Below are 72,089 nucleotides of genomic sequence, written 5' to 3'. Positions count from 1 at the left end.
AGTCATGTACTAGTTGGCACCATAGCCAACAGCACCCACCAGCTTTTCAACTTTCAGATATATATACCAAGGATCTGCCGAGATTTTCAGTGACTTTTGGACAAACCCTGTAGCCTGTACGTAATATGTGGAAACTTCAATTCAAAGAAAGAGACAAAGATGCAGACTTTTCAATATGAACTAGGTCAGAATTTTCTCTTGTGAGTTCTGACCACAGGTGTGTGTGCTGTAAAAAACTTTCTTTCCATATTGTATATGTGTCTGATACCCAAAAAAGAAAAGAAAAAAAATCACCAGGATTATGTTACAGTATAATATTTGTGATGATTGATTCCAGCTTCTTATTCCCACCATTTTGTTAATCAAACATAGAGACACTAGTTCAGAATAAGGCTTGTTCCAAGGCTTCTCTCCTTACAAAATTCTTGAGTTATTATGGATCTGTATGTAGCTTGTGACTTTTGTCTGTATACAATTGATGACAGCATTCTTTATAAAATTTTTATTTTTCTTCATTCAAGTTTCAATGAAGGTTTTGTACCCTCACTTCAATAGTTGGCATGGCATTAAGTTTATGGAGCGTGCGTGTGACTCAAATAGTTTCAAATCCTAATATCTTTTGGATGTCCGGGATTTGTTCTCTCTCTCTTTTTACACAGTCAGCTTTTCACTTGATCCTTTTCAAATTGAGAATCCATTGAACTTCCATCTTTTTTCCTCTCTCACTATCAAAGCACCAGGGACCATATTTCTTAAATGGGTGTCTGTCACTGTCTCCTACAGATGGAGATTGTTTTCACTTTTTGAAAAACCTGAGCTCACCCTCAATGACTCATGACAACAAAGTATACAATACTTGTCTTCCTGTGATTTGCTTCTTTCAAAACCACATCCAGTTGTACACACCACACAGACATGGATTTGATCACCAGCTAAACAGTTGTAGGCACTATAGGCACATTTATGCCACACCACCGACTAGTTAAGAAATTCAAAGGCCACAAAAAAGAACATTTTTAACAGCTTTCTTCAGCCAACATATTAGTAAGGGCACAGTGAAAGTCCAAGAAAAAGGAAAGAAAATAAAATGGATTTAGAGAAGAGGATATTTTAATTGTGGTGTATTGGGAAGTGACACGATTTGTACCAATTTAAAACAAAAGGATTGTGTGTGCATGTCCTTAGCATGGGGCCTATGCCTCTAAAAGCTTTGCACCAGATAATGGGCCCCTCAGTGGGCATCAACATGTACTGATCCTGAAAGTGAAAGTAGCAAGATGAAAAAGAGAGGCATGAGGTGTTCACTTCACACAGACATGACGGGAATGACCGAGGGAAAAAATATGAAAACGAAAGAAAGCATCCTTCACGTAGAATTTGTTCATCACCCCACCCCACAAACAAGTTTTTTTCTTTTCTTTTCTTTTCTTTTGTTTCCTTTCAGAGTAGTGAAACAGTTTTGACCAACACAAACCTGCTATCTATGAGGCATCCTGCATTCTCGTTATTGTGTTTTTATTTAGCATATAAATTCATTCAACATTCATTAAAAATTTGAGTGGCTACACCAAACCTTTCAAAACATAAAGTTTTCATTAAATAAAATAAAAAGTTGAGGATAGTAATTGCTTGGAAATCCAAAAGCTAGAGAATTAAGTATATAGAAAGTTAGAAACAAACATAGAGTTTGTATTATATTTATTTACCCTTTGACTAATGCAAGGTGAAAACTAGCTTCAAAGGAAAAAAGTTCTTGTAGGTTACTCTTTTTTATTTGGCAATGGGCATCAACAAAGCTCAAGTCAAATAGTTTCAATTTCAAAGCATGCAGCTGCCATGACAGTGGGATTTAATTTCCCTTTCAGCATACCGTTTTTCCAACTACCTTTCAAAAGGCTAAAATTTTACAAGTTATCTTACCAATTGGAAGAAAAGATTCATATGTCATATTAATCAGCGATGTCTCTATTATAGCAGAAAATGGAATATCTTTCAAATATTAGGACTTGCTTATTCATACATAAGGACAAGATACTCACAGCCCCGTTGATTGTCCATGTGCACACACATTCAATAAGTCTTCTCAACCATTAAATATTTCCTAGTTTATTATTTCTTTAATTTGCAGGCGATAGTGATGGTATGTTTATAATCTCCATGCATGTGAAACAAATTATTGGGTCTACTTGCTGGGGCCCTACAATCATCAGTGCACAGGAACAGAACAAAAATCCCGAGAAGGATAATGGGGAGGTGGCTATGCAATCCCAACTTTGATCCTCGTAAAATATTAATGTGCTAGTTAAACAAGCTTCATATAAAGTTTTGTTTTTAATTCTTTACATTCATATAATTGAGTGAGTGAGGACCAAAATATATTTACATACATCTGTATGTTATTCATATAATATAATTGCAAGGACAAGTAACTAATAAACAAATTGTTGATTATGATGATAATGATTGAACTGATTATGACGGTGTTGATAAAGCTATATAATATAGCCTTATTGATAGACTTGTTCTGGGTGACAGATAATGGGCATAGTTTTAAACAAGTGAAGGAGAATAAGATTAAGGCAAAAATTGAATTAATCACATAATGAACAATCAAATGTGAACTCTAAAGACGGGCAAAGTTAGCATTTTATGCGCAGACAAAGCTAAATGAAACATTCTAGCTATAATGTTTTGTTTTCTTTGATTTTACTCTTTTTCAGTGAAATTAAAATGGATTATTTTTCTACTCAATGTCTTTCTTGTTCTTTTTTTTTTCTTCATGTTCTATTTTATATATATATATATATATATATATATATATATATATATTCACATATTATACATTAAAATAAAGAAATACGATATAATACTTATTTATTTTATTTTTAATAAAATTTTATAAAAAATTATTAAGTTAAAAATTTAACTCTGATGTATACTTTGTTTTAGTTATCAAACGCGACTTTAGAGCCTAAGTCGTTAAACAGACCCAGTGCTGCCTAACGCTGCAAAATCATAACCTTGTCAGAGTTGACTCCAAGAATTAGAGTTTTTTATTTTCTTTTCATTAAGAATGAGAGTTTGAGAGATCTATATTGGCAAGGATTTGCATGCTTTTAAAAGGACCATAAAATATTAATTTTAAATCTTTTATTATGAATCTATTTAGCCTTTAATATGATTTTTGTATTTATTTTATGGGTTTAAGTATACTCATAAATAGGGATGGCAATGGGTAGGGTATGGGTAGAGTACTACAGTACCCATCTCCATACCCGCGTTTTAAAAAAATACTTGTACTTGGCTCCATACCCGCGTGGGTATGAACATTAATCCCCGTACCCGTACCCTCTGGGTACCCGCATACCCGTCTTGTACCCATTACCCGCGCTTATTTGAGAAAAAAATATTTATAAAGAAAAATATGTTTATATAATTTCACATAAGTAGCATAATAATACAAAAATTCAATATGTAGTTGTCGAACAAGGTATAAATATAAATAAAAAAATAAATATTCAAAGATCATAAATGTTAAATGTATCTTAATATAATAATTTTCTAAACTAAAATTCTTAGAAACAATAAGCAAAACTAAACACACAAGTTATTTGTCAGTGATAATCCTATCTTGTATGAGATTTGATTGATTGATAATGTCAGAACGATAACGAAATAGATCTGTACAATGGTTGTCCCTTCGTGTGGGATCACTTAGTAACCTATTATGACGGCATTAACAACTAACTCTAATGAATAACATTTCATCGTTATTAAGTTTTAGTGAGACAAACATTGAGAAAGAGAATAGAGTTACAGTAAAGAAGTTCAATACTAACAATAGAAAGTTGATACATAAAATATTTTTTTTAACTTTTGAATTTGAAATTGTAAGAAAAATAATAGATTTAATTAAAATAATATAATATAATTAATATATATATATATATATATATATATATTAATACTAGTATTTTTTAACTCATATACTATACGAAAGTATTTTATCAAAAATATAAATTTTTGAAAAATTATTTTAGTGAATTAAATATTTCTAATGTATATAAATTTTAAAAAAAAGAATTTGAATAAAAGATAAATAGTTACAATAAAATTTTATAATAAAGAAATATACGTGTATATTAAAAAAATTATACTTTTTTATCTTTAAAAAATTAACAAATAAAAATTAACAATAATTTTTTAATTTATATCTTTTCAAAAACTTTTTTGAATGTGAATAAATAGTAAGAATAATATTATTTAGAGTTAATAAATTATAGTTGTACTTGTAATACATATGTTGCATAGAAAAATATTATTTTAAATTAAAATATAAAAATAAAATTTAAATATTATTAATAAATAATAAGTTTACGGTAATAGTAGGTGATTGTAAAATTTATAAAATATTTATAATATATTTATTATTTATCATTCACCTTATGATTTAAACATCAATATGATTTTATTAACAAAAATATTTGTGTAAAAAATATTTTATGTGTGTCATATATAAATAATATTTTAAAAAAAGTCAATTTCATATTAAATATGTAATAATTAAATTGTGTTAGCCGAATTAAATGATATAAAATAGTAAATAAATTTTTTTATTAAAAATATAAACCAAAATAAATTTTTTGGTTTACTTTATTATTAAATATATTTTTATATTAATCTTATATAACTTCACATAAGTAATATAATAATACAAAAATTCAATTCATAATTATAGAATAAAGTTCAAGTATATATATATATATATATATGCGGGTATGGGGCGAGGTGGGTACTTAGATACCCATACCCGCACCCATCCCCATTAAAATTTGCGGGTTTTTACCCACACCCATACCCGTACCCGTATAGCGGGTAAATACCCTATCCATTGTGGATAAATTTTGCGGGTGTCCATCGGGTACTTTACCCATTATCATCCCTACTCATAAATACATGTTTTATATTTTTATATTCAAATTTTGTGTGATTTAAATTACAATTTTTAATCCTAATTCAAGCTTCTGGCCCAAGATCAAATCGAGTCCGAAATCACAACAAATATTAAAGGCACTTCACCATTTTTATTTGGTTTTGCACCAGCAGGCCCAACGAACTCAATGAGAAAGTCTCACCCATAAGCGTGAAGTGACAGATCGCATCGCAAATTGAAAGGAACGTCTCGCCCAAAATAAATAAATAAATTGAAAGGTACCATCTATGACATTGGATAGGGTATTATAATTTGACATAAAAGAAGAGTATTATAATATTTGTATTTTAAAAACATAAATACTTGCAATTATATTAATTTTTTGTGTTCTTTTAAATAAAAATATTATTTGGTATCCTAATTATAAAAATGAAGTTATTGATGGCCAACTATTGATGTTATTTGACTAGTGAATTTGAGGTATAACTTCACAATATTACTATGACATGGTTACTCAGATGAAGATGTTAGAGCGCGATAATAAGGGGCTAGTGTTTTTTATTTTAACATCCAAAGATTAAAACATTAAAAAAGTGTAAATTGTGACTATAAACTTATAAAGATACAAGCGTAATAGTTTTTATTTGAAAAATAATATATTAATTTAGTGTAAATATGTAGGATGTTAGGTAGTAAATATTCAGTTGTAATCTTAGATTTATTTAACGAATATTTTTTTTTCTTTTCATTGTGATTATTTTTTATAGGTTTTTTCTACTGAACCTATAATCAATCATCATTCCTAATCTATAATTAAGAAGTGCCAAACACATGTGGCATAGAGATCAAGAACCCTTGAAAGATTGTCATTCTCATTCTCATCCTCCCTAGCCATATATCTTAAAAATTTAACCTGCAAACTAAAATAAAAACACCGCAACCTGTCTACCTTTATAATTTGTTTATTATAAAAAATAAATTACTTGATTTTATTCTCTTGTTTTACTCATTTAGATATGTAAAATATTTTTTGCTCTATTTCATCTTATTTATATCCATTTAAATAACATTTTTTTTACTTTTTTTTATCATATTTTTCACTCTCTTTTTTTTATTTTTTATTATTATCTCTTTATTTCATTTTTCATCCAAGTAAAATCTAAAAAGGTATTTGAAAGATTCTTTAGAAGGAATTTTTTTATGTTTAAATTAAAAATTAACATTATTTAGTAATAAATACATAATTAATATATAATTTTTTAATTTCAAAATTTTATCAAATTTAAAATAAAATTGAACCTTCCTCTCCTTATTTCTCCTTTTATTTTTTTCCCTAAACGACCCTAAAGATATTGATATATAGTCTGGACAATCAAAAGAGAAATTTCTCCTTGAGAAAAGCTTACAAACCAAAACTTGAAAGGAAACTGCGTTAGAGACAATCAATCCCATCAATGCCAATCACCCCTTTAAACCGCAAATCAAATATATCCAATTCTTGATGTTCACTGCTACCTCACCCAATTCTGCATATATCTTCTCCAACTTTTTAGCAGATCTTTCTTGAGAGCGCAAGTCACTTGAACGAATCTTTTCTGATTACGAAAGGTAATTAATAGAATTCGTATATGTTATTATCATATTTTATTTTCATTTGATATTAATTTTTATTTGAAAATTTTTTAAATATAAAAAAAAAAATCATCCAAAACTATATTAAGTTCTCCAAATTACTATTTTTGTTTTGTTAACTCTTCTCTTTTCTTTTTCTTACCCCTTAGAACCTTCCTTTTTCATATCCTCAAAGCATTGGAACAAAGCCTCTAAAAATTAAGATTCAGTTAGATTGTGTAGATTTTTCTGTTCGCAATCAAAACTAGCAGTGGGAGAAGCATAGCTAAACCGAAAAGTTAAGAGATTGAAGAGCATTATTGCCTTAATATCAACAGTGAAAAGACAATAAACCAATAATTGAGAAGGCTGCAAATAATGTGACTGTGCTTGAGTGGTGTGTTTAATGGATAACAAAAATAAAATAAAATTTGATAGATAAAACGCTTTAAAACTTAAGAACACGCAAACAAATTTGTTGACGTGGCAAAAGTATATTCATATAAACACAAAGGTTGATTTGTCGACGCTATGTTTTACAACGTCATACAAATAAACAAATTATGTGCTAAACAATAACAATTAACGCTACATCAGATAAATTCTCCGCACCAAAATCAACGGCAGTGACAATCAAAATAAATTTACTCGAAAGAATTTATGAATTTAATCCACAATCAATCTACAAATATTAGAAGTGTGAGCGTAGTTTAATTTGGGTAACATGAAACTGACCAGGTGTAAATAATGACCAACTTTTTATTCCATCTGAAACCGAAATATGAGATTGAGATTATCTCATTCACTCATTGTCAATGCTTACCCTATTACAGTACATAAATTCTAATTGTCTATTAACTCCCAATCTTTCTAAAAACTATAACCACTTGCCTCAACATTCCCAACTAGGTAATCTACACTTCCACCAATTACTAAATCATGGAAAAGGCTTATTAAATTTGCACTTCAAGCAACCATTTTCTGTTATTGTCTTTGATAATTAAAAATGCTCGCTTTTTTTAACTTATTTTTTTAACACTTTTTATCATTAGATGAATTTCATACAAGTCTCACCAAATAAGGAGTGAATCCCACATGACTTTCACCTAATAATAAAATGTGTTAAAAAAAATGTATTACCAGCATTTTTATGAATTGAATAGCATTTTTTTGCTAATTGCATATGGGAATAGGCCCCAAATGAATGAGATGATTGAAATGGTGACGATTAATGAAATTTGGCTCATCTGAATACAAGATGGTGGCATGAATTATCACAAGGGTAAGGACAATCAACGGCCTTAACTGCAGCTCGGTCGAAATACCAATCTCCAACAGCCAGAGCAATTGCCTGCATATTGTTAATGCATAAAGATTAGAGTTACAGAATTAAGTCTGAAATAGCATGTAATATAAGAAAAGGATAGCATAAGAAAATTACAAATGCATTTACAATGTCCTAGAATTTTCCTCAAGGTGAATATTCGGTGGCGAATTTCATATTACCATTTAGTAATTATACGCTCAATATAACATTTAGCCTCCTTTTTTCTCTTTTCTACTTCCGAGTCTTTATGTGACTAGAACCGCATACCAAGATGCAATATTATTTACTAAAACAGCATTATCACCTTCTTCCCAATGACAGGAGAATTATCAGCAAACCATGTATCCTGCCTCTCGGATTGGCAGTGAGCAAAACATGAATTTATGAACAATCCATTCTGATTTGATCTTGAGAAGCCTCTAATAGCATTCAGCATTTGATTCCTGAATCCTGCATTAGATACAGTGAAATGACTTGTTACACTGGCTAATTTATTGAAGACACGTTTGTACTTCTAGTGAAAGCAATTTCTCACATATCAAACAACCTTGTAAAAATTGAATTTGTGAAGTAGTACATTTAGCATGATTTAATCTACAATCATGCCAATAGCCATGTGGATCTGCTGTTGGAGGAGCTAAGCTTGATTGTATCTGATGAGAAATAGAGAAAACATTTGTTTAGGATATATGTATACAATTGATTTAAATTTAATGCAAGACTTATCAGGAGTCAATACAATCAGGTGACAAAATCAGATACTAACCTGCCATGAATCATAGGCAGTGTTAAGAATGAATAGAGGGGTTCTAATACCGGCAATCAAGTTTTGAGGGAAGAAGCACTGAAAGAGGGGTAAAAGATACATCATTGAACGGTCAACTCATAGCAAGCAACAATGAGGGAGCATTGGAGTATTAAATGTCTCCATATTCATTCAAATGAAACTGATATTTCAAAATTTTCAGAATAAGAGTTATCAATGATTACCGAAGTGGGATCAAGGTGATTAGTACAAACGTGAGGCAGATTCCTCTGCACTCCCTGCAATGAATGGGCAAAATATTTACCATAATGATGTATAAGCTATAATCATGTCAAAATGACCAAGTTTCAAACCATTACAACTATTTGGCATGTGATAGATCATTTTTTCATATTAAACAAAGGTTTTCAAAGTTCAACTCAACTGCAAAAATATCAGTTCAGTTTGGTTAAAAACCATGTGAAAGATCCATGATCAGAACAGCATATATCCAACATGAAGTTTAGGTAAAATTGACATTTTATCTCACATTAACTTATGGTTTTGAAATAGTTGAACCAAATGCTGTTAGTCAATTGTCAAGTTGACCATGAAATAGGAAATGCTATAATACATTTTGCTTTCATACTATAATAAACTAGCGACCTCAAGAAAAGAGAAAACAGTGCGGTACCTGCAGGTTTACAACACCACTGAAAAAATTCCTAAGGGTATGCCCTCTAGACACATCAATCCTGTAATTCAAAGGGTACAAAATTAAGAAATGACTTAAGGACCCAAAATCATGTGGTAATGATGGAAATGGGAATGAAAATAGTGCAATCAGCCACATACGCATCAAGAAATAACCCAGCATCACTGAGACATTTCACTTTGGTAGTTTGTGGGAATAGACCTCGAAATTCATCACAATGTATAATAGTAGCCAGACCACCCGCAGAGCATCCAGAAAGAAGAGCCTGAAGCAAAAATAGTAGTATCTAATGTGAGAAGAAAGATTATTTAAGTAGCAAAATGCATGTGTGAGTGTGTGTGTGTATACAACCTGGTTGGCAAAACGCATTCCCTTTGACATCAAATCTTCCATTGCAGCCAACCAAATACGTTGTCCTCTAAATTGCAGTTGTGCAACCTATCTCAATAGATGACGTTCACAAGTAAGTGTTGTCCAATGAACCTCATTTGATAAAAATGAATGTAGAGTTATATGCATTAAGTGTCATCAACAATGCTATTTTCTCTTCCTCATGCCTCGCTGTGGAGAGCTTTTTTTAACAATTAAATTGTGAATACAAACATCTCGCTTGTATCCAAAAAATACACGTATCTACAGCTAACACTGTCAGAAGATGTTGCGATTGTAAAAACTGAATGAAGTAAGTTAGCAATAAGCAAAGTTCATTGAGACAATGTGTACAGTACAACAAAAGGAAAATACGCCCTTGTCTAAACCAGTGCTTCAAAATTTTCTCCAAGAAACATATCAAATTCAAACTTTCAAGAAAAATAAGAAAGAGGTATCTCGTATATTCTCCTCCAGTGTTATCAAATCTATACATATGCTGTAACATATGTTAATGCAGACACTGTATTAATAGCAAAATTAGATATTGTAAGGTAATCACGCTTCTTTTAGTTATTTCTTCTTCTTGTCAGCCACCACAAAATCAAATATCATCTCAATTTTTTAACTCGAACATCAAAATCTACCTTATCTTCACCATCCCCAGTGAAAGAGGCACCATCACAATAACGAATTTTTACTCTGTTCCAGTTGAAAAAATCTGCAATCATAAGAAACAACATGAGGGGTGTAGTGAAGGAGAATGCATAAATAGACTGTATCAGGTAGTTTAATTGAATAAAACCTGGATTATCTTCAGCTTTATTGCTTAGTATTCCGGTAAAAGGTATCTCTTTTTCCATGAATGTTGATGATCCACGCCGTGTTTTCTTCCGAAAAACACATGTTCTAACGTTATTACACCACCCACCTCCCTGCCACAGGATTTTCACTTAAATACCAACAGAAATTTTTACAGCGCAACAGGGAAGTAGCTTCATCAAGACACTAATTGAAAACAGCAATAATGACATGTATCGGTCCCAATTTTTTCTATCAGACTATTTTCAATCATTATCTTTTCACCGAAAAAAGTCGATTCCGACAACATTTTCAATAGTAATGCTTCTAAAATACCAAAAGAATGACTCATCAACCTTTCTTTTGACTACTACAATGCTTATTTTTGGTGTACAAATCTAAATCTACTAAAGAGAAGTAAAAGGAAGCACGTGCTATAGAATCGATCGATTAGAAATATCATATCCAAGCGATACCTCTAAATTAACGATCCAGCTATTTGCTCCTGATCCATATCCCCGATGCAAATGATAACCAGGCAATGTTCCATCTAAGCAAACTGCCACAACAAAAGAAAAGAGGTAAGTACATTTAGCTGCTACAAATTTTAGATATTGCCAAAATCTGAGGTTCTATATGCTTTAGTCTCTGTGTACATGCCTTCGTCAATTAACAATTAATTGGCACAAACAAGCAACCAAACAAGGCTATTATATAGCCTAGGCCGCATGCATTTGTACGCACATTATGCAACACTCCCACACATGCACAATAAGAGGGGAGGTTAAAAATTTTCAGAAGCAAAACTTAAGAAATTAAACCGAAAAACGAAAAATCAAATTTTAATTAGACAAACTACGTCCCGAATAACAATGGATCTTATTAAAAGAAGAATCAAAACAACTAAACAACTGGGCTGATTAGTTTGAAAAAAAAAACATTATTAATTGCAAGAATATTCATATAGAAAAACAAATTAATATTTTCACTATTTCATTTGTAAATCTTTACAAACATAAAGCAAATTGATAGTTAACAAAATCCATAAAAAAAAATAAACATTTTCTCAAAAGACTAAGGTGCCCCTAAATTTGAAAACGTTTCTGGTGTTATTTGACCACACGTGAACTAAGGAGATGGAAAATAAAGAGGGGAAGAAGGGGAGAGGAAAAGGTGGAAGAGAATGAAGGTTGGAAAGAGATAGCACCAGCTCCTTTAGCAGCCGCAGTTTGAATAAGGGTGAATCCAACCATGAGAGGAGGCCTCCCAATGAGGGATGAGGAAGCTTCATAAGGCTCCAACAAAGAAAAGTGCGTCTCATTGATGCGGTGACGTTGATAGGGAGCACCAGCAGAGGCATGAACCCAGCAGCTGAAAACAAGTGTTGTAACAATGGGAATCAAGAAGAGGTTGGACATTGGCATGGCTCTTCTCACTTCTGACTCTGAAAGAAACAACAAATGAAGGAGATGGAGAGGTAACAGTGTTTGCCGGGCTTTTTATTACTTTTCGAATCTAAGATGTTGTTTAAGGTTTATTTAACTAAACACATTCTCTCTACACTTGCCCCTCACACACGTGCCCTCCTCACTGTAATTAAACTTCCTACTACGTCCCTAGATATAGTTAAACGGTATCCTTAATGTACCTCGGCAGCTACAATAATAATATTTAATATTAATACATTAGTATTTTTAAATTCATCTTAATATAATAAATTTGAATTTTCATTTAAAAATAGTTTTGTGGTAATTATTTAATTTTTTGGAAATAATGAAAAATAAAAAAATTATTTATGTATTTAATATAATCCACTTATATTAATATCTTGAAGATATAAAAAAAAACCTTTCCTAAAATCTTATTTGGTACAATAATTATTAATAATTCACCTTTTTTGGAAAATTATAATAATATCAATACTAATTATAAATTTTATTCAAATTTCTAACTCTATATAAATTTTTTCATACTTTAAAGGTTTTGAAATGTTTTAATTATAAACATTTATTAGATTATTTCTTTTTATTTGTATTTAATTCACTTATATATAAGTAAATTCAACCTTTCAAATTTTTTTAAGAATTATATTTTCATGTACTCTCTCTCTCTCTCTCTCTCTCTATATATATATATATATATATATATTATTATTATTATTATTATTATTATTATTATTATTATTATGTTTTTAATACCGTTGTTTCTTATTATATAAAAGTATTACAATATTGTACCAAAAAGTTTATTATACTATTCTTAAAATAGAAGGTTAAAAGTATTTACATAGAGATGAATTAAATATAAATAAATGGAGATAATTTTGTAAATTTTCATTATTAGAACTTACGAAACTTTAAAATATCATAAATATATATTTTAAGATTAAAATTTTGAATAAAATTTATAATAAGTTTTACTTTGATGCACCGTCGATGTAACAATTTTTTATACCGTTGGTTAACTAAAATATATGATAATTTTAAACTTTAAATTAATTATTATAAAAATTAATCTTTTATTAATATAAAAATACATAACTAAATGATAATATAAAAAATTACAATGCTAGTATATTTTAATTAGCCAAATAATACTTTAATGGACAAAAATATTAGGTAAAACTATAGTTAGACTTACCATTTTATATTTTAGTGCCTAATTGTTTTATTGTTTCGTAGTAACGAAGTCTATACAATTAAAACGAACCATCTGTTAATTCTAAACACGAGTCACAATGCACATTAAAGGGCTTCGTTTTTGTTTTTACTTGCTAAATAATCGATTTTAAAATCCACCGACGTAGAATTAATCAGACTCTTTTATTTATATATATAGCTGAAATTATATTATTTTATTTAACTCCTATTTTTTATTGCGCGGAAAATATTATTCGTTCGGATCAGTCTCTATCGTGGAGTGTGGAGAAATATTTCGAGAGAATTAAAAGTTTTCCTTCTCCTCTCTATTGGATCTATTTATCCATACTTGTCAAAACAATCTGTTAATGTTGTGAAATTTTCACCTTTCTTTAAACTGAAAAAATAATGAAGTATATTCAAATTCTATAGCATAAGCTCTGACACCTAAAACTAACGCCAAAGTTAACAAATAACAAGTCTTCGCAGCTTAAACTTTAAAAAGTTTTCAAGTTGGTTGAGTTTTAGGTTAAGCGATCCATCATTTTAGTAACATCAATTGGTTAAGTTACAAGAACTAGACACGAACCGGATCAGGTTAAGGTTATTGAGGTAGGTACCCAATTCAAAACTGCCGACAAAATCTAAGAAAGAGAGAAACATGGACCTTAAATTATATTTAGTGGTCCGCGTTAATCACTTTTTTAATTTCCCAAATTGAATGCAAGGCCAAGTTTGGAATCTCCGAAATGAACAAATCAACAAAATGCTTTCTATTTTACATTCTTCCTTCGCTACACTCGCCCAACTTTTATTTTCAATTCCCACAACCACACCTTTTTAGTCCTTTGTTAGTTTGTGCGTTGCGTTGTTATCATACGCCGTTGCAGTGTAAAGATTATAATTAAGATCAATTTAAACTCATACTTTAATCACATTTAACAAATATAATATTTTTATTTTTACATTCGTTTACATTAAAATAAATAAAAACATATCAAACACGCCAAGGCAATGATAGGATGAGTGATTACGAAGGGCCATAGCAGTGAAGTGCAGAAATAGCCTTTGAATAATCCACAAATAGCGACACGCAGTTGCCTAAGCTGGCATCTCGATCCGTTTGTTTTCGCGTAACATCTCCGTTGCTATTCTATTCTATTGGTGCGTATCTGATGCATATATTTTTGGTGGTGTCGTGTGTGTTCCTTCTCTCGATACATCTCAAGAAAACATTAATAATATATTTTTAATACTACAGTATCTTTTCACATTAATATAATTTTAAATTTTTATATTTAATTTAAATTTTTTATTTAACTTATACGTATAATATATTATAATTTATTATTTTAATTAATTATTAAGTATGAGTTAAATAAAAGACTCAAATTAAGTGTAAAAAATTTTAACTTATGTTAATGTTAAAAAATCTTTTTTTATTTATTTTTAATATGCTTTTTTTAAAAAAATTATTATTAAGTATAAATTATGAAAGTCAAATGTTTAATTTAATATATATAATTAATTAACTTAAGTTAAATATTTTATAGAAATAATTAACAATAATAAATAATTTCCTCCCTTCTTCTCACGTCAAATTTTAAAAGTCCGCGACGTAAGGGAAAATGAAACCAAGTTTTGTGCACATTGATGGGATTTGACTTGTGCTGAAGACTCTGGTCAAGCGGATTAAAGAGTTTCCATGACTGGATCAATTGTGAAGTTGCGTATTTTTCATGTAAGATTTTACATCTTAATAATCCAGCAATATCTACGGTCGAGAAAACCGCATTTGAGTGCCGAATACTCAACCCAAGTGGATATCTACCCCTTAATTACAACTCTATTTTTGGTTGCTTAATTTTCATGGAGTTAAGAATGAAAATGCCCCCTTTATATTATTCTCTTTGTTTTTTTGTGTAAATCATAATGTTTGAAGAAAGAGGGAGAGAGGTGCATGTGAGAACTGCAACGCTGAACGTTCCTAATGGCGTCCATGTGAATAGGATTTGGCAAAGGCGCGCGAACAGCTACTTAGCCTACCACTTTGCCTCTTTGTTGTCGTGTACAACCTCAAAACTTCACTCTCAATTTCAGATTATAAATATATTTACTGTATTATCAAATGTAAAGTAATTAATACTATTTTTTAATCATTTTAAAATATGTTATATATTTCTAAATTGACGTACACTCGGTTAGTACCAATAATAAAAGTTACAAAAGATTTGAGAAACACCAAACCTAAATCGAAGGGACAAATCTAGGTTTGCCCTGTGTTTACCAAAATAATATTTTTTTATTAAAAGTCTATTATATATAAATTGTTATTATTTGCACTTAGATACGCATTAAATAAATCTAATAATAAAAGGAGTTAGTCTCGTGCTGGACAAGTGTCAAATAAATATATGCATGTGTCGGTGAGAGTGGTCTCTTTGAAATCTTCAATAAATAAATCTAATATTTTTTTTATTTTAATGTTAGTACTTGACCGAATTTTTTACAAAAAAATTATTAAAAAAATACATAAATAGATTCTTCACCTAATTATTTATCCAAATAAATCCCTTTAATTAGCATATTTTTACCAGCCAAAATTCAGTTTTCGAGAACCGAACTCTGACTTAAGTTTTTTTTTTTTCATTTTTAAATTTTATTTTATATTTTTATATAATAAAATAAATATTATTATTTAAATTATATTTATATATTTATATTTTATTAAAATAAATATTTATAATATGTTATTCTAATAAATATTTATAAATATTTTGTTAATTATATATAATAAAATAAGTTTTATTATTTGAATTATGTTTATATTTTTATATTATTTAAAAATAAATAAAAATAAAAATAATATTTATTTTATATGTTTATTAAAATTTATTTTACATATTTAAGATAATAAATAATATTTTTAAAAACTAATTAAAATATTTAAATAATAAGTATATTATTTTAGATAATAATGTTAATGCTTAAATTATTTATACTTAAAGAATAATAATTATATTAAATATTGTTCTGCTTATTTATTTATTTAAATATGTTATTTTGAGTTAGTATTTTTAAATATTAGTATGATAAAATGATATTTTGAATAAAAATTTTATTTTAATTAAATTAGTTTTTTAAAAAATTATATTATTTAATATTATAATTTTTAATACCCTAAACTCTAAAACTTTACTATTATAATTTTTAATAAATTTATTTTAGAATACAAAAATTATTTTTAAAAAGTAAATAAAATATTAAATTATAAGTTAATTATTTATACTTGAGACAAATATTTTAAAATTAATATTTTCATATTACTAAGGTAACATTGATGAAGACAAAGTGCATTAATAAAAATAATAACAAATTCATAACAACATTAATAATTAACTATTTCTGTAATAGTAGTCAGTTCCACAACAAAGGCGACGTCTGTGATGTGGTGAATTTCGTCGTTATGGTTGTTGCTGTGGGATTTTAAGATGAAGTTGTGGAGGATTTGGATCATCATGAAGGTCTAGTTGTTAGAATGCATTTGATGAATTACCAGGTTCATTAGCAAAATCTGGTTGATAAAGAGACTGTATGTAAGTTTGTACTCAAGATGGAGTTGTAAAATCAACTCCAAATAAGTTTGTAAAAAAATCATCCGATGTTGTTACAAACGAATGTCTTATGTTTATTATGCTTGCTTCTAGCGTAATGTTCGGAGGAATTGATGCAATCTTGTAGTACAACAGTGTGGAAGTCGTATTGATTTCAAATGTGTTGGTAGTCCTTAGTTGTTGGTCGCTCTTCCTTGGATCTTGTAGTAGTGGTGACACAGATAGGCAATAGATGGAATTGACAGTGTACCATTCCATGTATTCTTGTGTGTGACATAATGGGCCTTGTATTGAATGACCCATTATTGTTAGCTCACGTCTGTTCTATATCTTAATCCATTGAGCATGTCTTGTAACCCAATTTTCATCCTATTTTTCTCTCATGTCAATTTTGTGGAATTCATTCAAACTATTCGGTGGAGAAGGGACTTCTTAGAAGAGACGAAACTGTAATTTAACTCTATCTGTTTGGTGTCATTCAACAATTGCAAAACAAAGGATGGCGGTACATGAAGTCCACAGTTAGACATCTCTATATGCTTCCATGGGTATTGATATTTGCAAGTCTTAATATGACGCCTATAAAAACTATAAATAAATTTAACTTTGTTATTTAAGATGATGTGTAAAAGATAAGAAAATAAATATGAATTTAAATTTTTGTTATGAAGAGTTACCTGATTAGCTTGAATGTGATTAAACATTGATTTGTATCCCATAACATCATTGTGAGGTTTATTTTGAAAGTTTAGTACTCTACCCCCGCTCTATCTGCACACGAGAGGGTATGTTGGTAGATTACTAGAAATTGGCGCAATATATGGCATACGATACCATGCCCAGGACATTAACAGTGATGAGCAATCACCCATTGTTTTTCTACCAACTTTTGTGACTCTGCACATTTTCCTGTACAACATAGTTAAACAAGCATAACCCCAATTATATCGTCTTGTTCTTCTAAGATTAGTTAATAAAGTTAAATACATAAGATGTACTTTGTTGCTTGTTTTGTCAGCATCAAAACACCTCCAATTAAACCTAGTATATAAGCCCTACAAGAGGTGTGAACTTCTTCTTCAGATAGTTCTTCTAGTAATGGCAACATGTTGTCTTTCAGCCACTTCAGTTTTAGCATAGAGCCAATAGGTGACTCTTCCTTGACTGACACCATACTGAGATATGTGTCACACATTTCCTCCTAGTTAAACATTGTTGAAGCAATGACTGATAAACCATCAACCCTTAGCCCGAGTTGAAGTGCAACATCCTCTAAGGTTATGATGCACTCTCCTATTAGAAAATGGAATGTGTGAGTTTCAGGTCTTTACCTCTCGACCAAAACTGTTATCAATGTGTGATCCATCTTAAGTTTCCTTAGTTTTGCTACCCCAGCAAAACCAAGTTGTTCAAGTATAGGAACAATTAGAAGACTGGGTTCTGATATTAAATGACAGAAAGATGAAATTACGTTTTTAATTTCCTACAGTTATTAACAAATTAATAACATTATATGTAGAATATTGATTTACATATTCAGTAAATAATGGTAATATTAAAACTTACCATTCTTCCAATGAAGGCAGACCTGTATTCATTTTGCTTTCACAACAATATTTTTAGTAATGGGAGCAAAGATAGAGAGAAACGAAGAATAAAGATGGATGCAAGTTTGAATGAAAACATGTGACCTTGAATGAACATATTTATAGATAAACTTTGGTACGAGAGAGTAGCCTTGGATTATTGAGAAGTCACTATCTCTTGGTTTACGTGAATGTCAGAAGGCATCTTTGATTGGGATGAGAGAAAGCTTATTTGGAAGTATATGGGATGGCTTGAATAAGAAGAGAATCCAATGCTAAGCGTGATTGAGAAGTCACTATCTCTTGGTCTACGTGAATGGAGAGGTCATCATCACTCGTAAAATATGGTGAAGTATTGAATGACTGAGAATCCAATGTTACCATTATAAATAGTCATATTCATGTTCATTTTCTTCATTCAACCTTTTAAGCTTGTTCCTTGTTCTTGTGAACCTTCTCCTTCAAAACTTATTCATCATTCACTTTCTTTAATATAAAAATATTTTCAATTTATGTCATTGTTCACTCTGATGGTGCCATTAACCAATGTCCTAACACCTCATCATCAGCCAAATTGGTACATCTAAAGAGAGGAATGACTCTCTGAATGATCTTTCTTCAATAGCTTAAAATTTTCTTGTTGAAGATCTTGTTCAATTTTCCTCTTTGCTGCTTCATCATTAACTTTCTTTTCTATAGCTTTTGGACTTGCAACTATAGCTCCACTCCTTGTAATGATGGCTTGACATTGCTCCTTAGAATTTATTACTGTGTTACTTGGAAATCTGTCCTCATCTCTGCTGGACAACTGCTCAACTAACTGTCCAATTTGGGTTTCCAATTTTTTCATAGAGACTTCTTGATTCTTAAAGCTTGTTGGGTCACCTTCATAAACTACAGCATGGTTTCCTCCATCTTAGTTAACCTTTCATTCATAGGTTTGGAAAATTTCTGAGTTCCTTGAGATTAAGTGGATGGATTCCTCTGAAAATAAGACTGTTGTGTGGCTGGACCTACATTAGAAAAAGGTAAATTGGAGTTAGAATTCTTGGCAACAGAATATTAATTATTCTAATTAGAATACTGCTGACTTCTATTATTCGAAAAAGGTAAATTGGAGTTAGAATACTGCTGACTTCTATTATTCGAAAATACTGCTGAGGATTGTTGTCTCTAAAAATTGTTCATATAATTCACTTGATTCTGTGGTTCACTTGTAGATGCCTCACATGCACCATTTGCATGGTTTCCTCCACAAAAATCATAGTTTAACTGATTGGTAGGCATACTCCCTGCTTGAAGTTTGCTAATTTGCTGAGTCAAGGCAACTATTTGTTCTGAAAACATCTGATTTTGTAGCTGGTTCTGTGTAAGAAAGGTTTCCAAAACCTTAGCTTCATATCCAGTGTTTCTTCCTTGATTTCTTAAGTTTGAATTTTGGTACATTGAAGATGCCATCATCTCAATAATTCTCTGGGCTTCTTCTAAAGACTTTGTGTTTAACGAACCTCCAGCAACAACATCCACCATTGTTCTTGTTGATGTATTCATTCCATTATAGAAGGTTTCCAATTGCATCCAGTCTAGAATACAATGATGTGGACACCTTTTCAACAATTCTTTGTATCTTTCCCAAGCTTCATACAAGGATTCTCCTTCCTGCTGCACAAAAGATGTAATTTCTCCTCTCAGCTTAGCAGCTTTGGATGGAGGAAAATACTTGGTTAGAAATTTATTCACTACTCTGTCCAAGTTGTGATGCTTCCTTGTGGTTGAGCTTGCAACCAGCATTTGGCTTTATCTCTCAAGGAAAAAGGAAATAATCTCAGTCTGATGGCTTCTACACTAACCCCATTCATTCTTATGGTATCACATAGCTGAAAAAAGTTTGAAATATGTATGTTAGGGTCATCAAAATTTCCACCAGAAAACTGATCCTATTGGACTAAGTGTAATAGGGTAGGTTTAATCTCAAAATGGTTGGCTTGGATAGTTGGCCTAATTATAGAAGAATTAAAACCTTGCATGTTAGGAATTGCATAGTCCCCTAATGTTCTAATCCTATCCTGTTCTGCCATCTCTATTTCTGGATTTGGTTGTCTCAAAGGTGTAGGTGTTCTTTTTACTCTAGGAGTGTTCTGAATTTATGGAGAATAGACAACTTCTAATTCACTATCACTTCCTATGAATTTTTCTACTCTAGCCTCTTTTCTTAATCTTCTTAAGGTTATGTCTATGTCAGGATCAAAGACCAGAGTTGATTTATTTTTGTTTTTACCACGCATATACAAATCAAAATGCAACAAAATTAAACTACAACTCGATATTCAGAAATGCACAACAAAGATTTTGCAGAAAGATATTAGCAAAAGCATATAAAATTCAAGTCTAGCAACTGCAAAATTATGCAGCATTCAATAGAAAATGATGCAGAGAAATGAAAACTGAAATTATGCAAAAAAATGCAAAAAAAAATCATACAGAAAAATTTGGAAGCAAAACAACAAAAATAAATGCTCAATCTAGCTACCTCTCTGCTACTAATGATATTGAAACACAAATTCCCTGGCAACGGTGCCAAAAACTTGTTGTTACAATCTCTAAACACTAGCAAGTGCACTAGGAATTGCAGCAAGTAATGAGTAATTTTTAAGATCAGAGTATCATCTCCACAGGGAATTAGGAAATCAATTATCAATTCACAGAACAATAACTAATTGAGCTATGAGAATTTGTAAGAGTTGTACCATTCAGAAGTAAGAAATAAGAACAATTAAAAGGTAAAGAACTTGCAGAAAATAGAGTACAGAAAGTAATGTTGAGATTAGAAATGAATGAATGATAGTTAGAAATTTATTTCATAAGAATATCAAAACCAATTCAATTATGCCTTTGAACATTCAAGTACTTGGTTAATTGACAATCAGTTTCACATATTAATAGTCAAAGGTTAATCCCTTAACTCATTGATCCTAACAAACAACTGAACCATCCTAATCCCTTAGGTGAAGTTCAATTTCAAGTTGCATTAAGACTTAGAACTGTAGGATTGCAGTATTAGGTCTCCTTATCCCTAAGAATTCCCCAATTCTTATTGCTAACTTAGATCAGAGAAGCAAATCCAACTTCCATTGGTAAATGTTCCTCTTTGATTAACCATATGAATTTCCATTCACAGAGTGCAATAACAGTAGAATTAACAATTCAATTAATCCAAAAACTCAAATTTTAGAAGCAAACGTCGAATCAATACATCAATTCAACTTCCATAAACTCCTAACTATGAAGAATTAAGCACACATTGCAATAGAGAAAAAGAAAGAAGGAGAAGAAATACAGAGAAGCCATCTCCACGAGCTCCAATCCAATGCCTCTTCTTTGAGCTTCGAAATTCAACCCCAATCCTCTCTATCACTCTCTCTCAACGAGAATCTAATAGAAAAAATGGAAAATGAACAAAAGACCCGAGTTCTGAGCTTAAGACAGGTATTTATAGAAATCTTGATTCTGTGCGTTATCACTCTTGCTGATAAGAGTGGCCACGCAGAAGCTCATGTAGTTTCTGGAAACTAGAACTATCACTTTTACTGCTAAGAGTGGCAACGCAGGAGGTCGAGTGGTTGTGCGTGATCACTTTCGAGAGCAAGAGTGACCACGCACAACTTACCTTGATACACTCCTCTCTGGAACATCCACTTTCGCTGATAAAAGTGGTAATGCAGAGCTTGCTGAAATTTTGCCTTCTCTGGAACACTCACTTTCGCTGGTAAGAGTGACCACGCCCAGACTCCCTTTCTTTTTTAAACTTTGGAACGATCACTTTCACTGGTGAAAAGTGTTGACGCCCAGTGTGTATTCCTCTTTGATGTCTGGAGTGATCACTTTCACTGATAATAGTGATCACGCCCAGCTTGCATTCCATTGTTCTTGTGTTTTGGAGTCCAGAATTGCTATTCTTCCTCTTCCTTTCCACTGATCTTTCATTTCCATGACTTTTGCTCAGATTATTCCTACAAAAACAAGATTAATTTCTTAAGATCTAAGCATAAATTCCACAAATGCTAAAATAATTACATATTAAAAGAAAACTTTCAATCATTCTGTTTTTCTAAATTTTTCTGCTTTTCTTATATATTTTCCTTATCAAATGGGTTAGAAATACACTAAAATATTAGTAAAAATATGGATTCATCATATTTGCTTCTCCTATCGGAATTAACTACCAGAATTAGGGGTTTCTTAGGGAAAAGTGAACCTAATTCTGCAATCCTATGGTTCTAAATCTTAATGCAACTTGAAATTGAACTTCACCCAAGGGATTAGGGTGGTTTAGTTGATCGTTAGGGTCAATGAGTTAAGGGATTAACCTTTGACTATTAATAAGTGAAACCAATTGTCAATTAACCAATTGCTTGAATGTTCAGAGGCTTAGTTGAATTAATATTGATATTTTGATGAAATAAATCCCTAACTATTATTCATCCATTTCTAATCTCAACATCAAATTTTGTACTTTGTTTTGGGTAAGTTCTTTACCTTTTAATTGTTCTTGTTTCTTGATAATTGATTTCCTAATTCCCTGTGGAGACGATACTCTGATCTTAAAAATACTCATTACTATAAAAAAGGCTCAAGAAAGTCATCCACACAAAACTCAACCGAGATGAAAATAAAAGGGTGACAACCATACATTTTTGTTACCCAATTAGACTTGACCTAGGAGTTAGCAATTACACATATGTTGAGTTGAACAATGATGAAGACGTCGAGGGACTCTTCAACATCTATGATTCAAATCAACTTTAATCAGGTATAAAATTATATGTTACATTTGCTACAAACGTAACCCAAGCACCATAACTTTCATCTTCACCTTCACCTTATCAAACTTACAAAACCATAAATCCATCTTTTCCAACATATGATATGAATTCTGACCTTCAATCCTACACACAACTTTTAACTGGTCAATTCATGGACTTCAATGAAATACCCTCTCAACCATTTGAGAAAACCCTACCCTTTCAGCCTCTTGAAGAAACCCCCATTGAAGAACATGCTGTTGTGGGTCTCCCAATCGAAGTATTTGATCCTTTTAGTAAGGACGAAGATGAAATCTTATCTCAATAGTAAGATGATGAAGAAGACTCCCTCTCACTTCCAAATATTTCACCATCACAACTATTACCATTATATAACCCACCTCCATATTTTCTAGACTTTCACAGTCAAATACAAGAACATGACTCTGAGTTTGGCCATGTCCTTGATTGTGAAATGGTAGTGTATCTGCCTGGAACACTATTTGTTGGCCAATGCTTCCTAACAAAAGAATAAGTGCAAGACGCCATAAATAGATTTCATATTGTTAATCATTATACTTACAAGGTGAAGATGTCAAACACAACTAGCCTTATCGTGGAATGCGTTCAAAGTAACTGTACCTGGAGATATCGCGCTATATTGCGCACCAAAAAGCAACACTAGAAAATAATGAAGCTTGGAAGGTGTCACACATGTGCTTCCCCACTCATTTCACAAGATCATAATAAGTTGGGATCACGAATGATTTCTCAAACCATTCGTAAAATTTTGAGACTGATCCATCCACACCTATCGCGACCATCTTAACCCACATAATCCACAATGGGTTACACAATCAGCTATAGAAAGGGATGATTGGGAAAACAACATGGCATTGAAAATATCTTCAAAAATTGTCATACCATAAGTTACTTAGATAGTTGCTTGCAATGCAACCGTATGTTCGAGGCTTCATCTAGAAATTGAGTACACAATTGGCATACAAGGTGGCTTATTTGATGAGGGGAATGTGTTTTTCAAGAGGTTATTTTGGACCTTTAAGTCATGGATTGATGGTTTTGCCTTTTGTAAACCAATTGTTCAAGTGGATGGAACATTTTTGTATGGTAAATACGAAGGGACTTTATTAGTGGCAGTTACATAAGAAGACCGCAACAACATAATTTCCATTGCTTTTACTGTGGTTGAAGGTGAAATCAGTGATGCATGATTCTTTTTTTTAGAAACTTAAGGAGGTACGTAACCCTGCAAGAGGGGTTGTGCCTCATTTCGGATCTTCACGAGGTCATATGAAGTGCATACTCTAAAAATGGAAGTAGTTGAACATAAAATAATTTTGTCCATGTCTATTGCATTAGACACATTGCACAAAACTTCATGCGATGATTCAAAAACGTTGCACTGAAGAAAGATGTTGTCAATATGAATAATTTTAATTTTTTACTTATGCTATATTATCATTAATATTTTATACAATTGCTTAGCTAGTTATATTAATTTAATTTGTAATTTTTTTTTCAGCATATGAAATGACTAAACCGAGATTCTTTTATTATTACAACATAGTAAAATATAATAATCCTGAAGTTGCACAATGGTTGGACAACATCCCAAGGAAAAATGGACACTGGCATGGGACAAGGGACGAAACTGAAAATACATGACAACAAACCTAGCAAAGTCAATCAATTCGGTCTTGAAGAAAACTAGAAACATGCCAATTTGCTCCATGGTCATGACAACATACATCCGTTGCAATAAGTTCTTCATTGACAAAGGCAAGGAAGTAGATGCAATGATTAATGCTGCACATATGTTTTCAGATATTACAACTAAAGCAATTCAATATGCACAGTCAAAGGCAAACACTCATAGAGTCTCCACCTTTAACAGAACAAGCACTAGATTTTTAGTCAAAAAAACGCAACATTGGATAGAAATTCAACCCGTAAGAAGATTTACAGCACGGTTATATAAAATGTGGTGTGATTGTGGCAAGTTCCAAAAAATTCACATCCTATGCTCGCATGTACTTGCTTCATGCTTACACACACACCACAACTTTAACATCTACATATCTCTCGTGTATACTTTACAACAAGTTTCTAAGGTATACAAAGGTCAGTTTGGAGAACTCAGACACAAAGACTATTGGCCAACTTATACAGGTCCAACTTTGTGTCCAAATCCAGAACTGAAAAGAATTTCAAAGGGTCGACCAAAGTCCAATAGGATAAGAATAGAGATGGACATTAGAGAACAATAAAGTTGAGCAAAAAATTGTTCTTATTGTTACACTCCTAGTCACACAAGGAAGACATATCCAAACATTGTTCAAGTTTCTAGTTCTCGCCATTAATTTATGTTGTTATTATTATTTTAAAAATTTCTTAATGTTATTTTTAATTTTATGAATATCATTGCAACTTTTAAATTTTTAGCATTTGTAATTTATATTAAATATATAATTATATATATATATATATATCTACATAATATTATTTAATAATGTTTATTAATATTAATAACGTATTTTTTAAATAAATAATTATGTATAAATTTTAATAAAGATTAATATCTCAAAATAAATAAATAAACTGGTTATTATTTAATACTTTTATTTATTTTATAAAAATATAAAATTAAATAAATTATTATTATAATTTTTATTTTATACAAATTTAAAATTAAATAAATTATTATTGTAATTTTTATTTTATTAAAAAGTATAATATTAAATAACCAAAAATATAATTTCAGAATATAATATTAATTTCATTTTAAAAAAATCAAAATTATATTAAATAATATAATAAGAAAAACAAAAATATTATTTATTATCTTAAATATATAAAATAAATTTTAATAAACATGTAAAATAAATATTATTATTATTTTTATTCATTTTCAAATAATATAAAAATATAAACATAATTTAAATAATAAAACTTATTTTATTATATATAATTAACAAAATATTTATAAATATTTATTAAAATAACATATTATAAATATTTATTTTAAGAAAATATAAATATATAAATATAATTTAAATAATAATATTTATTTTATTATATAAAAACATAAAACAAAATAAATAAAAAAAACTCAAGTCAAAATTCAGTTCTTCAGCAAAAATATGTTACAGTAAAAGAGTTTATTTAGGTGAATAATGAGATGACGAGTCTATTTATGTATTTTTTTTTTATTTTTTTAATAATCTTTCTATAAAAAATTCGTACTTGATCACTAAAGTGTGGGAAGCTTTCACCTGTATATTAAAAGGTTGAAATACGGTAATTTTTCTTAGTGATGATTAGACAAAAGACATGGTTCTCTAGTCTTCAATAAGATGCTGAGAAGGATTATAATTATAAATCTTACCTTCCTCAATTTAAGATTATAACACCATAATTGTGACCAACGTAACAAAATAACAATAAAAAGCTAAAAGAAACTTTTTTGTATTAAAAAAAAACTTAAAAGACCTTTTCACATTTAAAGAAATTATAATAAAAATAAATATTAAATGTGTTAAATTATTTAAATACATTCTGTTAGTCTACTTTAAGAGGAATGTCCAAACACCAGCACCTTTAAATATTTTCAAACGTTTTAACTTTTCGATCGTTTTTTATACTAGTAATATATACCCAATATATATAAAAGGTATTTTATATATATATATATAGGTGTAATTTATGTTAGAAATGTAAATAATAATAATAATAATAATATATTAATTTTATTGATATATATATACACACACACATATGCTTAACTTTTTTTTGTTAAATACTACACTTCGTCAATCTAACAATCAATTTAACGGTTATTAATACTTAAAATAATTTTTAAAAAAATTATAAAATTTTAAACATATTTATATTTTATCAAATAAACTTTTAATGTATAATGTTTTTTGAAATATAAAGAAATATCAACAATGAAATTACATACCTATAAATATTTAATTTTTCTAAATTTTAACAAAGTTAACATTACACAATTTAATGATTAAATTAATAAATTATTTTTAATTAAGATCCAAATATCGTCTCCATAGGGAATTTAGGTTTCAAGTACCACTTCACAGAATTATAACCATTTAAGCCATACAAATTTGAAAGGAGAGTTGTAACATACAAAAGCAATAAACCAAAACAATTAATAGTAAAGAAAAACATGCAGAAAATAGATCAATGAATGCAATGTGAGATTAGAAATGGATTGAAAGATAGTTAGGAATTTACTTCACAAGAATGTCAATATTAATTCAATTATGCTTCTGAAAATTCAAGAACTTGATTAATTGACAATCAGTTTCGCATATCAATAGCCAAAGGTTAATCCCTTAACTCATTGACCCTGACGATCAACTAAATCCCCCTAATCCCTTAGGTGAGATTCAATTTCAAGTTACATTAAGAATTAGAACCATCGGATTGCAGAATTAAGTTCATTTATCCCCTAAGAATCACCTAATTCTGGTAGTTAATTCAGATCGGAGAAGCAAATCCAATTCCCATTGGTAAAGGTTCCTCTTTTATTAATCAATTGAATTTCCATTCAAAGATCACGTTAACCACAGAATTAACCACTCAATTAATCCAAGAACTCAAAGTTTAGAGTCAAGAATTGAATCAATACATCAATTCAAGATCCATAAACTCCTAACTATGAAGAATTAAGCAAACATAAACAACAAAGAAAGACAAAGAAGGAAAAGAAGAGAAAGAACGCAAAAGAGCCATCTTCAACGATCCCCAATCCAATTCCTCTTCTTGGAGCTAGACGTTCGTCCCCAATCCTCTATCTGACTCTCTCTGAATGAAGAAATGAAGTAAAAGCGAAAAAAATGAGCAAAAGATCCCGAAATCTGAGCTTGCTCTGGTATTTATAAGAATTCTCGCCTCTGCACGTTATCACTTTGCTTCACAAGAGTAGCCACGTAGAGGCTTATATAGTTTCTGGAAGAATGGAACTATCACTTTTGTTGATAAAAGTGACAACGCAGGAGGTCGAGTAGTGTGCGTGTTCACTTTCATGAACAAGAGTGACCACGCGCAACTTGCCTTGATACGCTTCTCTCTGGAACATCCACTTCACCAGCTAGAATAACCACGCGCTACTCGCTATGTGTGAAGCTTCCCGGAATGCTCACTTTCGCCAGCGAGAGTGGTCATGCACAAGTTTGCTGAGATTGAAGTCCTCTGGAACGCTCACTTTCGCCAGCAAGAGTGGTAACACTCATTGTGTTCTTTTGAGAAACTCACTGGAACACTCACTTTCGCTGATAAGAGTGACCACCCCTAGATTATATTCCTCATTTATGCTCTGGAACGATCACTTCTACTAACAATAGTGATCACGCCCAGCTTTCTTTCCATTAATCTTGTTCTTTGAGTCCAGAATTGCCACTTTTCCTCTATCATTCCATTGATCTTCCATCTTTCATGCACTTTGTTCATATTTTCCTACAAAAACATGATAAAATTCTTAAATTCTACACAAAAAATTCACAAATGCTAAAACAACTATGTATTTAAAGAAAATCTTCAATCATTAAATTTTTTGAGTTTTCCTGCTTTTTCTAACATATTTTTCTTATCAAATGGGTTAAAACTATATTAAAATACTAATAAAATATGCATTCATCACTACCCCAAACTTGAATTTTTGTTTGTCCTCAAGTAAATCAAACTAAACCAAGGGTAAGTTCCTCCATTTTCAAATTCAATTAATAAATTGCTTTTCTCAGAATTTCCAATTTCTAATTCTGTGTTTTGCTGCAAAATTTTCAATCAAGTTGTTCATCCAATTACTCATCATGATAGTCACACTGCATTAATCATACTCTGAGTGAAAATTGCTATCTAAGTTCATATATCTCAACAAAGTTCATGTGAGCAACATTGAAAAGCATGATCACAACTCACTAGAAGTGTTTCCCTCAGCACTTAACAGTGTTTAGGTACTGTTTTCTCTCTAAATCAATTTTTTTTTACCACACTCTACCATATGCTTGCCCATATTCTCAATCTCCTATGCTTAATACAGTCAATCACACATCCAAAGGACTTTTTTCAGGTTATAACAGGGCTAAGGTTAAGGTAGGTATTGAACAAAATGGGGAACAATACATGCAATTTCAAAAGATCAGAGACATTTTGAGTGAATGAATTTAAAACTAGCATGGAACTACATTATTTCTCACTAATTCTAAATATTTTTTTCTTGCTTTCATTCACTATTTTCTTTTCATTGATTTTCTTTTCCTTTTTCTGCAGTACTTTGCTGCAAATCTTTCTTCTGAACTCACAACTTGCTATTTTCACAACTTTGCTGCATATCTTTCTACAGTACTTTGCTCTTTCTTTCTTTCTTTTTGAAATCAAAACTTAGATAGCTTTGCTATTCTCCACTCCAAACTTAGAACATTGCTTGTCGTCAAGCAAATAGAAATCTAGATGCCACCTCAAACTTAGTTTTAAACTCCTCCTTGATCAGACTCAATATGCCTCTTTTCCTTTGAATGGTAAAATTGATTTTTCATCAAGGCTTATAATGAGGAAAAATGAAGAAAGGGATATTAAGCTCAAAGGGGTGAACTAAGATAGTCAAGCACAAAGGGAGGTTCATTTAGGCTGACTAGGCATAATCAAACAAGGCCTCCATCATATATATGTGAGAACTGTAAAATTACATATTCAATCAAGAAACAAGGCAAGTTCTAGAGGGTGCAGCAAAATTATGATTAATCACCCATGAAAGAAAAGCATGCAGTTCAAGTCTCACTAGGGATTTGTAAGTGAAAATATTAATCAATTAAACTCACAATTCCTTTTTCAGAATTATATGCACACAGTGGCAAGACTGCCTCATTTTGAAAATACAAGTGTGATTTCATTTTGAGAATGGGAAAAACAACTTAAAAAGAACAAAATCAAACAAAATTCACAGAATTATCAATTATACTTCATTTGATTCGCATAAAGTAGTTCAATATCTATACTAAGTTTATTTATTTATTTTTTTGAACATTTTCAGTGTATTGTGAAGCTAACACATGAATAAGAGGCAGAGAATTAACCCCTATTTCATGGCAGCTTGTGCAAGTGTCAGCATCCATTGTGTGTAAGTGCTGTGTGATTGTGACATTTTCTGCACAAAACATAAAAAATTCCATCAATTATTAGAAAAGTAAGGTAATTAAAATTGCAGAATTCTAAAACTAAAGAAATTGAACTTCATTACAACTGAAAAGCATTAAAATTGTTCTGAACAACTAACTGCATTTACAGAAATAAAAACTCCTAATTGTTAAAAGTTACATAAACTGAAATTAAAAACAAACAGAATTAAAAGTCCTAATCTAATCTTCTGCTTCATCCTCTTTATCTGAGGTTGCTTCTTCCTCTGATTCTTGTTCTTCATCCTCTTCTTCCTCCTCTACCACTTCTTCAGCTGGCTGTGGGAAGTGAGTTTTGTAGATTGGCAGATCCTTAAAAACTGAGGAGCGAAGGCATTGATCATTTTCTGCCAAATCAGGAGTATGGTGCATTTCCTCCTTGGTCATTCCCATTTTCTGACCAATATTCAGCATGACGCACTCCAGCAGCATAATTCCATGGAGTATAAGCAGCCTTGGATGAGTTTTGCACGCGTTCCTTACCCACTAAGCAAAAGGAGACCAAAACCCAAACTTGGACCAAAATGCACCAGGAAGCGCCTGGAGGGGAGAGAGCGGTGAGAAACCCTTGCTTTGAGTCTTAGGAGTTAGTTCCAAGGAGTTTGAGCTGCCTCAGACGAGGTTTGCACGCGTTCCTTACACGCTAAGCAAAAAGGGACCAAAATCCAAACTTGGGCCTAAATGCACCAGGAAGCGCTAGGAGGGGAGAGAGCGGTGGGAAACCCTTACTTTGAGTCCTAGGAGTCTGTTCAAAGGAGTTTGAGCAGCGTCAGACAGACGAGGTTTGCACGCGTTCCTTAGCTACCATGTAAAAGGTGTCCAAAATCCAAACTTGGGCCTAAATGTACAACGAAGTGTCAGGAGGGGAGGGAGCGGCGGGAAACTATTCCTTTGTATCCTAGGAGTCACTTTCATGGAGTTTTAGCAGCCCAAGATGAGTTTTGCATGCGTTCCTTACCCGATAAACAAAAGGGGACCAAAATGAGGCGCAAATTGGAATTTAAACCCATAGGCGCCAGGATGAGCCAAGAGGGGAGAGAGTGGTCAAGAACTCTTCCTTTGAGCCCTAGGAGTCACCTATAAGGAGTTTAAGCAGCTTGAGACGAGTTCTGCACGCATTCCTTTCCCTCTAAGCAAAAGGGGACCAAAATCTAAACTGCAGCCTAAATGCGACAAAAAGCGCCAGGAGGGAAGAGAGCATTGGAAAACCCTTCCTTTGAGTCCCAAGGGTCAATTCCAAAGAGTTTCAATGAGTCAAGACGAGTTTTGCATACGGTCCTTAGTCGCTAAGTAAAAGGGGACCAAAATGAGACCCAAATTCGAACTTGGGGACAAAGGCGCCAGGACAGGAGAGAGTAGTTAAGATCTCTACCTTTGAATCCTAGGAATCAGTTCTAAGGAGTTTGAGGTGCCTAAGACGAGGTTTGCACGCATTCCTTACCTGCTAAGCAAAAGGAGACCAAAATCCAAACTCGGGCCTAAATGCACCAAAAAGCGTCAGGAGGGGAGAGAGCAGTGTGAAACTATTATGTTGAGTCCCAGGAGTCACTTCCAAGAAGTTTCAAGGGGACAAGACGAGTTTTGTACGCGTTCCTCACTCTGCTAAGCGAAAAGGAAACAAATCCAAACTTGGGCCAAGATGCACCAGGAAGCGCCAGGAGGGGAGTGAGCGGTGGCAAACCTTTGCTTTGAGTCCTAGGAGTCAGTTCCAAGGAGTTTGAGCTGCGTCAAATGAGGTTTGCGCGCGTTCCTTAACTGTTAAGCAAAAGCAGACCAAAATCCAAACTTGGCCTTAAATGCACCAGGAAGCGTCAAGAGTGGAGAGAGTGGTGCGAAACCCTTCATTTGAGTCCCAGGAGCCTCTTCCAAGGAGTTTGATCTGCCTCAGACGAGGTTTGCAGGCATTCCTTAGCTACTAAGCAAAAAAGGACCAAAATGAGGCCCAAATTGGAATTTAAGCCCAAGGGCGCTAGGAAGCGCCAGGAGGGGAGAGAGCGGTCAGGAACTCTTCCTTTGAGCACTAGGAGTCACCTACAAGGAGTTTCAACGGCGCAAGCCAAGTTTTGCACTCGTTCCTTACCTGATAAGCAAAACGGGAACAAAATCCAAACTGGGGCCTACATGTGCCAGAAAGCGCCAGGAGGGGGAGAGCATTGGGAAACGCTTCCTTTGAGTCCCAGGGGTCACTTCAAAGAGTTTCAGCAAGGCAAGACGAGTTTTGCATGCGGTCCTTAGCCGATAAGAAGAAGGGGACCAAAATCCAAGCTGGGGCCTAAATGCACCAGGAAGCGCTAGGAAGGGAAAGAGTGGTAGGAAACCCTTCCTTTGAGTCCCACGAGTCACTTCCAAGGAGTTTCAAGTGGCAAAGACGAGTTTTGCATGCGTTCCTTTCCCCCAAAGCAAAAGGGGACCAAAATCCAAACTAGGGCCTAATTGCGCCAGGAAGCGCTAGGAGGGGAGAGAACGGTGGGAAACCCTTCCTTTGAGTCCCAAGAGTCAATTCCAAGAAGTTTCAAGGGGCCAAGATGAGTTTTGCACGTGTTTCTTAGCCGCTAAGCAAAAGAGGACCCAGAGAAGAGCCAAATTTAAACTTGGGCCCAAAGGTGTCAGGAAGCGCCAAGATGGGAGAGAGCAGTAGGAAACCTTTCCTTTGAGTCCCAGGAGTCACTTCCAAGAAGTTTCAAGGGGCCAAGACGAGTTTTGCACGTGTTCCTTGGCAGCTAAGCAAAAGGGGACCAAAATGAAACTTGGGCCCAAAGTCACCAGGAAGAGCCCGGAAGAGAGAGACCGGTGCGAAGGAGTTTGAGCTGCCTGGACGAGGTTTGCACGCGGTCCTTAGCTGCTAAGCAAAAGGGGACCAAAATGAGACCTAAATTGGAACTTGGGCCCAAAGGCGTTAGCAAGCGCCCAGATCGGAGAGACAACAGGAAACCCTTCCTTTGAATCCTAGGAGTCAGTTCCAAGGAGTTTGAGCTGCCTCAGACAGGGTTTGCATGCATTCCTTAGCCGCTAAGCAAAAAAGGACCAAAATGAGACCCAAATTGAAACTTGGACCCAAAGTCGCCAGGAAACTCCAGGAGGGGAGAAAGCAGCCTGGAACAATTTCTTTGAGTCCTAGAAGTCACCTCCAAGGAGTTTGAGGGACCTGAGATAAGTTTTGCACGTGTTCCTTAGCCGCTACGCAAAAGGGGACCAAAATGAGAACCAAATTGGAACTTGAGCCCAAAGGCGCCAGAAGTAGAGAGAACAGTGGGAAACCCTTCTTTTGAGTCATAGGAGTCATTTCGAAGGAGCTTGAACTATGTCAGACGATTTTTACATGCGTTCCTTACCCGCTAAGCAAAAGGAGACCAAAATCCAAACTTAGGCCAAAATGCACCAAGAAGCGCTAGGAGTGGAGAAAGCGGTGGGAAACCTTGGCTTTGACTCCTAAGAGTTAGTTCCAAGGAGTTTGAGCTGCGTCACACGAGGTTTGCAGACGTTCCTTAGCCACTAAGCAAAAGGGACCAAAATGAGACTCAAATTGGAACTTGGGCCCAAAGGCGTCAGAAAGCGCCAAGATGGGAGAGATGCTGGGAAACCCTTCCTTCGAGTCCTAGGAGTCAAATCCAAGGAGTTTGAGCTGCGTCAGACAAGGTTTGCACATGTTCCTTACCCGCCAAGAGAAATGGGACCAAAATCCAAACTTAAGGCTAAATGCACCAGGAAGCGTCAGGAGGGGAGAGAGCAGTGTGAAACTATTCCTTTGAGTCCCAGAAGTCACTTCCATGGAGTTTCAGTGGCCCAAGACGAGTTTTGCACGCGTTCCTTACCCGCTAAACAAAAGTGGACCAAAATCCAAAGTTGGGACAAAATGTACCAGGAAGCGCCAGGAGGGGAGAGAGCGGTGGGAAACCTTTGCTTTGAGTCCTAGGAGTCAGTTCCAAGAAGTTTGAGCTGCATCAAACAAGGATTGCACGTGTTCCTTGGCTGCTTTGCAAAATGAGACCCAAATTAAGACTTGAGCCCAAAGTGGCGAAGAAGAGCCAGGAGGAGAGAGAGCGGTCAGGATCTCTTCATTTGAGCCCTAGGAGCCACGTCCAAGGAGTATGAGCGGCCTGAGACGAGTTTTGCACACGTTCCTTACCCGTAAAGCAAAAGGGGACCAAAATCTAAACTTGGGCCAAAATGCACCATGAAGCGACAGGAGGAGAGAGAGCGGTGCGAAACCTTTGCTTTTAGTCCTAGGAGTCAGTTCCAAGGAGTTTGAGCAGCCTCAGACAAGGTTTGCACGTGATCCTTAGCCGCTAAGCAAAAAGGGACCAAAATGAGACCTAAATTGGAACTTTGGCCCAGAGGTGTCAAAAAGCACGAAGATGGGAGAGACGGTGGAAAACCCTTCCTTCGAGTCCTAAGAGTCAGTTCCAAGGAGTTTGAGCTGCCTCAAACGGGGTTTGCACGCGTTCCTTAGCCACTAAACAAAAGGGGACCAAAATGAGAACCAAAATTGAAACTTGGGCCTATAGTCGCCAGGAAACCCCAGGAGGGGAGAAAGCGGCTGGGAACTATTTCTTTGAGTCCTAGATGTCACCTCCAAGGAGTTTGAGCCGCCTGAGATGAGTTTTGCACGCGTTCCTTAGTCGATAAGCAAAAGGGGACCAAAATGACACCCAAATTAGAACTTGGGCCCAAAGGCGCCAAGAAGCGCCAGAAGTGGAGAGAGCGGTGGGAAACCCTTCCTTTGACTCCTAGGAGTCATTTCGAAGGAGTTTGAGCTACCTCAGATGATGTTTACACGCGTTCCTTACCCGCTAAGCAAAAGGGGACCAAAATCCAAACTTGGGCCAAACTGCACAAAGAAGCGCTAGGAGGGGAGAGAGCGGTGGGAAACCTTTTATTTGAGTCCTAGGAGTCATTCCGAAGGAGTTTGAGCTGCGTTAGACAATGTTTACACGTGTTCCTCACCCGCTAAGCAAAAAGGGACCAAAATCCAAACCTAAGCAAAAATGCACCAAAAAGCGCTGGGAGGGGAGAGAGCGGTGGGAAACCCTTGCTTTGAGTCCTAGGAGTCATTTCGAAGGAGTTTGAGTTGCGTCAGGCGATGTTTACACGCGTTCCTTACTCACTAAGCAAAAAGGGACCAAAACCCAAACTTAGGCCAAAACGCACCAAGAAGCGCTAGGAAGGGAGAGAGCGCTGGGAAACACTTGCTTTGAGTCCTAGTAGTTATTTCCAAGGAGTTTCAACTACGTCAGACGAGGTTTGCACACATTCCTTAGCCGTTAAGAAAAAAGGGACCAAAATGAGACCCAAATTGGAACTTAGGCGCAAAGGCGTTAGAAAGCGCCAAGATGGGAGAAATGGTGAGAAATCCTTCCTTCGAGTCCTAGGAGTCAAATCCAAGAAGTTTGAGCTCCGTCAAACGAGGTTTGCACATGTTCCTTAGCCACTAAGAGAAATGGGACCAAAATCCAAACTTAGGGCTAAATGCACAACAAAGCGTCAGGAGGGCAAAGAGCGGTGGGATACTATTCCTTTCAGTCCCAGAAGTCATTTCCATTGAGTGTCAGCGGTCCAAGACGAGTTTTGCACGCGTTTCTTACCTGCTAAGCAAAAAGGGACTAAAATCCAAACTTGGGCAAAAATGCACCAAAAAGCGCTAGGAGGGGAGAGAGCGGTGGGAAACCTTTGCTTTGAGTCCTAGGAGTTAGTTCCAAGGAGTTTGAGCTGCGTCAGACGAGGTTTGCACACGTTCCTTAGCCGTTAAGAGAAATGGGACCAAAATCCAAACTTAGGGCTAAATGCACCAGGAAGCGTGAGCAGGGGAGAGAGCGGTGCAAAACTATTCCTTTGAATCCCAGAAGTCACTTCCATGGAGTTTCAACGGTCCAAGACGAGTTTTGCACGCGTTCCTTGCCCGCAAAGCAAAAACGGACCAAAATGTAAAGTTGGGCCAACATGCACCAGGAAGCGCCAAGAGGAGAGAGAGCGGTGCAAAACCTTTGCTTTTAGTCCTAGGAGTCAGTTCCAAGGAGTTTATGCTGCCTTAGACGAGGTTTGCACGCGGTCTTTAGCCGCTAAGTAAAAAGGGACCAAAATGACACTCAAATTAGAACTTGGGCTCAAAGGCGTCAGAAAGCACCAAAATGAGAGAGAAGGTGGGAAGCCCTTCCTTCGAGTCCTAAGAGTCAGTTCCAAGGAGTTTGAGCTGCCTCAGACGGGGTTCGCACGCGTTCTTTAGCCGCTAAGCAAAAGGGGACCAAGATGAGACCCAAAATTTAAACTTAGGCCCAAAGTTGCCAGGAAAGCCCAAGAGGGAGAAAGTGGCTGGGAACTATTTCTTTGAGTCCTAGATGTCACCTCCAAGGAGTTTGAGCGGCCTGAGATGAATTTTGCACGTGTTCCTTACCCTCTAAGTAAAAGCGGACGAAAATCTAAACTTAGGCCAAAATGCACCAGGAGGCCAAAATGCACCAGGAAGCACCGGGAGGAGAGAGAGTGGTGTGAAACCCTTGCTTTTTGTCCTAAGAGTCAGTTCTAAAGAGGTTGAGTTGCTTCAGACGAAGTTTGCACGCGTTCCTTATCCGCTAAGCCAAAGGGGACCAAAATTGGAACTTCAGCATAAAGGCGTCAGGAAGTGCGAAGATGGGAGAGAGCGGTGGGAAACCCTTCCTTGAAGTTCTAGGAGTCAGCTCCAAAGTGTTTCAGTGGCTCGAGACGAGTTCTACACGTGTTTCTTAGCCGTTAAGTAAAAAGTGACTAAAGCGAGACAAAATCCAAAACTTGTGCCTAAAGGCGCCTAGAAGTGTCTAAAGGAGAAAGAGCTGCAGAGAATCCTTTCTTTGAGTCTTATAAGTCACTTCCAAGGAGTTTCAGCATCTCAAGATGAGGTTTACATGTGTTACCTAGCCGCTAAGCAAAAAGACACCAAAGCGAGACAAAATCCAGAACTTGAGCAAATATGGAATACTTATACCATGACCCTACTTCTCTGCTGCCTCCATTCACTCTTAATCGTTGTTCTAGGTTCCCTACTTTATTAGCTTCCTTTCTCACCCCTCTTGCTGCACAAGTAGAATTTCTTCATAGTATTGTCCTTTTTTTCCCCTCTCTATTCCTTTTCTTCTTTGAAACAATTCTCAAGTGACATTCTATCAATTTTGCCTTTCAATGTAGTTCTTTAACATTCGAGGCAGTTTATCAAAAAAAATTTCATGAAATTTGCCTACAAATTTAAATGTAACTAATTAATAATGTTAAAAATATGAAATGATTAAAAATCTGAATTAGAAAATTTTTTAATTAAATAAAACTATTAACTATTCTTTTTCTTCTAATTTCTCCTGCAACATCATTTTGCTTTATTCTCGAGTCTAGTTGATAATTTATAATACCAAATTTACAAAAAAGAAAAAGGAAAAACATGAAAAGATCGATTATAGCATTAAATACTATTACATTGCTATAACAAACACACTAAAACTAGCCATATACAAACGTATCATATCAAAATAGTAGATCATGAATTTAGGCAGAATATCTATACATAATATGATCTTAAGAATTGAAACACGCACGATCTCGTGTCAAATAATCAACATTAGCCCCGAAAATTAATCAGACATTCTTGAATGCTGAGAATCCTAACGCAATTGAACATGAAACACGTGCTTTCCTTCCAATTTGCACACTCCATTTGTAAATAACTCGCAGATTAGGCCTTACTTCTTTTGAAAAGTAAGCATACAGAAAAATGCTACTGCCCGAGCAATTACCCCCATAAGAATGAGGATGGATATGCACAAACTCCAATCATGAAGATTATAGCCACTTTTCATTAGTGAACCACAACGAGTTAGGAGCCACACTCCATCATACCTACAAATAAAGTAACAGTTAATAAATACCTCAAGTTATCCATAACTGTTTCATGAGTACATGATATTTTTTTTCACTGAACAGTAATAAATAAAAAAACTACTAAAAATTACGTTGAGTGTACTGAATATTATGGTGAGTATGCATTAAAAGCAATTTTAATAAAAAGTTTTCTCTTTTAATTTCTTGACTAGTAGCTTAAAGACAATAGTTAGGATTTATCAAAAGAAAAACAAAGAATATATCAAAAGCTTCTCTTTCTCTTTACTTTCCTTGATGTAAAGAGAAAGGATAACCAGTCAACCTTGCATATTGCCTTTAATCCAATCTTTCACAAAAGAACAAAATACATTGAGATTATTTGTCACTTTATTCATGAGAAGATCCTATGCAAAGTCATCACCACAAGTTTCATCAAAGTGATCAACTGTGTCATGAATAGCTAGAATAAACGTATTAGGATTAGGTTTTATTTTAATATTATAATAACAGACTTGGCCCAGTAGGGTTATATATGTATCCTTATAACTATAAGAGTCTCTACACATTGTAGAGTATCCAATTCCAACACACTAATCTGTCTCTCTCTCTCTCTATGCTCTTTCTCTTTCTCCCAGGGTGTATATCTATATGATTATGTGATGAAGTTACCTTGACTTAACCCAAGGTTAGTGAGATTAGCCTGGGGGCGAGATAGTCTTTTGAGTCAGATGAATGGACCCTATTTCTTTCATTCCCTTGATGATTGTTATTAATGTTACATAGTTCTTTTAATTCTTATTATTTGATTGTGTGATGTGCTTTCTTAAATTTAAGTGGAACTGCACGTGTAACTTTCTTTATTTATATTGAATGTTCATTAGATTCTAATAGTGGATGTACTTAAGTCTTCCAGTATTCTGGTACCATGCACACTAAGTTAGACCATTAATGAGAGCCATCATCTATTTTTTTTTTTACCCTAGAAGTCACGTGTACTACAAAGGACCCAAGAGGCAAGTTTTAATCTTTCCTCATTTAGTGCTAGTAACCGAAAATTCATTCATGTCCGGGGAGGGGGGGAGAATCGAATTTAATAGCCTAGGATTCTAGCCCCAAATTAAGTATACTTAATGCAATTCCATTGTTCCAGGTTACCCTAAATAAATACAGCCGCCACCTCTTGGACTGCCATATTTTGATAGGGGAGCTCTTGTTTGCGCTTGAATGCATGTGGTTGTTCGTTAACTTGTAAACTCTGCATGCACTCTCTTCTTGTTTTCGTCTCCGACCTTCATCAATTAGAATTTCATGCAAACCATTTTCCTTCATCTCGTGGTAATTCTATTTGGATGGTGTTTTAAAAATCCATGTTTTGTAACTTGCGTGAACTTGATTGAAGCTGAAATAGTTTTGCATGTTGATAATATTGAAATCTTTGTATGAATCCTTGTGTTCTTTTCGGTTTTCATCGACTACCCTTCTTCCTTTTTGTTTTAGCTGAGAAATTACTCACCTTTTTCTCTTGGTTTGATTCTGTATGACCAAGGAACCCTTTTTCTTAACCATGAAAGAATTCTCCTACCACCTAATCACTATTTTACGAAAAATTTGTGGTAGAAATGAGTTGCATGTGTGATTAAACTTGTGGTTATTGCCATGATTCTTTGATGATCATTTTGTTTGTTAAGGTACATTTCGACTATGATATTTCAACAAAATTTTTATAACTATCTCCATCTTCTCTCCTTTTTCTTTTATTCTTGGACCGTGAACGAATGGTTCTTTTATTCTTTGAACGTACCAACTCTTATGAACATGGATTTGGATATGTGGTTTGTGACCTTTAGGAATTTAATGTGCGTTCAAAAATGGTGTAAGGAGGATGCGGTTACGAAACTCTTTATGTGCATGATATGGAGGATGGAGAGTCAAGGTCGCAGTCTAGCACAACTGAGGGATGTGAGTGTTCAGGTTTGAGGGAAGAACCTTGGGGGTAGTGGAGGGGGGTTGCCCCAATGGTGCGAAATAGCTCACCGCGGCCGGGACACGTCGCCATCGAAACCTCCACTAATCCTGACGCGAGCAAGCATTACCGAGGATCGTGGAAGGACTCGTTCCTGAGGAACCGAAATGGTTAAGTTGGGAGAATATTCTTGATGGATTACATACAATGTGTGCTTGTAGGGAACGAGGGTCTCCGATCACCTTGACTGGAGGAATAGTGGGAACAAACTGAAGTAGTGACGTTTCAATTACCTTGAGTATAATGGAACTCATTCACTTTATTTGCGTTGTGGCTGTTTGATGAATATTATGTTATGATAATGTGATTATTGAACTATAAGTCAGTAGGTTCGTTACTATTATGCTGATTTTCTTACTTATTCGATTTTTGATAATTGAATGTATTGAGCTCACCCTTTTTGTTCTGTTTTTGTCTGGTGTTGCGTCTTGTCTTGCTGTTGTTGTGTGTTGCATGAATGCATGGCAGATGGACCCACTCCGAGCGAGGATTTGGGGAGAGGATTCGGGAGGAAAGGAGGGATGGATCTACGACCTAGCAACGCGCCGCTTGACGTACCAGGGAATGGTCTCCATGTCCATGGGACCTCTCACTGAAGGCGAATGGAAGCCCAACTGGATGGACCACATTTTTGCCGAAATCTCCGTGCCCCTACCACCCGAACGGAGTATCATCATTCATACACCTCCCTCTTCTCCACCGTCTCATGAACCTCCCGCCAAACGTCTTAAGACTTTTGTGGATAAAGGTAAAACTATCATTGACCTTGACCCTGAACCCAGCCCCTGTCCTAGCCCTACTCCTGCGCCCACACCTGAATGGAAAGACATTGGAGTGGTTGCGTCTTCCGTCAGGCCAGTCCCTCGTCAACCTCTCGATATTCAGGCGCCACCTTCCGACGAAGCTGGACCTTCCACCCGACACCCTTCTCCACCACTGCCACCCACCTCGAGATCGCCACCGCCTAGCATCGGTTGGATTGACAGCGACCCGGACGACTTACCACCCTCTCTTCGCCCTCAGCCTGTGGATGCTGCATCTGATTCTGATGGAATGGAATCTGATCCTAGTGAGGATTCCTTTCCACCAGAGTTTTATATGTAGATTTTTATTTTTTTTTGTCATGGATGAACACTGCTCTTAAGTTTTATACTTTCCTTTCTTTTTGGGGGCTGTTTATAATTAATTTTGAAATACTGAACCATGAGGTCTTCTCTTTTTTTTGTTTTACGATGGTTTACCTTGAACCGTTTACACTAGGGACGTATATGCACAAAATCAAAATTTTGTCCCTATTTACATGTCTCTCATTATGATTTCAGAATTCCATTCCACGAAGCATGTGATGTTGAGCACTCACCTTTATCTCTTTCATAAAAAGAAATTAATTTGAAGAAATTTCAAGTACACTAGTAAAACGTAATACAATATGCATGATTTGGTAACGAACAGATTGAATGAAGAAATGAAGGATAATGTACCCTCACCTATGAATTAAATTGTGAAATTGTTGTTTAGTTCCACACTAATGTCGAATGAATAATTCCTTGTTCATGTTCAATTGGGTACACTATCTTAGGGAAGTCTAAATACATATATTTTTAGGAGATAGGATCTTGGCAGTAATTTAGGTGTTACATCTTCAAACTAAGTTTCAGACAAAAAACTTAGGAATTCTGAAATACTTCTTGGGTATTGAAGTCATGTACTCCAAGCAAAGAATCTTCCTTTCACAAAGAAAATATGTCTTAGACATTAACTGAGACAGGACTAAAAGGAGCTAAACCATGTGAGACATCTATGGAGCTAAGAGTGAAACTAACAGCAGATGGAGTTCCTTTTGTAGATCCACGGAAATACAAAAGATTAATAGGCAAGCTAAATTACTTGACTATCACGAGGCCGGATATTGCTTTTCCAGTAAGTGTTGTTAGCCAATTTATGTCATCTCTGATGAATACTTGTTGGGAAGCATTAATTCACATTGTGAAGTATTTGAAGAAAGCATTAGGAAAAGGAATTGTGTACAAAGATCATGGACATGCACAGATAGAGGCATTTTCTGATGCCGATTGGGCAAGATCTACCAACAAAAAATCTACTACCTGATATTGTGTGTTCTTAGGATGTAATTTAATTTTGTGAAAAAGTAAGAAGCAGATCGTTGTTTCAAGATCAAGTGCAGAATCAGAATACAAGGCGATGGCTTAGACTACTTGTGAGTTAATGTGGTTGAAACATATGCTGGAAGAGATAGGATTTGATAGCACTAGGCCAATGCAACTTTGGTGCGACAACCAAGCAGCGATACACATTGCCTCCAATCCAATTTTTCATGAATGGACGAAACATATTGAGATAGACTGTCACTTTATTCAAGAAAAAGTTTAGAAGAAGCTTATATTCATCTCTCATGTTAGGACAGGCGACCAACTAACAGATGTGTTTACAAAAGCTTTAAATGGGACACGTAGCAATTATATTTGTAACAAGCTAGGCATGATTAATATCTATGCTCTAGCTTGAGGGAAAGTGTTATGAATAACTAGAATAAATGTATTAGGATTAGGGTTTATTTTAATATTATAATAACAGACTTGGCTCAGTAGAGTTACATATGTATTCTTATAAATATAAGGATCTCTACACATTGTAGAGTATCCAATTCCAGCACACTAATCTGTCTCTCTCTCTCTCTATGCTCTTTCTCTCTTAATCTCTTCAAACTGCAAATGTATTCACCAAATCTTTTAAAGATCCTCGTATTAAGTACAAATGTGACAAGTTTAATGCATATGACTTATATGATCTAGATCAAGGGAGAGTGTTAAATATGTGTGAATATGTCAATTAGGAAAATTGGTATCTTTGTAATTATATTAATTAGATAATTGTATATTCTATAATTATTTTGTAATCACTGCTAATCTTTATTATCAATATAAATATCCAACCCATTGTGTAGTTGATACACAAATTTCATCAATGTTCTTTATTTCTTTCTCTTTGAACAAAAATCATTCATGAAACTAAAGCTTGGGAATAATTATTCATTGATATTGTATCAAAACTTATATGACCACGTTACCACCTGGTCTAAGATTTAGACAACGCCCCAATCTTCAAAATATAAGTTGGTATTTCAATGCAGATAGGTGGGGATGTGTATCGTCTAACTAGCTTTGCATTAGGGAGCTTATTAGACATAAAAACTAGTTACAAGCTTGAGTCTTCTCATTTCACCAAACAACTTGAGATTTTGTTAGAGTTGGTCCTAGGCACTAAAAAAATTCCACCCCTTAACTTTTTAACTTCTTTGAGCATTACAAACTTCATCCTTCAAAGGCTTGTATCCATCATATGTACATCTAGCATCATTGTCCTATGCTAGTTCATTAAACAATCTGAAGGCAACATCTTACAATCATTACATCACATTTATTATCTATCATTATAACAACAATCAAGTCTTATCTCACTAGGAGAAGTCAGCTACATGGATCATACAATGTCATTGAACTTAGTCAAAAACTAAATTTTCAAAAATCTTGTTAATCAAAAGGTCTCTTTTAATATCTTTGTCTAAGTTTCTTTTGGGTCTCCCTCGACCTCTCTTTATCGAACTAAGAGTCATGCAAATCACTCTCCTTACTAGTGCTTCCAAAGGTCTTCTTTGCACATGACAGAACCACCTTAAACGATTCTTAATCATCTTTTCCACTATAGATGCTATGATGTAGGATATTAGTGAATTATGGGGTTTTATACAAATATAGTCAGTAAGTGAGATAGGAAACGTTTTCTGTTAAGTCCCAAAAATAGGAGTTAGTTGGAATCGTTAGTTATGAACCAGCTATATATAGCTGGATAACAAAAATAGTTGATTAGCATTCATTTTGTGTAAGAAATTGCCTTGTATCTTCTCCTTCAATCAATACAATTCTTCGGTTCCCATTCTTTTCATTGGGATCCCTATTGTTTCAGTTCTTCGATTGTTCATCTTTCCTAGAACCACTACACCATGCTACTCCAATATTCTCTCCTATATTATCATTTTGCCATCCATCATTATTTAAAGCAAATAATCAATGTGTGTTTCCCCTAATGGTAACGACTTTTGTTGTAATCAATCTATGTTTTAATCTTCAATTTCTAAAAACAACAGCATAATACTAACTCCTTTTACTTGAACAAATTAGGTATCATCAAATCTTAGGCTTATATGCAATTTCCAAAGTAATTTTCCCTCCTTATTTTGTTCTAAAACCTTGTATCCACCATGGGCCTTCTATATTTATCTTCTCTTCCAACATGTTTGTTTAGATCCCCTCCAGCAAAGACTTATTCTTCTCGATAAATGGTTAGGATTATCCCCTCTAGATCCACCTAAAACAACATTTTTATCCAAGTGTTTGGTCAAAATTAAGACATATACTAAAAGTGCTTCCTTCCATGAACTATCTTTATGGTAGCTGATTGCCTTCCTTATCAACCGCACTGTTCCTCCTTAAGAGAGTCATAAATATTGATACCTGCTCATCCCTATTTTGCAATCTCTTCCTAATAATCACAACTTGTAGATTGAAAAAGAAAATAATCTGTTTGACTCCAACCCATTTTTTACATGATGTACTTATCCTTCTAATTATTATACCATTTCCATAGTGATTGCCATTAATGTCTCAAATGTTCTATGTTCCCTACCTCAATCTCATAGTTTACTCGGGTTTTGAATGCAGTAAAGCCAAGCAACTCATTTTTTACCGGGGATGTCCAACACAAGAACCCCTGTCTTTGTTTATCTTGCAATGCATACAGTCACCCAAAGTGACAAGCAATACTTGCTTACTTTTCTCTACATGCAGGCAATTTAGCAAATTGCTTCAAGGGAACACACAGGACAACTAGTAGAGTTCAATCAATACTTGTAATTAACAGCAAATTACCTTTCAGCATTTGCAATTATGAATGCTTCTAATGCCCACTTAGAATAGCATAAATTAGCTATACCCTTCAAAAATTTACTGTCTTTTGGTTGTGTTGCAATAAGTGTCAAAACAACCGGTAGAAGTACTGACCACTGCAAGAAATAGTAACATGTCAAAGAGCAAGTGAAAACATAATAATTAAAATTTGAATTGGGTTTTGTTATAACTAATACTCACTAGCTGTGCTGCACCAGGTTCAAAGAATATGGCTAATGCATATGCAATGCCAGTCACACAGTATACAAGACAAAGCAGCACTATGTAATTATCTGCAAAAGTTGATCTTGGATATGTAAAGAAATAGAACATAGAGAGGTACACCACAGGTTTGACCACTGAATTAAATTGATCCATTGTGTCTTTAGAGAGAAAATAAGCCAAGCTACTCATGCCAGAATCACTCTCCCTCCAGTAGTGTAATTTATCAAGAGAAAATGATCTCAAGGCGGCAATTTTGCATAAAAGAGCTGAAAACAAAAATGATAACATAGAATAAAGCATTTTGCAGACGAATTCTGAAGTATATTTGCAAATTCAAAAATATTGAATGTATTCTAATTCCAAAATGAAAATCCAATTAAAAATATTCCATGATTTACCCCAAGGCTCAACAAAAAGTGTGATTAAAAGCATGTAACCTTGTCAGCACCAAAGCAAATATAAGTTGAGGAATAATTCTAAATCCTTCTAATTACTAAATATAGTATTATATGTGTTTTATGTTTTCAAGATAATGAATGCATACACTTTTTTATTTAATACCTACTTTATACAGTCAGAGGAAGATCAATATAGCAAAGCTGTATGCTGAGTTACTATTAGCAGTTTGAAATCTTTGTTGTCAGATTATAAATTTTAACCATTGTTATTCATGGAAATAATAACATTAATTAACATGTCTGTTGAGAGATAGAGAAAAGCAAGAGATACTTGATGAATTTGCACACTGGAGAATATATTTATAATGTGTCATAAATACTGGGATAATTACAATTGATTACAAGAATATACAATTCCCTGATAACCATAATGATAAAATAAAATCTACCTATTACTATAAGTGCATAATTCCAACAATGGAGTTAACCTTAATTACTTGTGAAACTTGTCAATAGGCAAAGCATCATCGCTCTACTTACTCCACTCAACCCTACAAAAAGTCTAGTTCTTTTACTCTCATTCATAGTGATGTGTGCGGTCCCAGTCATGATCCTACTCCTCTTGGAAAAAGGTTGTTTGTTACTTTTATAGATGATCATCCTAGACTAATGTGGGTGTACTTAATGAAAGAAAGATCCGAAGTAGAGGGAATTTGTTAGGGTCCAAAATCTATACTCAGATAATTGAAGAAAAAGAAAAGGATATTTTATTGATTATGATAGGAATCAGGATTACAAGAATCCTCCAGAGCCAAAGCTCCTCTCAGAGAATGTTATTCTCCTCTCCTAAGTCTAGCCGAAAAACTCTCCCTTCATTCCTCAAACTAACATTTAAATAAAGAACAATAAAACAAACCTAATCTGATAACAGAATATCCTAACTGACTTATTCAAATTCAAAACTTAATCTAATACCAGAATATCCTAACTGACTGATTCAAATTCAAAACAGCATTCTAATAACAGAATAATAATAAAATAGAATAATAACAAACTTCCTAATTATTGATTATTATCTTTCTTCCTACGAGAGTAAACCCGCCACACAGTGGGCCTTGTAGGGCTTGTATTCCAAAGGCCTTCATTGCTGTTTTGGGTCCCATCAATACCACCCCATGAACTTTCACTCTTGTCCTCAAGAGTGAATGAAGGAAACTAACTTTTGATGACAGTCACATTATTGGGGCCTCACTTTCCTCTTCTTCCGCTACCAGAGTCGCGACAACACCACCCTCTCCTTGCTCCTCTCCTTCATCTAAGAGGATTATCCTCAACGATTTTTCGGAGCATTGATGGCGAGGGCCGAATTTCTCTGCACAGCGGGAACAAAGCCCTTCGTTTTTACAATCCATCAACTCCTCCAAAGGAAGGTGTCTTACACCACGAGATTGCCCCCCGTTTGTTTGGGAAATGCGCATGAAATTTCCTTTTGAATTTGGATCTCCCGAGGAACCCAAGGGCCTCGTCATGGAGTTTCCTGCCTACAAATTCTCTCCAACCTTGAGGTTGTCGCGGACAAAGGGTGTGATACTTCGATCCCTATTAAATGGTTGATTCCCCAAGGAAGTAGGTGCATAATAGCCCCTGTTCTTTGCTTCCGACGCTTCTAACCTTCCATCAGCGACCAGATCTTCCTCCACCCAGCAGGCAATGCGTATCACTGCTGTCCGGGAGGTTGGGGACAGCAACCGCACCTTTCTCCAGATTTCTGGCCGGAGACCATTCATAAAGAAGCCCAAAAAATGAGCATCCGATAATGGTGATGACACCTACGACGCAAGGATTTCGAAGGCTTCTATGTATTCCTCAACCGAATCGGTTTGCTTAACCGCAGCCAACTCTTCAATGGGATTGTCAAGCCTCCCGACCCCAAATCTTGTTACCATGGACCTCTTCAAGCGCTCCCACGTTGCATTGTCTTCTTTATCCCGCCATAGATTAAACCAATGGATAGTATTATCATCCATGCTCAACTTTGAGAGGCGGATTTTCATCTCCTCCGAAGTGCCATGCACATCGAAGTAAGTTTTAGCCCTGCAAATCCACCCAACGGGGTCAACCCCGTCAAATTGAGGTAGTTCTACCTTCTTGATTGAAGCTTGGTAATCATCCTCGTCATTGGGTACAGTTCTGGGAGGATGCAAATTCAGATTCGGACCCTCCTCGTTTTTGGTTTAGAATAACCTTTGTATGTCCTCCAAGAGCTTCGCATCTCTCTCTTTCATCTCTTCTCTCATCAGCGCTCGATAGTCCGTAAAGGCGGTCTCCATACTCTGAATTCTTGCCTCTAATGCCTCCATGCTCTCCACTGATCTCGTATGCATCGAAAGGTGATCCGGCAAGTCAGACCAATTATTAGGGTCCAAAATCTATACTCAGATAATTGAAGAAAAAGAAAAGGATATTTTATTGATTATGATAGGAATCAGGATTACAAGAATCCCCTAGAGCCAAAGCTCCTCTTAGAGAATGTTATTCTCCTCTCCTAAGTCTAGCCGAAAAACTCCCCCTTCATTCCTCAAACTAACATTTAAATAAAGAACAATAAAACAAACCTAATCTGATAATAGAATATCCTAACTAACTTATTCAAATTCAAAACTTAATCTAATACAAGAATATCCTGACTGATTCAAATTCAAAACAGCATTCTAATAACAGAATAATAATAAAACAGAATAATAACAAACTTCCTAATTATTGATTATTGTCTTTCTTCCTACGAGAGTAAACCCACCACACAGTGGGCCTTGAAGGGCTTGTATTCCAAAGACCTTCATTGTTGTTTTGGGTCCCATCAGAATTTTAAAAAAAAATTCAAATGAAAAAGCCTCAATTCAAACAGCAAATAAACATATTTAAAGGTGATAATGGCAGTGTTATCAAATGGCGACCATGGCAGCGCCATGGCGGTTCGCCATGGTAGTTCTGAAGACTGCCGTTAAACCGCCTCTGTTAAATGGCGGATTCAGATGGCGGCGCCATGGCGGCCATGGCGGAAATCCTTCAAAAATGGCAGATTCGACGGTTTGGGCCCAAACCTAACCCGGCCCAATGGTGACCCGCACAGAAATAAGGTTAGTCCTCTTCTTCGACACTCAAAGCCGACCCTCATCTCAAATCTCTCTCTCTCTCTTCTAATCCCTCTCGTCTCCGATCTCATCTTCGTTCGTCTCCGATCGTCTCTGCGTTCTCTGACGAACTTTGATCTTTGTTTCTTTGACTTTTTACTTGTTTTGCTTGCAGCTGCCACTCTGTTCTTCATCTCCGACGACATCTCCATCTGCTGCAACCTGAACCTCCATTTTCGACGACCTAAACCTCCATCTCCAGCGACCCCATATTTTCCAATAGCCATTTTTTTTCTTTTTTTTCCCGTCTCTTGCAGTTTGTTCTTTATTTTCCTAATTTCTATTTTATCCTTTCCATCTTTCAATTTGTTCCTCTTCCACATATTTGGTTTTTCTCTGTTTTTCCTATAAAAAAATTTATATTTATTTCAGCTTCTCTTAACATGGCTCAACAAGAATCTTCATCATCAAGAGCTTCTAATCGATCTAACCCAGGATAGAAATATGCTCATTCATTAAAAGAGGGTGATACAAACAACATTGTATGTAATTTTTGTGGAAAAGTTATGAGTGCTGGAATAACTAGAGTGAAACAACATTTGATTGAAAAGAAAGGTAATGTGAAAACTTGCCCCAAGTGTCCTGAAGAAGTTAGAAAAGAGATTGAGCCATATCAAAAGGATAAAAAGAGTCAAAACAACTTTGAAATGCCAAATGTGAGAACCTTTGAAAGTATAATCTATGATGAAAGTGAGGATGAGGAGGATTCCCAAACACATAGTATTGCCATGGCTAATCAGAATGGGCCAATGGATTTGTTTTGTAGAAAGCCAAAAAGTGCAATTGATAAAAAGAAAAAGTTAAAAGTGAGACAAGCAAATATAAGAGAAGTTTGTGACAAAGAAGCCAAAGCAAGGGTCCATCAATACATAGCTCGATTTTGGTATCAAGCTGGCCTTTCTTTTAACCTCATTAAGATGAAGAGCTTTCAAGAAATGCTTACTGCTGTTGGTGCTTTCGATCCAAATCTACCACCTCCAAGTTATCATGATATTCGAGTTCCACTTCTAAAGAAAGAGCTAGAATATAACAATTCTCTCATGAAAGATCATAAAGAGCAATGGAGCAAACATGGTTGTTCCATCATGTCAAATGCATAGACCGATCGAAAACAAAGATACTTGATTAATTTTTTGGTCAACTCTCCTGCTGGGACTATGTTTGTGCGATCTATTGATGGATCTAATTTTGTGAAGACCGGTGAAAAATTATTTGAGATGCTTGATGCTCTTGTGGAAGAGATTGGAGAAGATAAAGTTGTACAAGTGATAACGGATAATGGAAGTAATTATGTCTTGGCTGGTAAGATGTTGGAAGCGAAAAGACAACATCTTTATTGGACTCCTTGTACAGCTCATTGTATAGATCTTATGCTTGAAGATATTGAAAAGTTTCCTTTGATAAAGAAGACAATTCAAAGGGGAATATCGGTTGATGGCTTTATCTACAGTCATTCAAGTACCTCGAGAAATTTTACAAACAAGAGGGAATTAGTAAGACATGCAGTTACTCGATTTGCAACTTCTTTTCTATCATTAGAAAGGCTTCACCAAGAAAAAGAAAATCTTAGAAAGATGTCTACTTCTGAAGAATGGTGTAAAAACAAGTTATCAAAGGAAGTTAAAGGGAAGCAAGCATGGCTCCTTTTGTCCGGGTGTTACGTTTGGTTGATAGGGAAAGAAGACCAACCATGGGGTATATTTATGAAGCAATGGAGAAAAGTAAAGAAGCTATTATGAAGTCATTCAAAAATAATGAAAGTAAATACAGAGATGTGTTTGCAATCATTGATAACAGATGGACTTGTCAGCTTCACCGTCCATTACATGCAGCTGGTCACATTTTAAACCCGGAATTTTACTATGATAACCCTCAAATTGAATTTGATTTGGAAGTTACAAATAGATTGTATGATTGTATCAAGAAGTTAGTGCTAAGTCGAGATGTGCAACAAAGTATACTACTTGAATTACCAATTTATAAGAGCGATGGTAGTCTCTTTGGATCCGACTTTGCAAAATCACAAAGAAAAAGCATTGCTCCCGGTAATTCATCAAATTCTTCAATATTTTAATTTTAAGGTTATACTTCATCTTTAGAGTTATAATTTATCTTTCATTTTATAGCTCAATGGTGGAGAATGTATGAACATTCAGCTCCACATTTGCAGCAACTAGCTATCAAAATTTTGAGCTTGACATGTAGTGCATCCGGATGTGAACGCAACTGGAGTGTTTTTGAGCAAGTAATTTCTTATCTCTCAAGCCTACTACTTTCTGTTAGAAATTAGAAAGAAACTAATTAATATTCTTATAATTAAACTAACATTGCAAATTCATTCAAAGAAGAGAAATAGACTTGATCACAAAAAATTACATGACTTGGTTTATGTGAAATACAACCAACAACTCAAAGAACATTACAATCTTAAAGATGTAATTGATCCAATTACACTCAATGATATTGATGAGTATAATGAGTGGTTGTTTGGAGAAATGGATGATGATGCTCTAAATGAGGATGCTGGAAATGACTTAGTTTTTTATGGTGATAACACTTTAAATTGGGCAACTGTTTATGAAATTTCTGAAATTGGAGAGCCTACAACATATACTAGGCGTCATTCTAAGAAAAGAAAGAGTCCATCAAGTGGTTTCACTATTAAAGCTGCAAAAGTTTCCAAGATCAAGGCATGTTCAACAGCAAAAGGAAAAGAGAAAATGATTCTTGAAGATGATGATGAAGAATTAGAAGATGAAGAGATGTCGGAAGGGATATGCCTTGGTGGATGAGAAAGAGGATGATTATGTTGGAGTTGAAGAAGAGGACTAAATTGATAATCTTTATTTTTATTGTTAACTTGACATTTGATAATTGCATATTTTGTATTGAATTATACTTTGGATTGAAGGTTATGTTACATATATTTTGAGTTAATTATTTTCTATTATTTTCTGACTTATAGTATTTTTTTTATATATTTTATTATATCCGCCATAAATCCGTCATAACCCACCATGGCGACCGCCATAACTTTATGGTAGTTTTTTGAGTTTCTGCCATGAGCCGCCATCCGCCATTGATAACATTGGATAATGGTAGAGTATTTTAACAAATGTTTAATTTTTTTTTTTTCTTCAAGAAGGGATTATACACCAAAGTTCTTGCGTTGATACCCCTTAACCAAATGGGGTGACTGAGAGAGAAAATAAACACATTCTTGAAGTTGATCGAGCTTTGTTATTTCAAAATGATGTACCTAATTATCTTTGGAGTGAAGTAATCTTGACTGCAACTTATTTAATCAATAGAATGCCCAGCAAAGTTTTAAACTTAAAAACTCCTTTTGATTTTTTCATGGGCATTTTTCCAGCAAAAAGAATTTCAGCTTGTTTGCCCCTAAAGATATTGGGCTGTACAGATTTTGTTCTGGCACATAGAATAAATCATAACAAACTTGATCCAAGATCAAAAAAGTGTGTTGGCTATGCTCCCAACCAAAAAGGTTACAAGTGCTTTGAACAAATTTCCAAAATGATTTTCGTACCTATGGATGTCACCTTCTTCAAGAAAATGCCTTTTTTTGACACTCATTTCAGGGGGGGGGGGGGGAGTTTGAAGATTCAGAACAATCAGAAATTCTTTTTCCACTTTTAGGATTAGAACCCTTGCAAACAGATTTGTTAAGTTCTGAAAATAACCTGAAATACAACTTGAAGCTGAAAATAAAGATCTGGAAGCTGTTTCTGGATCTGAAAGCTTTGAAACAAGAGGAAATGAGCCAATTACAATGACCAAGGGCCAAAAACCCTTTGATTTTGTCTATACAAGGAAGAAAAATGATACTATGCAAATGAGAGCATAGTATCATTTCGGTATTGTACTTTTGTGTGGGGGAACTTGGCTACTTGGAGAAGCAAAAAACAAAATGTAGTTGCAAGGAGTAGTGCTGCAGCTGAATATAGAGCCATGGCACAAGGAGTGTGTGAAATTTTGTGGTTGAAAAGAATCCTTGAAGAATTGCAGCTTCCTATGACTCTCCCTATGAAGTTCATATTGTGATAACATGGCTGCCATAAGTATATCTCAACCCTGTCCAGCACGAACAGACCAAGCATGTGGAAATTGATAGACACATTGTAAAGGAGAAAGTTGACAAAAGAATTATTTGCATGCCTAATGTTCTAAACTCAGTAGTTGGCAGACATACTTACCAAAGGGCTGTTTAGACCTAACTTCGAGTTTCTTGTAAGCAAGTTGGGCACGTTGGATATATATGCACCAACTTGAAGGGAGTGTTGAGATTGTGTAAATATTTTATATTTAGAAAGTTAGGATAGAATAAAATCAGGTCTGAATATGTCTCTGATTCTGATTTGATCTTTTCGTTGTTTATACTTATTTAATTTATTTTGTAATCTATTTGGGCAAGAGAATCTCTCTAATTGATTTTGCCTCTGCCTATTTATTCTCTATAATCTTTTTTACTGAGTAATGAAGAAAGAAATCATTCTCTTCTCCTAAACTATCAATACAATTCTGTTTGAAACAGGATTAATGTTAGTCTGTGCATTATCAGAATTCAGAAACTAGTTTCCAACATAATCTCAATGCACAGTAGCCACAAAAAATGATATAATATAAAGAGCATTGTAGACTAGTAGAAGTCAATTAACTTACATACAGCAATCACCGTATAGGTGTATCCAGCTGCACCGAAGGTCTGATCACTTGCCTTTGAAAGTGATCCTAAGCAGGCTCCAGCAAGTAATAATATTAAATAATCTATAGCTTGGATCTTTGCTTCTCGTAATTGCTGCTTCCCGACCCTGAAACAACATTGGCATTGAGTAGGATATCACCAACAAACAAAATAAAAATTGCAGACACCAAATTGAGTAGACATGTTTGTTAATAAAAGGTCATTTGCTACTCTTTCTCCAATCAATAGAAAGTTACACTAAGTGAAATACAGTACAGAAAAGACATGGTGCCATTTAGCAAGCTATCATATAACCTAATATTCAGAGAAAATTCCACTATAGTTTTCCTTTTATAGGAAAATGATTGCACTCTGTTGAATTCCAGTTTGGTCTCCAAAACACAAGAATGAAGTGCGGCAAGGTAATGACAATCATATTCTCAAAAGAAAAGGTTTTATTTGAATGTTCCTTCCAGTTCTAAAGGCCTTCTTTAAACAACACATAAATTTGGACTATGAAAAATTCAAATAAAACTGTTCAATTCCCAGCATTGACACCAACACTATCCATGCTACAATTTTAGAAAGGAGAACAATTTTTAACAAGACACTTGTAATTCTTCAGGGAAAAAATAACCCATATTAAGTGAAGATCTTAATGAGTCGTCTGAGAAGATAAAAATTAATTGAAGGCATTGGATGGTATACCGTATCAGGAAGTACTTGTATTGCTTGAATATACCAGGAGTTTTACGGTCAGATAAATCATTTGATTTTAAAAAATTGAGTCTTATTTTCTCCCCCTTTAATTCCATAACATTTCTTACATCTTGGCATAATTCTCCAACAAAGCTTCTTTCTTCATGGCTAGAGCCATCAACATCCATTTCTTTTACTTGGTTTGTAGCTACGTATGTATCATATTGTGCAGAATTCTTCTGCATATCAAGAGGTACAGGGTATCCATTATGAAGCATCCATCTAACTGGCAGCTCTTTATAACTCACTCCTGAACTTCCACTCGGCATTGCAATGCCCTCCAAAATGTCAATGAAGTAATCTGGAGGATTAATGCGCTTTGGGATAGTTATCCCAAGGCCTGCAAAGTATTCTTCAACTTTCTGGACTGATCCATGATATACAGTAACACCACCTTTTGCCAGGAGTATCAAGTCATCAAACATCTTAAACAAAGCATAGCTGCAGCAAAATGTTAAATCATACCATTATCAAGTCCAAGTCCAAGTATGGAATATGAGATCAGACATTATACTTACTTCTCATTCATATTTTCCAATTTTCCATGCAGAGAAACAGGGGTATGTGATGGAAATTGGCTCAGAATATCATGAAAAGCACAAAAATAGGGGTATTTATCTCCATTTCTGGCCCAATATATTGGTGACTGCAGGACTAGGAAGTGTATTCACATATAGAACTTTCAAAAAGTGAAAAGAAACAAAAGGACACCAGGTATTCGACATTCTAATCCTCTCTCCTCAATTCCCTGAGTTTCTTAGTCCTTACCCTCTCTCTTTTCCCTCATTGTATTTATATTCTCTCTAACTGAATCCCGTAGAATTCCCTCTCTATACTTCCACTTTCCTAGAAAAAATTAATAAACATTGTTGAGATCTTGTAAACCCTGAAATTTTTCCAAAACCCTTCCAGCAGCCAAGTTGGTCCTTCACCAGACTTAGCAAAATATTCTGGTAATAAGCCCTGAATTTCCCCATTTCATATGCCATATATTTATCTTAACCCAAAACCCAAATTCTAATCACTTGAAAAATTAGTTCCTTTGATTTTCTGGGCTGTCTGGCTCTAAACTTTTTGAACCAGCATGATGATTAGAGCAGTTTATTGAAATTTATTCCATCAGGAAACAAGTTAAGAGTGAAAAACCTTATATTGTAAATGTTATCAGCTACTATCTGCTGAACAATCATTCCCTACTTTTTTATTGGAAAAATATGAAATCAACTGAAAAAGATATAACCATAGATAAGGTAGCAATATCCCCATGATTCAGACATGGAATTAAAAGTCACCTGGGTTGGTGAACCACCATGCAAATGTTCACTCCTTCAAGAGCCTCACGTCTTAGTGCTCTAAGAAGGAGTTGAGATGATGCACTATCCAACCCAGATGTGGGTTCATCCAAGATCAAGAGTGAAGGTTCCATGACCATCTCCAATCCAACATTTACACGCTTCCTTTGGCCTCCAGAGATCCCTCGCTTTTCTACAGTTCCAACCAAAGAATTCCGCACAGACTGAAGCCCCAAGAATTCAATAACTCTTTCAACAATCAGAACTTTGTCTGGTTTTGGCAAGTCAGCAGGTAGCCTTTCACAGTTTGAAAAATTCATTTTATTACCAAATATTCAGACATACAAAAGCTACCACAAACAATAAAATGTACACAAGTATGAGAAGAAAAGGAACAAAAAATTAAGGCTAGACCAAAAGAAAACTAATATAGTAGCAAGCATCTGAGGAGATGATGAAAACATCAATAGTGTTCGTGCCTATTGCTAGACTAAATAAAAGTAAATATGAATAGAAAATTCAAAAAACTATTTGGTGACTGAACTTAGTATTCCATTTAAGCAATATAGGTTCAAATTAAATCATAATCATAGTGTCCCCAATGCTTGAATCAAGTTTGGCAAATGGTGAACAAGAAGCCACGTGTTTTTCATATATTCTTTATGACATATTAGTTTATAGTAGGGACTGGTCTGCACATATTTTGCATCTTTCTAAGATTCTGGAAGTCCTCAGGGAAAATTAGTTAGTAGCTAATATGAAAAAATGTAGTTTTGGTAGAAGTCAAATTGAGTATCTTGGGCATGTGATTTCTGAAAATGGGGTGACAATGGATCCTGCTAAGGTCAACAGCATCTTAAACTGGCCAACCCCTAAGAATGTGAAGGGGGTGAGAGGGTTCCTTGGGCTGACAAGGTACTACAGGAAATTTGTTTTGAACTATAAGAAGATAGCTAAACCTCTCGCTGAGTTAACTCAGGGAGTGGTATAAGAGCCGTTCTCATGCAACAGCAGCAAACTATTACATTTTACAGCAAGGCTCTTTCTGCAGGTCAATTGTCTAAATCAACTTATGAGAGGGAACTGATGGCTCTGGTCTTGTCCATCCAACATTGGTGTCATTATTTGGTTGGGAGAAAGTTCACCATTTTTTCTTATCAGAAGAGTTTGAAGGAAGTGTTGCATCAGAAGATTACTACCTCTGCTCAGCAAAATTGGTTATCCAAGTTACTCGGATACCAATTCACAGTAGTTTACAAGGCTGATACTGAAAATAAGACAGCAGATGCCCTCTCACGAATCTACGAGGATGTTGAGCTAAATGCTATCTTGTCCTATCCTTTATGGCTGCAAGGTGAGGCACTTCAGAAGGAGATAAAGGAGAATGATTTTATTCAAAAGATGAAGACTGATTTACAGAAAAATTCCAAAAAAAGGGCAGGTTATTCTATTCAGAATGGGATCTTACTGCATAAAGGGAGCATAGTTATACCATCTACTTCCTCTTACATTCCTCAATTACTAGAGGAATTCCATGCTTCTCCTGAGGGTGGGCGTTCAGGTTTTCTGAAAACTTATTGGAGGATTGCACTGGGTGGGCATGAAAAAGAGGGTCTTGGAATTTATCAAAAGATGAGAACGAAGGCCCACAAGAAAAGGACGACGGCGAACTTCAAACCATGCAGCTGTCCTGCTCCATAGATGGGTTTACAAGCAAGAAATCATGGAAACTCTGGGGAAAGATGCAGGATAAGGAGGTCATCGTGCTAATTGATTGTGGGGCTTCTCACAACTTTGTTTCGAGGAAGTTGGTGAGCGATTTCGGGTTGGAGATAGAGGACACAGATCCTTATACGATGGAGGTGGGTGATGGAAGGAAGATCAAGTGTAGAGGAAAGTGCAGCCAACTCGAGATGCAGCTCCAGGGAGTTTGGATTAAACAGGACTTCTACTTGTTTGATTTGAAAGGGGTGGATCTGGTGTTGGGTTTAGCTTGGTTAGAGAGATTGGGGAAGATTAGCATAGATTTTCAAGAACTGGTGCTGGAAATTCAACAGGAAAATGGAGTGAGCAAAATACGTGGTGATCCTACCTTGTCAAAAGGAAAAGCTTCCTTCAAATCAGTCAAGAAGGCTCTGCAGAACCAAGGGAAAGGCTATTGGCTAGAATACTCGCTGCTAACCGGGGAGCAAACAAATGAAGAGGAGGTGCCTGAAGGAGTACAGCAGGTCTTAGCAGATTTTGAGGAGGTTTTCAAGCTTCTGAAAGGATTACCATCGCAGAGGAGTCATGATCATGCGATTCACCTGGAGGAAGGAGCGGGATTCCAAATATTAGGCCTTATCGGTATCCTCACTACCAAAAAAATGGGATTGAAAAGATGATTGAGGAGATGCTTGAAGCGGGTATCATAAGGCAAATCACCAGTCCGTACTCGAGTCCCATCTTGCTAGTCAAGAAAAAGGATGGTGGGTGGCGGTTTTGTGTCGACTACCGGGCCCTTAACAAAGTCACCATAGCTGACAAATTTCCCATCCCCATTATTGATGAGCTGCTGGATGAGCTAGGAGGCGCCTCTATTTTCTCGAAGCTGGATTTGAAAGCGGGGTATCACCAAATTCGGATGAAGGAGTCTGACATTGAGAAGACAGCATTCAGATCACACGAAGGGCATTATGAATTTCTCGTTATGCCCTTTGGATTAAAGAATGCTCCATCCACTTTCCAAGCACTCATGAACGAGGTCCTCAAACCATACCTCCGACGTTTTGCTTTAGTATTCTTCAATGATATTTTGGTTTACAGTAGCAGTGAGCAAGAGCACATGATGCACCTGCAGGCAGTATTGACAGCCTTAAAACACAACAAGCTGTATGTTAATAGAAAGAAATGTTTGTTCGGCCAGCAGTCCTTAGAATACTTGGGACACATAATTTCTAATAAAGGGGTGACTGCAAACCCACAGAAGGTTGTAGCAATACAGCACTGGCCTGTTTCCCGAGATTTGAAGGCTCTAAGGGGATTTTTGGGACTTTGTGGTTATTACAGGCGTTTTGTGAAGGGTTTTGGACTGATAGCTAAACCTCTCACCTTGTGGTTATTACAGCTTTGCTTGAGGAAAGGATGCACACGCTGCTTTTAATAACTTGAAGGCAGCCATGATTCAATTACCTGCTCTAGCTATACCTGATTTCTCTAAGAAGTTTGTAGTGGAATCTAACGCATCAAGCAAGGGGCTTGGAGCAGTTCTGATGCAGGAAGGGCGTCCTTTGGCCTTTTGGAGTCAACCCCTTTTTGAGAGAGCCCAGAAGAAGTCAGTATATGAGCGGGAATTAATGGCAGTGGCACTAGCAGTTCAGAAGTGGCGGCACTACTTAATGGGACACCATTTCACCATTCCGACAGACCAAAAAAGTTTGAAATTCTTGACTGATCAAAGGTTATGGAGTGAAGACCAGTACAAATGGATGTCTAAACTCATGGGATTCGATTTCGATATCAAGTTTCGGGCTGGAAGGGAGAATAAAGCTGCAGATGCTTTGTCTAGACAGATGCAATTCGCTGGCCTTTCTGTTCTGCAACAGGAAGACATTAAGGAATGGGCCGAGGAGGTATCGAGAGATGAGAAGCTGCGCAAAATTCTGGATGATATGCTTCATCATTCAGAATCACATCCTGGTTATGTCATTCTGGTTTCTTTAGGACCTACAAGCGATTGGCCAATGTGGTTTATTGGGAGGGCATGAAACGTGACATCCAGGATTTTGTGGCTGGTTGTGATTCCTACCAACGTAATAAATATGACACGCTGTCTCCTGCAGGCTTGTTGCAGCCCTTACCCATTCCCCAGCACAGTTGGACAGATATATCAATGGATTTCATTGGGGGCCTCCCTAAGGCAAAAAGGATGGACACTATATTCGTAGTGGTCGACCGGTTAACTAAATATGCTCATTTCATTGGCATCTGTTATCCTTTTACAGCGAAAGAGGTTGCAGCAGTTTTCCTAAAAGAGGTGGTTTGTTTGCATTGTTTCCTGTCATCCATAGTATCGGATAGGGATAAAATCTTTCTCAGCCAGTCTTGGAAGGAGCTGTTTCACTTAGCCGGGACACAATTGAAGTTCAGTACCGCTTACTACCCACAAACCGATGGCCAAACGGAAGTAGTCAACAGGTGTTTAGAAGTGTATCTGCGTCGTCTGACAGGGGCAAGCCCGCGAAGGTGGCCAGATTGGCTAATGTGGGCTGAGTTTTGGTTCAATACAAATTATAGTGCCTCAACGAAGACTACGCCTTTTAAGGCGCTTTATGGGCAGGACCCACCTATGTTGTTAAAAGGCACCACTATATCTTCTAAGATTGAGGAGGTTAATAAGTTAACTAAAGACCGAGATGAGCAGCTCGAGAAATTGAAGCAAAATTTGCTGCAGGCTCAAGAGACTATGAAGGTTATGGGTGATAAAAAGCAGAGGCATGTGGAGTTGAAGGAAGGGGACTGGTGTACTTGAAGATTCAGCCGTATAGATTGAGATCTTTGGCCAAGCGACCCAATGAGAAGCTGCGACCTCGATTCTACGGGCCTTATCAGATCACTCAAAAGCTAAGTTCAATAGCTTTTCGCCTGCATCTTCCTGAGGGCTCTCAAATTCACCCTATTTTCCATATTTCAGTCCTCAAGAAGAGTCTCAAGTCTGACTGCACACCCCAACCACTTCCACCCATGCTCCCTGAGGAGTATGAGCTGCAAGTACGTCCGGCAGAGGTTTTGGAGACACGCGAAACTGCTCAGCACGATTTGGAAGTCCTCATCAGGCGGCATGATCTACCCGCACATGAAACCAGCTGGGAATCAGCAGCACAGATTCAGGATCAGTTTCCTGACCTCCACCTTGAGGACAAGGTGGATCTTTTAGGGGGGTGGGGGTATTGATAGGAGACCACCTATATTCAGGGTGTATAAGAGGAAAGATAGGCGAGATGCAAAGGATAATGATAAGGAAGATTTATTAGTTAGTTAGAGATAAGGTAGGAGGAGTGAGAACCGTAATAATAGGAAGTTAATTAGGGAAGTTAGGATAGTAGCAGGAATATTAGTAGGGAAATCTGTTGGTTAATGCACTTTTAAATAATGGGAGGAAGAGCAATGGGAGGCATCGGAGAGATCACTATTGTTGGCGAGTATTGGCCTCTCGAAGAGCCATCTTTGTATTTTGTTTCTCTTTCCCTAATTTCTGGTTATCTCTAATCAGAATCCTAGGGTTCAATCAATAAAAGGTTCCTTGTTTTCTTATTTATCCTAGCCTGATTACCAGTGTCTAACAGTCTGCCAAAGGCAGAAGTATGCAGCCACTTTTCCAGGAAGTTGTGCTTCAGCTCTTACCTATTCCTTCTATGCTATGGAATGACATTTCATTGGATTTCATTACAAGGCTACCAAAATCTAAAGGCTATGAGGCGGTTTTGGTAGTAGTAGACAGGTTGTCTAAATATAGGCATTTAATACTGCTTAAACATCCCTATACAGCCAGAACAGTAGCCGAGATTTTTGCTAAAGAAATAGTTCATCTGCATGGCATTCCCTCTTCAATTGTGAGTGATAAGGACCCACTCTTTATCAGCTCTTTCTGGAAAGAGCTCTTCAGATTGCAGGGGACTAAGCTGAAAATGAGCTCCTCATATCATCCTGAAACAGATAGTCAGATAGAGGTTCTAAATAGGTGCCTTGAGACATACTTAAGGTGCTTTGCTTCTGAGCAGTCAAGGAACTAGTCCCTATGATTAGGCTGAATTCTGGTATAACACGTCCTTTCATACTGCCACAGCTGCTACTCCGTTTGAAATTGTTTATGACAGACATCCTCCAAGACTTACCTAGTTCCTTCCTAGAGAAACCAAGGTACAAGCTGTAGCCAGTGATCTACTAGACCGTGATGAAGCTCTATCTCAGCGAAAGTTTAACTTGCCCAAGGCCCAACAGCTAATGAAGCATTTTGCTGACAAAAAAAGAAGAACAATATCCTTTGAAGTTGGAGAGTTTGTTTTCTTAAAACTGCGTTCCCACAGGCAGCAAACAGTGGCCAGGAGGATCAATCCTAAACTTGCAGCTAGGTTCTATGGGCCCTACTAGATTCTGTAGAGGATTGGTGAGGTAGCTTATAAGTTGCAGCTGCTTGAGACCACAAGTGTGCATCTGATTTCATGTTTTTCAGTTAAAAAGGGTTGTTGGTAACTACACTACCTCTCTTGACCTACCTAGTGGGTTTGAAGTCGAACTCGAAGCTACAGTTGAACCTGAAGCTGCTCTAGCCCAAAGAGAAGTTATTAACAGCGGCACTCCCAAGCAATGGCTGATTAATGGAAGCACTGCCCTCCAAAGGACACCACATGGGAAGATGAATTTGTGCTGCTAAGCCAATTCCCTCACTTCAGACTTGAGGGCAAGTCTATTCTTCTAGAAGGGGAGAATGATAGGAGTTAGGGTCCTAACCCTAATATTTTTGTAAATACTAACTCAGACAAGGCCAAGCCTTGACTGGTGTACTCTAAGAAAAAGAAAGCAGTTAATAATGGCAGTTAGTTAGGAGTTATTTTTCTGTTTCAAGCCCCAGCTATAAATAGTAACTGGGAAAGTTAGTTATGTGTTTGTTTGAAAGTTAGTTTTTAAACTTGGTAGAGAAAATTCTCTGAGCAACATTGCTCTGGAGTATAGGATTGTACACTGAAAATTTATCAATTCAACAAAGAATTAATAAAGATTGTATTTTCTTCCCTCTTTTCTTCTGAACATAACACTCTTCAATTTCCTCATTTTCCCTTCTACTACAGTGAATCATTAAGAATTTAGGATAGAATTGATATTAAAAAAAGGTGCATTTATGCTGTCTTAGTGTCCTTATGTTTAAACCAACAACTCATCTTTAAAGTGAAGTGGTCAAAAAGCAAGTCGATGAAAGTGTATAACTGAAACAAAAATTTGATCCAAGATTAATTAGCAAAAAAAGAGAAATGATTAAATATAAATCTAGGCCGAATTTAAGTACATAAAGTTGTAGAAAAATTAAAACAGCAGCTGGAATTTCCAACCATGTGATTTACCTGCACTGTGCACTGAACCGGAAGTTTTCTTCCACTGTAAGGTTTCCATGAACTATATCATCTTGTGGCACAAAGCCAATAATTCTCTTAAAGGAGTGAATTGATTCATTCTTTCCATTTATAAAAATGGAACCAGTCACCTTGCATCCAAATGCCTTCCCAGCTATAGCTGAAAGAAATGTTGTCTTGCCAGCACCTGATGGACCCATGACAGCAGTGATGCAGCCAGGTTTAATTTTACCTGTAACACATCTCAATATATCTTTATTGTGTGCTTTCAAAGTGAGAGTTAGATCCTTGAAAGATATTTCAATTAAAGGCCTTTTACTTTTTTGTTGACTTTTGGTAGCCATACTAATTACTCCTGAGAAGGTAAGGTTCTTGTTTTCTTGCTGCTGAGCCTTCTCTATCTCAAGTTGAGCATATGCATACTTAAAAATTTGGCTATGTGTATGCAGTTGTTTTTCCTTAGGTGCTGCAACATTTTTATCGCTATTTTCTATTTCAACATGAATGTTGTTACTAACAACTCGATCATTTTCTGTTTCATGTATCATCTGAATCAGATCACTGGGTCCTTTTCCCTTCTCCTTTGGCACTGCGGATGAACTAGCAACCATGGTTGAGCTAATAGGATGTGAATTTGAAAACAATTCAATATCTGCCTCTGTAGTTGCTTGATTCAAAATTTTAACTTCTTCAGGGTCTACCAAGTCCTTTGAACGAGAAAATGTTTGTGATAGTTGAGCTTGCAGTCCACTTGCACCCTTCTTAGCAGCATCTTTTGCAGCTTTCCATCTTTGGCGTGCATTTGCAGTCTTCCTTACACTTCTGGCTGCTGCTTCTCTAGACTTAGTCATTCTCCTTTCCCTGATAGCAAGAACTTGGTCAGAACAGCTGTAGATAATGAGTAGCAAAGTACTCAAAGCAGCCTGCATAAGCAATTAAAAATTGTTAACTTCTACCAACATGGTCTATATTTGTGAGCTTGTATTGTATGTCTACATTTCTGTAGGGGACATGGAATTAAGCATTAGCCAAAATTCCAAGATCATCTATGCATATGATGGAAAGGAATGAAAGGCAGGAAGCATAAAATATCAGAACTCTTTTCTGAGCATGTATCCATATGACTACTTCACTGACAAACTATTGATACTTCTTGAATAAGGCTTGAATCTAACCCAATCCCAAAAGCTAACTCATGAAGTAATATAAGCTCTACTTTGACCATATTTATAGTCAATGTAATACGTTCCCAAGCAACAAAAATAAAAGTGAAACAGAGAATTGAAGAAGAAAATAGACTTTGATCCTGTATTAATGACAAAAGAAGAAAAAAAGCAAGAAGGATGACTCCGTACTGCCAAGAGCAATGCTCCTAATAGCGAAACCACTAAGTTTCCTCTACCCAAGATATCAGAAAAACAGCCTCCATTCCACAACCTCACATCATTCCTAAATAACAGAAAGATATCCCACTCTCTCTCCTTTAACTGCCCGCACCCCCTTCTCTCATGCCATGAGCTCCTCCTCTTTTCTTCCGTGAGTACACTAACAATTTCTTAGGGAATGACTTTGTCTCACGGGCCAACGGCTCAATAGGACCAATATGGAATTGGGCTCTATCACAATGTGAGATCTCAAACTCCCCCTTAATGCTTAGGAATGGACATTTGAAGCACGAGATTGTAGGCCTAATGGGTTGCAGTGGGAAATCCATAGGAGCAAGTTGATCTTTTATTTTTAATAGTCGAGGATGGCCCAAGCCTTATAAGGAGGAGTATCTCAACCATATTTCTAACCAATGTGGAACATATTTAACACACACGCACCTGACACCTAGGATATACCATCTAGTGCATTAAGTTTTCAGGACCGATCATCTGGGGATAGGCCAACATTAAGACTAGTTAGACATAGATACTATATTAGAAAACGAAATCTAACTTACATCCAAAAGCTAGCTCAAGAGAAGATTGCCAAAGCCTTTAAGAGCTCAACTTTGGTCATATCTATGGTTGATGTGTGATCTCAGAACTTGGTACTGCTATTCAATATAGGAAGGCAAAGGGACAAAGAGAAGGAAATAGAATCTAAGGGGAAAAAAGAGTTAAAGGAAGAGAAATAGAAAACAGGGAGTAGTTATCAATGAAGAAATACAAGTTCTGGAAAAAGTTCAATTCTTGATTTTCAAGGAATTCTTCTAAAAGTCAGTACATAGCCATCCATATGTAGCAGACCCACATTGATTAAGAAATTCCAAATTAGAAAAAGCACCTAGTAAAAAAAATACAACACTGAAACATAACATTGTTAGCATCCAATAAATGCACATATAAAACATAGTTATTCCCATTCCATAATCCATTAAGTTAAGAAGTAACAACGTACAATGAGCATAATTCCATATGCATGCACATTTTGGGTCACAGTGCTTGAATTACATGAACTCAACTTGAAGCATCCTGCAAGATAATTAGTAAATGGTCATATGTAATGTAATACAGAAACATTTGATCAGAAGCTGAAGAGATAATCTAGACTGAAACACAGATACGTTATTACAATAATTCACAGTCCATGAGATATTACTTGTCTCAGATGTAGAACCCATCCTGCAGTAATGCCTGAAATTTCCAGAGAGAAGTTTCAAAGTACTCAGAATAATAAACAGAAAGGCAGCATAATTATTTTCATAGCCATCAAAAGAACATAATAGTATAAGCATTATACTTATAAATAAACTGAAGTGATCATTTTTTGTTGTTCAAGTACAACTATACAAGGCCATGTCATCCAATATCCTTAATACTTTGGATTACTTCATCCAGGATCCAACTTTTGCAGTTTATTAGGAGTAACAACAGGTTGGAATAAAATAATACCCACTACTGCAAGGGATTCTTTTGATAGTGGTGGAGCAATACGATCCGGCCGAACAAAATATCTCGCTACTGCTACTAACATCAGCCCAAATATTAGCTCCTCCACAGGTATGATTTGGCTGCAATGGAGGCAGTTGATAAAGATATCTGTGGAAATGTATAACTGTCAGTTAATATTCAACAGAAAGCGTACAAGTAATAGGCCTACTCATAAACAGAGTAACAGACCATTGATCAAGAATTAGAACTCACGGTTCACATACACCAGTTGCATTATTGAGTGTAGCGAGAGGGCAATAGGAACCTAGAGGGCAAGCTTCCAGAACAATATTTCAAATGCCACAAAAGGATGAAAGCATTAGAAACATCATTTAGCATACATACTGATAATCAGTGTTGTTAATGCATATAAATTATAACATCACTATTCTTTAAGCATGCTACAGATATCATTGCAGAAAAAGCAAATGATTGAATTTTTCGGTTCATAGACTATCATAATATCATATTTAGCTCCAAAACCATCAAAATTATCCAAAAATAAAAATTTCCTCATTATAATTTTACAATGGAAAACATCAGACCCAGAATCATTTTGTCCGAAATTTCACAACAACAATTGGCATTGCTGCTAACTCTTAGATTTATAAGTGGTGCCACCACTTTGACTTATCCAACAACCACCCTTGAATCTTGGTAAATTCTCACTGAATTCCATAAAAAAATTTCTGGTTGTGTAGCACTACTACATTACAATAAACTTTCTTATAAAGCAAGTTAAATAAAAAAAAAATTGGTATATCTAATCATACAGAAGCTATTTGCAATTCAGAAACGAAGAAACACATTAAAGATTATCATTGTACTAACGTATCATGCATGTGATGCCATGAGGACAGAAGAACCCCTCACAACATGACTGACAGTTTGTAGTTCTGGCAGGTATCTCTTGTGAATTTCTAAGGTCAACTTGCTGGCTTTGGTGAACACGACAGGCCCATCCCGGCTCACAACCAGAGACCCATGAGGTTAAATTGCAGTTTTTGTTAGGCTTTAAATAGTTGGCACTTGTAGATCTTTCCAATAAATTACTTAAGTAAAACTTCACTTCTGCTGCTGTACACAAACGTTGAGTAATGTCTCCTGCTTTTACATCAGCATCATCAGAATCCAAATCATAAGAAGAGAAGTATTTGATAATGTAAAGAAGAACAACAGAATGGGCACATTCAGATTTTCTAACCAAACAGTGATACATTTAATTGGTTTCTTGGAAACAGACTAAAGGAAAATGAAAGAGAAAAGAGAAGGATCGTGTCATTTCTTTTCATGAACTTTTTTAATAAAACGAACCAAGTAACCAACTGTCTCATTTCTTTCTAATGGTTGGTATTCATACCTTCAGTCTTCAGAATGCAAGAAGATACAAAGCCCAAATCAGATGAAAAATTAAATGCTTTATTCCAATCAGCATCCCTAAAATAAGAAAATAAACCTCATAATCAAATCAGTTACTACACAATATTATATGTCCAATTTAATGCATCAGTTCTAGATACCAGTGTTACACTTCATTAAGTTGTAGTTATCTGAAACAAAAATCTGAAGCCACTACTTATACATTTATTCGTCGTTAATTCAGAGGACTAACTGACAACTTCTTTAACATTTAGACGTGAAATAAGTATCATACAACCTCATCAAGGACCATAGCATAAGTAGTCAAAATAAATATTAAAGAAGAAGCATCTTCCCATCTCATTGACTTTCAAAATCAATTATCACGAAATTCTTTTTCTTTAAAATTAGAATTTTTTGAAACATTTGAAGAATAATATTTAAAATGAAGACAGAATTTAAATGACTAGTTTTTTGAGTATCCAAATAAGAGTAAAAAATCATTTTATCCTCTCAAAAAATTGTTGTCGGTCACATTAATTTTTTAAGAGATGAAAATCATTATTTTCATTTTTCAAAGATGAAAAAATCAATCAATTTAATTTTCTTAAAACATTAATTTATTCTTTAAAAGAGATTTAACTAATGGACATGTTCATCCTGGTACGTATTTTTCAGCAACTAATGCTATCAAAACAATGTCTAGAAGAGCTAATATTAGGCTATGCCTATGCTACTAACTGACGACGTTGTGAGGAGAAAAAGACTAACGGATCTTTGACGCAAAAACTGGAGCGAGCGTTGATTTGGTTATTGAGAAGAGAGGTCAAGTTGGAGATTTGAGCATACACGAGATGGGTGACACGTGGCAGAACAAGGGGGTTATCGAAGTCACTTCCCTGCTGGCACTGCACGCCGGGTAACAAGGTGAAAGGCAGAAGGAACAAATAAAGAAGCAGACACAAATGGTTTGAGAGCATGTTTGTTGGTTGTTGTTGTTGTAGTTCAAATGTCACAAATGTGGAAGGAGACGATGGGAACTCATTAAAGAAGGGTGAGGTTTAGAGGCATAAATAAATAAATATATATCAAATGGAGAGGGACCTGTGCCTTTGAGTGTGAGCGTGAGTGTGAAGGACGAGAATGGACCACGTCCACTTTGGGGCAGGTACACCAAGAGAGACACAAATGCCTGCAATCTTTCACTTGTTCTCAATTTTAAAAACAAACGCTTGGGATCGCCTGCACAATGAAACAAAACAATGGCAAAAACTTTCGTTCAAATTTTCAGATGTTCTTAATCTTGTTTTTAAATTAAATTAAAGCTTATTTTTATAATTTATGATAGTATTAAATATTTATTTTTTTACTTAGTTAAAATTTTAATTTTAATTAAAAATAGTATTACTTTTTTCAAATTACAAATAATAGTTTATTGAATAAAAATTGTTTGAATTGTTTTTTGCAAATTGGATTTTACCGTGAAATGGTCGGTCTAAGATAAGGTGTGTTTTGGTATTCTATGTTAATTTATTTTCATTTTTCCTCCACCTCTTCAAAAATATGGAAAAATCTCACACATTAAAATAGATTTCAATACTTCATTAATAGATTGGATAAATAAGAAAAGAAGATAAAAATTATCTTCAATGTTGAAAATCAAATAAAGAGCATTTTTAGTATTACTTTCAATCTATATATTTTAAACACCATTCCGTAAGATTAATTTGACTCTAATATATATAACCCACAGTTCAACTCATAAAGGAGAGTAAGGATTAAGCATATAAATAAAATTAATAGTAAACCTTTTGTTGAAGGTTAACAAGAAAAAAAAAATTAGAATGGTGAACTGAAAATAGAAAGAGAAACAATAAAAATTAAAAGAATTTTTACCAAAATTTTAAAGAATTTTAAAAACCTCTTTTAAAAAATAATTTGCTTAATGAGATTCAAGTTTGAAAGTTTAATTACGTATGAGAAAGTATTAGTATTTTATGATATCTATGAAAACAATTATCATAAATTGTGAAAAAAAAAATTCATTTATTTTAAATTTAATATCTTATTTGTTAAAAAAAAATAGAAAAAAAATAGGTTTTAAAATAATTGAACCAACCAGTTTAATCCCTATTTCTATATACCTTCTCTTGTAATGAGTAAACCAAAGCTACGTAATTTTAAGAAGAAAACTATTTTTAGAAGGTATGAAATCGAAAGTAAAAATTTTATTGAAAAGGTAAGAAAATTTTAAAATAAAATTTTGAAAATTATATTAAAGTGAGAGTAAATCCTTTGAGAATATAAAAATAATTTAAGGAAAAGTATTGTTATTTTTAGTTTTTACTTTCTTTTACAAAATATGATGAAATAATAATTTTATGATTAAATAATATGAATGATAAAGTAAATTATCCATCACTGTCATTAATGATTTATAGATTAAAAAATTTATTCTAATTTCTATATTAAGAAAATTAAGAAAATATATCATTTTTGTAAATAAAATACAAGATAATTCATATACACAAGATATCCAGAGTAGTTAAACTAATGTCTTTATAATTTTATAATAGAGTAATTTATATATTGTTGTTATAAATTATTGCATTAATTAAAATAAAAAAAAGCATAAGAGAATTTATAATTAAATATATTCATTCAAAATTTGATTCTTAAATTAATTTTTTATTTTTCTGTAAAAATACATGAATAATCTATACCTCTAATTTTATAATATACGAATGACAGAGTAATTTATATATTATTATTATAAATAATTATTTAAATTAAAATAGATTAATTAGAAATAAAGGTGTGACATCCTATGCGAAGCTATGATTTCATCATGTCATAGTGATGCATCTTCACTTTGAGTAACTTGTAAATTTAAGAATAAAAGGGTCAGCAAAGTTAAAGTACATTTTATAATGTCATTTGATAAATGTCAAGTTTTAGTAAATTGCAACATGAATTAGGACACTTATTAATTTTAAAGAATTTAATTTAGGCTTCAATTTCCTTTTAATTTAGAAGAGTTTGAATTAAAACATTTTTTTTCTTTAGAGATTTAGATGAAGATATTCATTGATCCTTTTTGTAAAATTTTTGTTTATAGGAATTTAATGAGGATGGAAGGCAAAAAAGATTGGAAGAATTGACTTTGACCCATTTTTGCTCAAGTTAAAATCAAAGCTTAAGTAAGAATGTCTTTTTAACTTGAGCAAAACTTTCTTATTTAAACAAGAATTCATTACCTCCACCTTTAAGAAAAAAGAATCAGCAAGAAAGTGGAGCGAGAACAAAACTTCAACAAGTGAGAACTAGGGAATTTGGTGAATGAGCATTGAAACACCATTTCTTAACCATTTTCTCTTTTTTCTTTTATTTTAATAGATGCCATGAGCAATTAAACTCCCACTGGGATTGGATGTAATCTTCAACTATGAAGTATTTTGATGATTTATATATAGTTATCCATTTTTATAAATGTTTGTGGTTTCATTCTGATTTTAATGTTTGATTCTATTTTAAATTGCAATATTTTGATTTAGGATCCAAGGTTTAGTTAGAAAGCAAGTCTTAGAACTATATTGATTGAAACTCACACGTTCTGTTGTAATACTAAGAACATATTTCAATATATTAATTTTTTTTAAACTCTTCTTTAAAATGTTGGAGGATTCAATGAATATAGGATGACTTGTTGTTCATTGCATACTCTTAGAAACCTTAATATTTAAAGAATTGATATAAGAAAACATTAAAATTGTGCATCTACTTCTATAGAATAAATTTTATGTATTTAGTCATCAAAATATGGAAGAGGATAAATGATGAAACACAATTTCAGTTCAAACCCTAATATTTTTATATCTTAATCAAATTCAATTCATAAATCTCTAAATTTCTCAACCCATGAATATTTGTGAATGTAACACCCTAAAAATTTAAACTTGTGTGTGTGTGTGTGTATGTATATAGGTGTGTCCAAATTTAAACTTTTGAATTATCCAAATTATTTTTTCCTAATATTTATTTATGTCTTAGTATAGTTAAGACCATCCATATTTACGTTTCTGTTGATTTAACATTACGTAAGGCCCTTTGTAATATTTTCTTCTCTTTCCCAAAATTTAAATGGTAAATTATGTGTGTGCCTTAGTTAACACATGACCAAAATTCTTATATATTTTCAGGGAAGAGTGCAGCCTCGGGTTCAATCAAAGGTTCCATGAGAGTAAAGTAAATTGTCATTTTAAAAGGTACGTTCAAAATCTTGATTTCAAACTTCTAAATTATACATCCAATTGTTGAAACAAGCCCATGGGCCTATTATTAAAATTTCTTCATGTAAGTAAAAATGTATAGTGCAACAACGAAACTTTCACTCCTTATTTTATCCCTGCATGGCATGGAATTTATGTGGCTCTCCACCCACTTTGCACATGTATTCCACTCCTTCACCCTTCTTAAGACGTCTTTATTTTCAATAAGTATTTCTCAATGTCATCCCATTTCTTGTAGTGAATAAGGAATAAATTAAAGCATTTAATAATTACTCAATTTCAAATGTATACACATCAACATGCTTATTATATTTATATCCTCAAGCACAATATTTAGAGTACATAATATAATATTATATACCGTCTAGATTATTCTCAAAACTATTTAACTATGGAACATTATAAGGAAGGTTAATAGTCTAGGATAGTATACTACACATAATACATAAATGGACTAAACTCTTCCTCTTCTCTTGACTCTGATGAATCCATATTTTGACTGGTATTTTAGCATAATTCGAACACAAATGATAAGAAAAATATATAAAGAAAGCAGGAAAACTCATAAAAAGAGAAGGAATTAAAGTTTGTTTACATATGTAGTTATTTTAGCAATTGTGAAATTTTTGCTTAGGAATTAAGTTTTCAATCTTGTTTTTGAAAGAATA

At 34.8% G+C, this 72,089-nt stretch overlaps 3 protein-coding genes and 1 non-coding gene across 7 annotated transcripts in view; 2 read left to right on the top strand and 2 right to left on the bottom strand.

The window, feature by feature from the left end:
* The window catches only part of LOC113871070 (transcription factor MYB61-like), a 1,969-nt gene extending 1,636 nt beyond the window's left edge, over positions 1-333 (top strand). For both annotated transcript variants that reach the window (XM_027507817.1, XM_027507816.1), the window contains one exon: positions 1-333. This exon is cut by the window's left edge. In XM_027507817.1, coding sequence (XP_027363618.1) covers positions 1-113 — 113 coding nt within the window. In that variant the 3' untranslated portion in view covers positions 114-333.
* Positions 334-7,286: 6,953 nt separating this feature from the next.
* Positions 7,287-12,026, bottom strand: LOC113871076 (pectin acetylesterase 12-like). The gene is made up of 12 exons (XM_027507829.1): positions 11,709-12,026; positions 10,978-11,060; positions 10,506-10,635; positions 10,348-10,421; positions 9,683-9,769; positions 9,472-9,596; positions 9,311-9,371; positions 8,862-8,915; positions 8,638-8,715; positions 8,419-8,524; positions 8,176-8,321; positions 7,287-7,895 (listed from the first exon to the last, which is right to left on the bottom strand). The coding sequence occupies exons 1-12, from the start codon at positions 11,923-11,925 to the stop codon at positions 7,788-7,790; spliced, it is 1,269 nt and encodes a 422-aa protein (XP_027363630.1). The 5' UTR covers positions 11,926-12,026; the 3' UTR covers positions 7,287-7,787.
* Positions 12,027-19,928: 7,902 nt separating this feature from the next.
* On the top strand, positions 19,929-20,035 carry LOC113873932. Its single transcript, XR_003505997.1, has one exon. It is a non-coding gene; the product is annotated as a small nucleolar RNA R71 (small nucleolar RNA).
* A 17,717-nt stretch (positions 20,036-37,752) lies between these two features.
* On the bottom strand, positions 37,753-68,326 carry LOC113871218 (ABC transporter G family member 24-like). 3 transcript variants are annotated; one of them, XM_027508154.1, is made up of 14 exons: positions 67,904-68,182; positions 67,134-67,210; positions 66,605-66,877; positions 65,987-66,050; positions 65,735-65,881; positions 65,442-65,476; positions 65,241-65,314; positions 62,847-63,778; positions 55,750-56,046; positions 54,407-54,898; positions 53,677-53,825; positions 45,384-45,673; positions 45,165-45,298; positions 37,753-38,213 (listed from the first exon to the last, which is right to left on the bottom strand). In XM_027508154.1, exons 1-14 carry the CDS (start codon positions 68,110-68,112, stop codon positions 38,057-38,059), a joined length of 3,330 nt encoding a protein of 1,109 aa, XP_027363955.1. In that variant the 5' UTR covers positions 68,113-68,182; the 3' UTR covers positions 37,753-38,056. The 3 variants fall into 3 exon arrangements, with proteins under 3 accessions (XP_027363955.1, XP_027363957.1, XP_027363956.1); XM_027508155.1 differs by lacking the exon at positions 54,407-54,898 and having other exon boundaries at positions 37,779-38,213; positions 67,904-68,326; XM_027508156.1 differs by lacking the exons at positions 65,735-65,881; positions 65,987-66,050 and having other exon boundaries at positions 67,904-68,188.
* Positions 68,327-72,089: the final 3,763 nt, after the last annotated feature.

The sequence above is a fragment of the Abrus precatorius genome, unplaced genomic scaffold, assembly GCF_003935025.1.
Source record: "Abrus precatorius isolate BTA unplaced genomic scaffold, Abrus_2018 Scaffold7, whole genome shotgun sequence".
NCBI lineage: Eukaryota > Viridiplantae > Streptophyta > Magnoliopsida > Fabales > Fabaceae > Abrus > Abrus precatorius.
The sequence above is the reverse complement of the archived record's forward strand: the minus strand, read 5'-3'. Positions and strand labels throughout refer to the sequence as shown.

Excerpts from the sequence above, each read along its gene's own strand:
- LOC113871076 (XM_027507829.1), bottom strand. The coding sequence starts at position 11,925 with ATGCCAATGTCCAACCTCTTCTTGATTCCCATTGTTACAACACTTGTT. Across the intron at positions 10,636-10,977 it reads GCTGGATCGTTAATTTAGAG|GGAGGTGGGTGGTGTAATAA; the intron begins GTATCGCTTGGA and ends ATCCTGTGGCAG. Across the intron at positions 9,372-9,471 it reads GCTGGGTTATTTCTTGATGC|GATTGATGTGTCTAGAGGGC; the intron begins GTATGTGGCTGA and ends TTTGAATTACAG.
- LOC113871218 (XM_027508154.1), bottom strand. The coding sequence starts at position 68,112 with ATGCTCTCAAACCATTTGTGTCTGCTTCTTTATTTGTTCCTTCTGCCT. Across the intron at positions 66,878-67,133 it reads TTGCATTCTGAAGACTGAAG|GAGACATTACTCAACGTTTG; the intron begins GTATGAATACCA and ends ATGTAAAAGCAG. Across the intron at positions 38,214-45,164 it reads ATAATTGCAAATGCTGAAAG|GTATGATGGAGTGTGGCTCC; the intron begins GTAATTTGCTGT and ends CTTTATTTGTAG.